A 71,675-nucleotide genomic window follows, 5' to 3' on the forward strand; every position below is an offset into this window, starting at 1 on the left:
GGTTGGCCCTTTAACTAGCTGTGTAAGGTCAAAGGTATTAGTGATCCGTTTGAGGGTTTTCCTACAAGACTTGTCTTCATAATTAATGTTAAAATCTCCCATTAAGATGACATCTTTCCCAAACTCACATTCCCTAAGCAAGTTATTAAACTGATCAAAAAACACACTTTTGGTGGAAGGTGGCCTATACATTCCAATAAGGGTAAAAGCCATTTGGGGAGACAGTGTAACGTTCAGGCCAATACATTCTAGTTCATTATCACATGACCACTCAATTAGTTTACATCGGATATGTTCTTTAATGTAAATCATCAGACCCCCTCCTCTTCCTCCAATCCTGTCTCTCCAGAAAACCTGGTAGACAGGCACAATCAAAGCAGCTGTTGTGTCTTTGGCTCTGCCGGATTAAGTGATATGACATGCTATTCTATAAAATAATTTATCCGTAATTAATATTACCTGAATAAGCTAATCATGTAAATGTAATTTACTAGAGAGTCGGGGCACCACAAAATAATATTTATAGAGCTGTTATCTTCCGAATAAACTCTTAAAGATCTCGTAATATTTTACATCAATAGCAGTCAATATTAATCATCACCTTAATTCAGTCTCATGTGAAAGTTGTACATTCTTGGTTATCTGCACAAACCCTGGCTAACAAGTTGTATCAGCAATACAAAATTGGGTTTAATTATTTATTTACTAAATACTTAACTAATCACACAGAATTACACATACACATAATTAATCATAACTTGATTACAAATTACATAATAAAGGAAAGCGTCCCTAGCGGGCGGAACAGATATGACAGCTGGTTACACAAAAGAAAAGGGCTGGGTTTGAGTGAAAGAGCGGGAAGACTGTGGAACAAAGGGAGAAGCTGTGCTATATATGGTAAATACAGTATTTTATGCATTCTAAATTACCACCCATTTCGAAAAGGAAAATGCAATAAATATTTACTCTGAGCTGCGCTTCAGTAGGTTGGTGGTAGATGGAAGGCTGTGTTGCCAAACCGAGTACTTTGTATAATGTCTCTGGTGGTCAATTGGATACGTTGTAGTAACGTCGTTGTGTGATAGACGGGATACTCTGTCTGTTCCTTCCTAACCTTCGTTTGCAGCTGCTGTTGCTAACTCAACAGCTAGGAGGTATCACTTCTGTAGTGAATAAGAGTTCAAAGTTCATACCATTCGCAACCAAAGCTCAAGCTGATGTTGGCTTCATTCTGTTAGTTATTGTCTGAACCATTCTGACATCAGACCGTCGTCCTCACATCCTCGGAACAGGAGGTTATATTGTCGTCAAGGCTTTATATAGGGAGGGAGAGGAGGGTGTGTTTAAAAAGTGTTATAGCCCATGTCCCTTCACAGGGGCGGGCCACTGATTGAGCAGAGCCCTACCTTATGAAAACCCAAATCTCACATTTTAGAAGCTAAAATCACATTTCATCCCATCACGAATAATTTCATATTCAAACATTTAAATTGAACAATTCCATGTGAATCCGATAACTCTGATGTGTAGACTTTCCACTGTGTAGACTTTCCACTGTAGAGTTTGTCATCTTATCATTGATGAGAATGTCTCAGATGACAACCGAACTGACATCATACTCATTAAGTACCACTGCATATGTTCAATTGGTCAGATTACCAGAATATAGTTCATTTCCCCCCACCTTCTGATGTTCCCAGAATCTCTATGTTAACCAAGGGGTTTGCAAATAAAACATCAGTAGGGTAGAGAGGAAAAAGGGGGGAAGAGGTATTTTTGATTCTCATAAACCTACCCCCAGGCCAATGTCATGACACAGCATATGGAGAGTTTATGGAGCCGTGTCTCTGAGAGGCAGAGGAAGTCAAGGTTGGAGTCAGTGAGAAGATGTTGAATTTGATCACTTTTTGGAATGACACTACGAATGTTCAAGTGCCCCCCTAGTAGTCCCTTGGGCTTAGCTCTTGGGTCCCAGATGACTCCAGTGATTGACACATTGAAAAAAGTTCCATTTGTGTTTGACGGCTGGGTTTAGGCCGTTTTGTTTAGTTTTGATTAGGGGCAGTTCGGTAACGCAATTAACAATCCCTCCCGTCTGCACTGGATGCGGGGAACTAATTAAAACAGCTTGCGTACCAGAAGCAGAGACAGGGATCACACAAAGACTTGGGTATGTTTGAAGAGTCAATATCTCTCCTCGAGCCGGGTGAGTTCAGAGAAACCATGGGACCATAGCACTCACCCACTTCCACAGCGGCGACGATCAGTGGACGAGGCCATTCACTGCTTTCCACTCCGGTGAGTATCGCTGGCTCAGTGATGTTAGGCCCAGGGTTGAGGCTGGCTCGGTGATGTTAGGCCCAGGATTGAGTTGCACATCCCCAGAGAGCAGGAGGGTAGTGAACAGGTAGTTAACAGTTTCCGATACGTTGGACTTGTGTTTGTTACGCCTAAACGGTTCAGTGGAATAGGGAGCGAGGTAGACTTGGCCATTATTCAGAACATTATGGTATGCTGTGTACTGTCCACTCCCGTGGAACGGTGAACCAATGTGTTTGGTGTTGGTATTCTCCGGCAGTAGATTTGGGTCATCCCAGCAAGGACGCACTGAGATTATCAGTAGAGCAGCTACATAACTGACAATCATGGCAAAGTACTGGAGATAAAACACATAATTGTGCTTAGAGTGTAGGGGGCAGTATTTTGATGTTTGGATGAAAAACGTACCCAAATGAAACTTTCTCAGGCCCAGAATCTAGAATATGCATATAATTGTCAGATTAGGGTAGAAAACACTCTAAAGTTTCCAAAACTGTCAAAATATTGTCTGAGTATAACAGAACTGATATTGCAGGCAAAAACCTGAGGAAAATCCAACCCGGAAGTGCTGTTTTTCCTGAAAGCTCTCATGCTCTCTGCATGCCTTTCCTCCATTTACAGGGATATCAACCAGATTCCTTTTCCTATGGCTTCCACATGGTGTGGACAGTCTTTAGACATAGTTTCAGGCTTTTATTTTGAAAAATGAGCGAGAAAGATCACATCTCGTCATTGGATGGCTGGGTGCCAGCAGCGTTTTGCATGCGCCAACAGAGTGGAGCAGACATTTTCTCTCTCTCTCCTATTGAAGAAGCTACAGCCCGGTTGAAATATTATCGATTATATATTGTAAAATCAACCTGAGGATTGATTATAAAAATGTTTCTACGAACTTTACGGGTACTAATTGGAATTTGTCTGCCCCATCGTGACCGCTCGAGCATGTGGATATATGAACATAACGCGCCAACCAAATGGAGGTATTTTGGATATAAAAATAATCTTTATGGAACAAAAGGAACATTTGTGTAACTGGGAGTCTCGTGTGTGCAAACATCTGAAGATCATGAAAGGTAAGTAATTCATTTTATTGCTTTTCTGACTTTCGTGATCAATCAACTTTGCTGCTAGCTGTTTGTAATGTTTTGTCTGCTGAGAGAGATGTCTTTACATAAACGATTGGTATTCTTTTGCCGAAAAGCTTTTTTGAAATCTGGCACGCCAGGTGGATTAACAACAAGCTAAGCTGTGTTTTGCTATATTGCACTTGTGATTTTATTAAATATTTTTAGTAATTTAATTTGAAATTGGCGCTCTGCAATTCAGCGGACGTTGACGAAAATTATCCCGCTAACGGGATGGGTGCATCAAGAAGTTAACTCTTTGCATGAGTTGCTTAGCTGGGGTCGGCGTACCCCTGATGTTTTACATAAAATAACAGCATTTGAATGAGAAGCGGCACCTGCCGCACCACCCTGTCTTCCGTCCGCCATTATCTTGCGAATACTCTTCTGTATGCTAGTGGGGTGAACAGGCAGTGGCTCGGGTGGTTGATATCCTTGATCTTTTTGTCATTCCTGTGACATCGGGTGGTGTAGGTGTCCTGGAGGGCAGGTAGTTTGCCCCCGGTGATGCGTTGTGCAGACCTCACCACCCTCTGGAGAGCCCTGCGGTTGCGGGCGGTGGAGTTGCTGTACAAGGTGGTGATACAGAGCGACAGGATGCTCTCAATTGTGCGTCTGTAAAAGTTTGTGAGGGTTTTAGGTGACAAGACACATTTCTTCAGCCACCTGGAGGTTGAAGAGGCACTGCTGCGCCTTCTTCACTACACTGTCTGTGTGGGTGGACCATTTCAGTTTGTCAGTGATGTTGGTCATTGTTGGTAATCAGGCCTACTACGGTTGTCATCTGCAAACTTGATGATTGAGTTGGAGGCATGCTTGGCCACGCAGTCATGGGTGAACAGGGAGTACAGGAGGGGGCTGAGCACACAACCTTGTGGGGCCCGTGTTGAAGATAAGCGAAGGAGGTGTTGTTTCCTACCTTCACCACCTGGGGACAGCCCCTCAGGAAGTACAGGACAAAGTTGCTCAAGGCGAGGTTCAGATCCAGGGCCCCAAGCTAAAATGATGAGCTTGGAGGGTACTACGGTGTTGAATGCTGAGCTGTGGTCAATGAACGGCATTCTTATATAGGTATTCCTCTTGTCCAGATGGCATAGCGCAGTGTGATAGTGATTGCATCGTCTGTGGACCTATTGGGGCGGTAAGCAAATTGAAATGGATCTATGGTGACAGGTAAGGTAGAGGTGATATGATCCTTGACTAGTCTTTCAAAGCACTTCATGATGACAGATGGGGCGATGGGGCGATAGTCATTTAGTTCAGTTACTTCTGCTTTCTTGGTCAGAGGAACAATGGTGGACATCTTCAAGCAGACAGCAGACTGGCATAGGAAGAGATTGAATGTGTCCCTAAAAACTCAAGCCAGCTGGTCATGCTCTGAGGACGTGGCTATGGATGTTGTCTGGGCTGGCAGCCTTATGAGGGTTAACACGTTTAAATGTCTTACTGACGTCGGCCACAGAGAATGAGAGCCTACAGTCCTTGGGAACGGGCCGCGTCAGTGGCACTGTGTTATCCTCAAAGGTGAAGGTGTTTAGCTCGTCCGGAAGAAAGACGGTGTCCGCGACGTGGTGGTTTTCCCTTTGTAATCCCTGATTGTCTGTAGACATACGTGTCTGAGCCGTTGAATTGACTCCTCTATTCTGACACTTAGCTTGTTTGATTGCCTTGCGGAGGGAATAACCTGTTTGTATTCGGCCATATTCCCAGTCACACTGTCATGGTTAAATGCGGTAGTTCACACTTTCAGTTGTTTTGCATGAATGCTGCCATCTATACACGGTTTCTGTTTTAATAGTCACGGTGGGAACAACATCCTCTATAAACTTCCTGATGAACTCAGTCACAGTGTCCATGTTACGTCAATGTTATTCTCAAAGGAACATATCCCCGTCCACGTGATCAATCAGAATCCATATTTCAAGATAGTTTTGGTCAGACCAGCATTGAATAGACCTTAGCACGGGTACTTCCTGTGAGTTTCTGCCGATAGGAAGGGAGGAGCAAAATGAAGTCATGATCTGATTTGTCGAAGGGAGGGTGGGTGAGGGCCTTGTAAGCATCCTGGAAGAGAGAATAGCAGTGGTCGAGTGTTTTTCCAGCACGAATACCAAACACAGCAACAAAAAAAAGGACCTTTTATCTTTCAAAGATAATTCATAAAAATCCAAATAACTTCAGGATGTTAATTGTAAAGGGTTTAAACACTGTTTCCCATGCTTGTTCAATGAACCATAAACAATTAATGAACACACACCTGTTGAACAGTCGTAAAGACACTAACAGCTTACAGACGGTAGGCAATTAAGTTCACAGTTATGAAAACTTAGAACACTAAAGAGGCCTTTCTACTGACTCTGAAAAACACCAAAAGATCGATGCCCAGGGTCCCTGCTCATCTGGGTGAACGTGCCTTAGGCATGCTGCAAGGAGGACTGCAGATGTGGCCAGGGCAATAAATTGCAATGTCCGTACTGTGAGACGCCTGAGACAGCGCTACAGGGAGACAGGATGGACAACTGATCACCCTCGCAGTGGCAGACATGTAACAACACCTGCACAGGATCGGTACATCCAAACATCACACCTGTGGGACAGGTACAGGATGGCAGCAACAACTGCCTTAGTTACACCAGGAACGCACAATCCCTCCATCACTGCTCAGACTGTCCGCAATAGGCTGGACTGAGGGCTTGTAGGCCTGTTGTAAGGCAGGTCCTCACCAGACATCACCGGCAACAACGTCACCTATGGGCACAAACCCACCGTCGCTGGACCAGACAGGACTGGCATAAAGTGCTCTTTACTGACAAGTCGCGGTTTTGTCTCACCCTGGGCGACGGTCGGATTCACATTTATCGTTGAAGGAATGAGCGTTACACCGAGGCCTGTACTCTACAGCAGGATCGAGGTGGAGGGTCCGTCTTGGTCTGGGGCGGAGTGTCACAGCATCATCGGACTGAGCTTGTTGTCATTGCAGGCAATCTCAACTCTGCGTTACAGGGAAGACATCCACCTCCCTCATGTGGTACCCTTCCTGCAGGCTCATCCTGACAATGCCACCAGCCATACTGCTTGTTTTGTGCGTGATTTCCTGCAAGACAGGAATGTCAGTGTTCTGCCACGGCCAGCGACGAGCCCGGATCTCAATCCCATTGAGCACGTCTGGGATCTGTTGGATCGGAGGGTGAGGTCTAGGGCCATTCCCACCAGAAATGTCCGGAAACTTGCTGGTGCCTTGGTGGAAGAGTGGGGTAACATCTCACAGCAAGAACAGGCAAATCTAGTGCAGTCCATGAGGAGTTGCACTGCAGTACTTAATGCAGCTGGTGGCCACACCAGATACTGACTGTTACTTTTGATTTTGACCCTCCCTTTGTTCAGGGACACATGACTCCATTTCTGTTAGTCACACATCTGTGGAACTTGTTCAGTTTATGTCTGAGTTGTTGAATCTTGTTATGTTCATACAAATATTTACACATGTTAAGTTTGCTGAAAATAAACAGTTGACAGTGAGAGGACGTTTCTTTTTGTTGTTGCAGAGTTTACATTGTATGTGTTGATATAACTTCGGTAAAAACAAACACACCGATTCCATTGAGCTCCATCGTGTTTAATATGAGGAAGGATAGTGGTTTAATAGGTTTATATGGAATAATCTAAACACGTGTTGTTCTATCTATGCTCTTCAAGGAGGTACGATGATACAACCTGTATATTCCAAAGTTTTGTAAAAACAGATTCCATTGATCTGCATGTTTTTTTTTTCATACAGATGACACCATTTCTATAATATCTTCATCCTATTTAATAAAACATCTAGTCTGAAGTGGCAGACAGACAGACTGAGGAAAAGGAAACAGGAAAATCAAGAGAACATATTACAGAATGTTGATACATGTCCACATTGGTTCTGATCAAGAGGGTACACTCAGTCACTATATATATATCATTTAAAAATCAAGACATCAGTCAAGTTCTAATGCCTAAAATCACATTTAGTTGAAAATAGAAAACTACCAACTGGCTTAGGCAGAGAAGACCAATAGACTCAAGAAAGAAATATACACATTTTCTGAACCTTGGTGTCCACCGCCAGGACACGGTCATGTCCACGGTCATGTCCACCGCCAGGACACGGTCATGTCCACGGTCATGTCCACCACCAGGACACGGTCATGTTCACCACCAGGACACGGTCATGTTCACCACCAGGACAGATCACCTCCATGGAGGAATGTTAATATGACACCATATTCTCTACACAGGGCACTACCCCTGGACCGACCGGGGGCACTACCCCTGGACCGACCGGGGGCACTACCCCTGGACCGACCGGGGGCACTACCCCTGGACCGACCGGGGGCACTACCCCTGGACCGACCGGGGGCACTACCCCTGGACCGACCGGGGGCACTACCCCTGGACCGACCGGGGCACTACCCCCGGACCGGGGCACTACCCCCGGACCGGGGCACTACCCCCGGACCGGGGCACTACCCCCGGACCAGGGCACTACCCCCGGACCAGGGCACTACCCCCGGACCAGGGCACTACATAGAGGTTGCCATTTTGAGACCTATTTTTTCCTCTTTCATACAGAACTCAAATATCAAGCAGCAATTTGGTTGTGTGCTTTAAGGACGTGATTCAGGCTGAGAGGAAAAGGTCTTGTCCTGGTGATGAGGTCTCTCTGGGGTCGGGAAGGGTCTGCCGTCTCTCTGGGGTCGGGAAGGGTCTGCCGTCTCTCTGGGGTCGGGAAGGGTCTGCCGTCTCTCTGGGGTCGGGAAGGGTCTGCCGTCTCTCTGGGGTCGGGAAGGGTCTGCCGTCTCTCTGGGGTCGGGAAGGGTCTGCCGTCTCTCTGGGGTCGGGAAGGGTCTGCCGTCTCTCTGGGGTCGGGAAGGGTCTGCCGTCTCTCTGGGGTCGGGAAGGGTCTGCCGTCTCTCTGGGGTCGGGAAGGGTCTGCCGTCTCTCTGGGGTCGGGAAGGGTCTGCCGTCTCTCTGGGGTCGGGAAGGGTCTGCCGTCTCTCTGGGGTCGGGAAGGGTCTGCCGTCTCTCTGGGGTCGGGAAGGGTCTGCCGTCTCTCTGGGGTCGGGAAGGGTCTGCCGTCTCTCTGGGGTCGGGAAGGGTCTGCCGTCTCTCTGGGGTCGGGAAGGGTCTGCCGTCTCTCTGGGGTCGGGAAGGGTCTGCCGTCTCTCTGGGGTCGGGAAGGGTCTGCCGTCTCTCTGGGGTCGGGAAGGGTCTGCCGTCTCTCTGGGGTCGGGAAGGGTCTGCCGTCTCTCTGGGGTCGGGAAGGGTCTGCCGTCTCTCTGGGGTCGGGAAGGGTCTGCCGTCTCTCTGGGGTCGGGAAGGGTCTGCCGTCTCTCTGGGGTCGGGAAGGGTCTGCCGTCTCTCTGGGGTCGGGAAGGGTCTGCCGTCTCTCTGGGGTCGGGAAGGGTCTGCCGTCTCTCTGGGGTCGGGAAGGGTCTGCCGTCTCTCTGGGGTCGGGAAGGGTCTGCCGTCTCTCTGGGGTCGGGAAGGGTCTGCCGTCTCTCTGGGGTCGGGAAGGGTCTGCCGTCTCTCTGGGGTCGGGAAGGGTCTGCCGTCTCTCTGGGGTCGGGAAGGGTCTGCCGTCTCTCTGGGGTCGGGAAGGGTCTGCCGTCTCTCTGGGGTCGGGAAGGGTCTGCCGTCTCTCTGGGGTCGGGAAGGGTCTGCCGTCTCTCTGGGGTCGGGAAGGGTCTGCCGTCTCTCTGGGGTCGGGAAGGGTCTGCCGTCTCTCTGGGGTCGGGAAGGGTCTGCCGTCTCTCTGGGGTCGGGAAGGGTCTGCCGTCTCTCTGGGGTCGGGAAGGGTCTGCCGTCTCTCTGGGGTCGGGAAGGGTCTGCCGTCTCTCTGGGGTCGGGAAGGGTCTGCCGTCTCTCTGGGGTCGGGAAGGGTCTGCCGTCTCTCTGGGGTCGGGAAGGGTCTGCCGTCTCTCTGGGGTCGGGAAGGGTCTGCCGTCTCTCTGGGGTCGGGAAGGGTCTGCCGTCTCTCTGGGGTCGGGAAGGGTCTGCCGTCTCTCTGGGGTCGGGAAGGGTCTGCCGTCTCTCTGGGGTCGGGAAGGGTCTGCCGTCTCTCTGGGGTCGGGAAGGGTCTGCCGTCTCTCTGGGGTCGGGAAGGGTCTGCCGTCTCTCTGGGGTCGGGAAGGGTCTGCCGTCTCTCTGGGGTCGGGAAGGGTCTGCCGTCTCTCTGGGGTCGGGAAGGGTCTGCCGTCTCTCTGGGGTCGGGAAGGGTCTGCCGTCTCTCTGGGGTCGGGAAGGGTCTGCCGTCTCTCTGGGGTCGGGAAGGGTCTGCCGTCTCTCTGGGGTCGGGAAGGGTCTGCCGTCTCTCTGGGGTCGGGAAGGGTCTGCCGTCTCTCTGGGGTCGGGAAGGGTCTGCCGTCTCTCTGGGGTCGGGAAGGGTCTGCCGTCTCTCTGGGGTCGGGAAGGGTCTGCCGTCTCTCTGGGGTCGGGAAGGGTCTGCCGTCTCTCTGGGGTCGGGAAGGGTCTGCCGTCTCTCTGGGGTCGGGAAGGGTCTGCCGTCTCTCTGGGGTCGGGAAGGGTCTGCCGTCAGTCTGGGGTCGGGAAGGGTCTGCCGTCAGTCTGGGGTCGGGAAGGGTCTGCCGTCAGTCTGGGGTCGGGAAGGGTCTGCCGTCAGTCTGGGGTCGGGAAGGGTCTGCCGTCAGTCTGGGGTCGGGAAGGGTCTGCCGTCAGTCTGGGGTCGGGAAGGGTCTGCCGTCAGTCTGGGGTCGGGAAGGGTCTGCCGTCAGTCTGGGGTCGGGAAGGGTCTGCCGTCAGTCTGGGGTCGGGAAGGGTCTGCCGTCAGTCTGGGGTCGGGAAGGGTCTGCCGTCAGTCTGGGGTCGGGAAGGGTCTGCCGTCAGTCTGGGGTCGGGAAGGGTCTGCCGTCAGTCTGGGGTCGGGAAGGGTCTGCCGTCAGTCTGGGGTCGGGAAGGGTCTGCCGTCAGTCTGGGGTCGGGAAGGGTCTGCCGTCAGTCTGGGGTCGGGAAGGGTCTGCCGTCAGTCTGGGGTCGGGAAGGGTCTGCCGTCAGTCTGGGGTCGGGAAGGGTCTGCCGTCAGTCTGGGGTCGGGAAGGGTCTGCCGTCAGTCTGGGGTCGGGAAGGGTCTGCCGTCAGTCTGGGGTCGGGAAGGGTCTGCCGTCAGTCTGGGGTCGGGAAGGGTCTGCCGTCAGTCTGGGGTCGGGAAGGGTCTGCCGTCAGTCTGGGGTCGGGAAGGGTCTGCCGTCAGTCTGGGGTCGAAAAGGGTCTGCCGTCAGGTTAACGCCTGTTGTCAGTCTCAGGTGTAGTTTTGTCAGATCTCTCTGTGTAGAAAAGAATGTAAGCCTTGGCTTTAACCACCGTCTCCTCCTCAGTCAGAGTCACTGTGCTGTCGTTGAAGTGGTACCAGCGACCCTCCCGTTTTCCGTACGCTGTGTAATGTCCCGATCCAACCCTGCCAACACAATTAAAACAGATTTTAAAAGACACTGAATGGAAGAAAACAGAGTGAAACAGGGTCAGACCAACTAGTAATGGGGGGGGGGGGGGGGGGGGGGTGCTAAAGTTACATATCGGGATATACAATGCTCAAAAAACTAAAGGGAACACTAAAATAACACATCCTAGATCTGAATGAATGAAATATTCTTATTAAATACTTTTTTCTTTACATAGTTGAATGTGCTGACAACAAAATCACACAAAAATTATCAATGGAAATCAAATTTATCAACCCATGGAGGTCTGGATTTGGAGTCACACAAAATTAAAGTGGAAAACCACACTACAGGCTGATCCAACTTTGATGTAATGTCCTTAAAACAAGTCAAAATGAGGCTCAGTAGTGTGTGTGGCCTCCACGTGCCTGTATGACCTCCCTACAACGCCTGGGCATGCTCCTGATGAGGTGGCGGATGGTCTCCTGAGGGATCTCCTCCCAGACCTGGACTAGAGCATCCGCCAACTCCTGGACAGTCTGTGGTGCAACGTGGCGTTGGTGGATGGAGCGAGACATGATGTCCCAGGTATGCTCAATTGGATTCAGGTCTGGGGAACGGGCGGTCCATAGCATCAATGAGGATCTCATCTCAGTACCTAATGGCAGTCAGGCTACCTCTGGCGAGCACATGGAGGGCTGTGCGGCCACCCCCCAAAGAAATGGCACCCCACACCATGACTGACCCACCGCCAAACCGGTCATGCTGGAGGATGTTGCAGGCAGCAGCACGTTCTCCACGGCGTCTCCAGACTCTGTCACATGTGCTCAGTGTGAACCTGCTTTCATCTGTGAAGAGCACAGGGCGCCAGTGGCGAATTTACCAATCTTGGTGATTTCTGGCAAATGCCAAACGTCCTGCACAGTGTTGGGCTGTAAGCACAACCCCCACCTGTTGTCGGGCCCTCATACCACCCTCATGGAGTCTCTTTCTGACCGTTTGAGCAGACACATGCACATTTGTGGCCTGCTGGAGGTCATTTTGCAGGGCTCTGGCAGTGCTCCTCCTGCTCCTCCTTGCACAAAGGCGGAGGTAGCGGTCCTGCTGCTGGGTTGTTGCCCTCCACGTCTCCTGATGTACTGGCCTGTCTCCTGGTAGCGCCTCCATGCTCTGGACACTACGCTGACAGACACCGCAAACCTTCTTGCCACAGCTCGCATTGATGTTCCATCCTGGATGAGCTGCACTACCTGAGCCACTTGTGTGGGTTGTAGACTCCGTCTCATGCTACCACTAGAGTGAAAGCACCGGCAGCATTCAAAAGTGACCAAAAAAAAATCAGCCAGGAAGCATAGGAACTGAGAAGTGGTCTGTGGTCACCACCTGCAGAACCACTCCTTTATTGGGGGGTGTCTTGCTAATTGCCTATAATTTCCACATGTTGTCTATTCCATTTGCACAACAGCATGTGAAATGTATTGTCAATCAGTGTTGCTTCCTAAGTGGACAGTTTGATTTCACAGAAGTGTGATTGACTTGGAGTTACATTGTGTTGTTTAAGTGTTCCCTTTATTTTTTTGAGCAGTGTATATAGTGTCGACAATATTGAAATATTATTTTTCTGCTAGTTGGCTGTACCTGCACCAAAACGCCAGTATTTTCTCTTTAAAGCTTGTTCTTCATCTTTTTTAAAAAATAGGGAGCAAATTTGTTTACAGCACTTCCATAACTAACCGAAACTCATGTTCTCAGTGCTCTCTCTCTTGTCCCTCTGCAGTAGATCTATGGTGAGCAATTCGTTTGGAACAGCGAATCACAATACGTATCGGCATCTTAGTATCGTGATATCAGTAGTATCGTGTCCCTGGCAATGCCCAACCCTACGCAGGTACCTTAAGTAAAGCGGATGCTTATTTTCTGTTCTCAAAACGTTTGGCCCCAATGAACATGGCCCTGCTGGCTGCCTTTATGCAATGATCAGCTATTAATGGGGACACGTTCAGTTGGCTCATCAGGCAGGAACATCACCAACTGAGGGAACTACGGAGTGGTGTACTTGAAAAACATCTTGCAACATTGGCTGCGTTTACACAAGCAGGACAAATTCTGATAATTTTTCCCCCTAATTGGTCTTTTGACCAATCAGATCAGAGCTGAAAAAGATCTGATGTGATTGGTCAAAATACCAATTAGTGAAAAAAATCTGAATTAGGCTGCCTGTGTAAACAGCCATTATAACCCAGTTGAGAGAGCATCAGTACTCACCCTGACCCATGATGCACCACCACAGCTACCAGGTCATACAGCCACTGGTCAGGCAGCGCCTCCTCCGGCTGCTCAAACAACAAAACAGAACATTTCTCCAGACATCTGAAGCCTTCAGCCTTTGACATAAGGATTTTTGAGGCTCATTTCACAGACATTAAATCACATCCAATGGAGATTCCTAGTGTTTGGATTATCACCTCATGTCCACTCCTCAGAGATGATACGTAGGGTCAGGTCTCACCTCTAGTAAGTACCAGTCCACAAAGAGGGGACAACTCTACATAGGGTCAGGGGTTTAGGGTTTAAGGCTTTGCCAGCAGCAAACCTGCATCCCGCTGCGTCCCAAGAAGAGGGAAACAGGCCCGTCTCTCTGTGCTGCTTAAAGAACTGATTTGACCATGGAGAGACGACTCTCACGAACACGTTCTCTGTTTTGCTAAAAGACCCCCACAGGGACTCAGGGGTCTGAAGTCCGTAACGCTGATGACTTCTAGTCTGTAGCGTCCGGACCGTTTACACACTAATATGACCCCCTTGCAGAACTCTTGAACACCGTTCTTTTCTACAACCCCCACTAGTGTCACGGGACTCGTCTGAGGGTAAAAGGTACCGTTTCTTTTTTTTTTAAATGAATGGAAGTATGAAGGTAGTTTTCGTGCCAAAAAAATGGGTTAAATGTACAGTCATGAACAAAAGATTTGAGAATGACACAAATATACATTTTCACAAAGTCTGGTGCCTCAGTTTGAATAATGGAAATGTGCATATAGTACAGAATGGTACAAAGTGATCAGACGAAATGCAAATAATTGCAAAGTCCCTCTTTGCCATGCAAATGAACTGAATCTCCAAAAAACATTTCCACTGTATTTCAGCACTGCCACAAAAGGACCAGCTGACATGTCAGTGATTCTCTTGTTAACACAGGTGTGAGTTTTGACGAGGAAAATTCTAGAGATCACTCTGTCATGCTGATTGAGTTCGAATAACAGACTGGAAGCTTCAAAAGGAGGTGGTGCTTGGAATCATTGTTCTTCCCCTGTCAACCATGGTTACCTACAAGGAACCAATACCGTCATCATTGCATTGCACAAAAAGGGCTTCACAGGCAAGGATATTGCTGCCAGTATGATTGCAACTAAATCAACTATTTATCAGATAATCAAGAACTTCAAGGAGAGCGGTTCAATTGTTGTGAAGAAGGCTTCAGGGCACCCAAGAAAGTCCAGCAAGCGCCAGGACTGTCTCCTAAAGTTGATTCAGCTGCGGGATTGGGGCACCACCAGTACAGAGCTTGCTCAGGAATGGCAGCAGGCAGGTGTGAGTGCATCTGCACGCACAGTGACGCGAAGACTTTTGGAGGATGGCCTGGTGTCAAGAAGGGCAGCAAAGAAGCCTCTTCTCTCCAGGAAAAACATCAGGGACAGATATTCTACAAAAGGTACAGGGATTGGACTGCTGAGGACTGGGGTAAAGTCATTTTCTCTGATGAATCCCCTTTCCGATGGTTTGGGAAATCCGGAAAAAAGCTTGTCCGGAGAAGACAAGGTGAGCGCTACCATCAGTCCTGTGTCATGCCAACAGTAAAGCATCCTGAGACCATTCATGTGTGGGGTTGCTTCTCAGCCAAGGGAGTGGGCTCACTCACAATTTTGCCTAAGAACACAACCATGAATAAAGAATGGTACCAACACATCCTCAGAGAGCAACTTCTCCCAACCATCCAGGAACAGTTTGGTGATGAACAATGCCTTTTCCAGCATGATGGAGCACCTTGCCATAAGGCAAAAGTGATAACTAAGTGGCTCGGGGAACAAAACATCGATATTTTGAGTCCATGGCCAGGAAACTCCCCAGACCTTAATCCCATTGAGAATTTGTGGTCATTCCTCAAGAGGCGGGTGGACAAACAAAAACCCACAAATTCTGACAAACTCCAAGAACGGATTATGCAAGAATGGGCTGCCATCAGTCAGGATGTGGCCCAGAAGTTAATTGACATCATGCCAGGGCGGATTGCAGAGGTCTTGAAAAAGAAGGGTCAACACTGAAAATATTGACACTTTGCATCAACTTCATGTAATTGTCAATAAAAGCCTTTGGCACTTATGAAATGCTTGTAATTATACTTAAGTATTCCATAGTAACATCTGAATATCTAAAGACACTGAAGCAGCAAACTTTGTGGAAATTAATATTGGTGTCATTCTCAAAACTTTTGGCCACGTCTATGTCAACAACAAAACACTTCCTGAGCTTTCTATCTTTCCATCTCGTAGATACAGACAGCGCACGATTAATTATCGTTGATTATTGTATTGATACCTTAAGGGTCCTAAAATTCAAATTAAAAATGGACCATTTCAAAATAATTCCATATGTTGGCTTATTAACCCCCCCCCCCCCCCCCTCCCCCGAGGTTTAAGGGTTAGTGCTCACCTGTAGTAAATACCCCCTCATGTCCAGGCCTCGTAGAGGGAACTCGACATAGGTGGTTACTTTGTTCCTCAGGTAGGATGTCCAGTGGAACCTCTTCAGGTGCAGACACAACACCTTGGGCAGCTTCTGGACCCAGAACTTCTTGGTCGATTTCTGTCTCTTCTTACACCTGTGGCACATATAGAGCTCTGCCTGGTCTAGTTCCTCCAGGTCAGTGAAGCTACACAGGCAGTCTGAAGAAGAGCAGGGACAGAGAGATGTCGTGGATTACACTAAACCAGAAAGGATTTAAACCTGAAATGGCTTGAGTCAATAAGTATTCAACCCCTTTGTTATGGCAAGCCATACGTTCAATAAGTAAGTAAGTAAAGTAAGTAAATGTAAAACATTTGCTTAACAAGTTACGTAATAAGTTGCATGGACTCACTCTGTGGGCAATACTAGTGTTTAACATGATTTTCGAATGACTACCTCATCTCTGTACCCCACACATACAGATAATGGTAAGGACCCTTAGTCGAGCAGTGAATTTCAAACACAGATTGAACGACAAAAAGACACCTATTGGTAGATAGGTTAAAAAGAAAACACTTTGAAAATATCTCCCCGGAGAGGAAGGAACCCAGTCAGAGATTTCACCATGAGGCCAATGGTGGCTTTAAAACAGTTACAGAGTTTAATGGCTGTGATAGAAGAAAACTGAGGATGGATCAACAACAATGTAGTTACTCCACAATACTAACCTAAATTACAGAGTGAAAAGAAGGAAGCCTGTTCAGAATAAAAATATTGCAAACAGGATGCATGTTTTGTACTAAGGCACTAAAGTAAAACTGGGGCCAAGAAACTAACTTTATGTATTGAATACAAAGTGTTATGTTTGTGGCAAAGCCAACAACATCACTGAGTACCACTTCATATTTTAAAGCATGGTGGTGGCTGCATCATGTTATGGGTATGCTTGTCATCATTAAGGACTAGGGAGTTGAAGGATAAAAATTAAACAATACAGCTATGAGCACAGGCAAAATGCCAGAGTAAAACCTGGTTCAGTCTGCTCTCCACCAAACACCTGGAGATTAATTCACCTTTCAGCAGGACAATAACCTAAAACAAGGCCAAATCTACACTGGAGTTGCTTCCCAAGAAAACATTGAATGTTCCAAAGTGGCCTAGTTGCAGTTCTGACTTCAAATCAGCAATACTTGAAAATGGCTGTCTAGCAATGATCAACAACCAACTTGACAGAGCTTGAATTCTTTAAAGAATAATGTGCAAAATATTGTACAATCCAGGTGTGCAAAGCTCTTACGGACTTACCCAGAACGATAGGAATACATTCTGAAAGAAATGTAGCCGCTACATACAAACACCATACTAGGAGCTATATGTAGTGAATATATATATACAGTTGAAGTCAGAAGTTTACATACACTTCAGTTGGAGTCATTAAAACTCATTTTTCAACCACTCCACAAATTTCTTGTTAACAAACTATAGTTTGGGCAAGTCGGTTAGGACATCTACTTTGTGCATGACACAAGTAATTTTTCCAACAATTGTTTAGACAGATTATTTCACATAATTCACTGTATCACAATTCCAGTGGGTCAGAAGTTTACATACACTAAGTTGACTGTGCCTTTAAACAGCTTGGAAAATTCCAGAAAAATATGTAATGACTTTAGAAGCTTCTGATAGGCTAATTGACATCATTTGAGTCAACTGGAGGTGTACCTGTGGAGTATTTCAAGGCCTACCTTCAAACTCAGTGCCTCTTTGCTTGACATCATGGGAAAATCAAAAGAAATCAGCCAAGACCTAAACATTTTTTGTAGACCTCCACAAGTCTGGTTCATCCTTGGGAGCAATTTCCAAACACCTGAGGGTACCACGTTCATCTGTACAAACAATAGTACTCAAGTATAAACACATTGGGACCACGCAGCCGTCATACCGCTCAGGAAGGAGACGCGTTCTGTCTCCTAGAGATGAACGTACTTTGGTGCGGAAAGTGCAAATCAATCCCAGAACAACAGCAAAGGACCTTGTGGAGATGCTGGAGGAAACAGGTACAAATATATATAGCTATATCCACAGTAAAACGAGTCCTAGATCGACATAACCTGAAAGGCCGCTCAGCAAGGAAGAAGCCACTGCTCCAAAACCGCCATAAAAAATCCAGACTAGGGTTTGCAACTGCACATGGGGACAAAGATCGTACTTTTGAGGAATGTCTGGTCTGATGAAACAAAAATAGAACTGTTTGGCCATAATGACCATTGTTATGTTTGGAGGAAAAAGGGGGAGGCTTGCAAGCCGAAGAACACCATCCCAACCGTGAAGCACAGGGGTGGCAGCATCATGTTGTGGGGGTGCTTTACTGCAGGAGGGACTGGTGCACTTCACAAGATAGATGACATCATGAGGGAGGAAAATGATGTGGATATATTGAAGCAACAGTCAGGAAGTTAAAGCTTGGTTGCAAATGGGTCTTCCAAATGGACAATGACCCCAAGCATACTTCCAAAGTTGTTGCAAAATGGCTTAAGGACAACAAAGTCAAGGTATTGGAGTGGCTATCATAAAGCCCTGACCTCAATCTTAAACAAAATTTGTCGGCAGAACTGAAAAAGCGTGTGCGAACAAGGAGGCCTACAAACCTGACTCAGTTAAACCAGCTCTGTCAGGAGGAATGGGCTAAAATTCAAGCTTGTGGAAGGCTACCCGAAATGTTTGACCCAAGTTAAACAATTGAAAGGCAATGCTACCAAATACTAATTGAGTGTATGTAAACTTCTGACCCACTGGGAATGTGATGAAAGAAATAAAAGCTGAAATAAATCACTCTACTATTATTGACATTTCACATTCTTAAAATAAAGTGGTGATCCTAACTGACCTAAAACAGGGATTTTTTACTAGGATTAAATGTCAGGAATTGTGACAAACTGAGTTTGTTATATATCTCTCTCTGTCTGGTATAGTTCCTCAAAGTCCGAAGCTACATATATAGGCAGTCTGATGACCGACAAAACACGCATTATGACGTAAGAGACAGAACACACATTAGGACCTAAGAGACAGAACACACATTAGGACCTAAGAGACAGAACACGCATTAGGACCTAAGAGACAGAACACGCATTAGGACCTAAGAGACAGAACACGCATTAGGACCTAAGAGACAGAACACACATTAGGACCTAAGAGACAGAACACGCATTAGGACCTAAGAGACAGAACACGCATTATGACCTAAGAGACAGAACACGCATTATGACCTAAGAGACAGAGCATATTAAACTCCACCTATACATTTATTTACGTCCACCACTGTTCAATAGAACATAACTCATCTTGTATGGGTAGTACATAGAGAGTGTGATACGCCCAGTCTACTCCTCGGTCATATGTATCTACAACAGAACAGGTGCAGGCAGTCTGACAACCAACAGCAGAATAGAGCTACAGTTGAGTACATTAGAGCATCAACGGTCCAATAGAACTCACCTCGTAACGTGCAGGTAGGACCAGGCTCTTGGTCCTTGGTTCTCTTGTGTCTGAACTGACTGGGAATATCCAGGGACAGATCTGGAGGCCAGGGGACATTTGGAATTTCTGTTAAGTTCCTGATTTGACGGAATTGAAATGGAATTGACCCCGGGCTAAAGGTGGACTGACAGTGGACGGGACTTACCAAGGAAAGGGTCAAACTTTCTAGACTCAGTCCCACAGATCAGGCAGTTGACTTCATTCTGCAGAACGCCGCCAAATATAGACGTGACCACAGTAGAACTGCCGTTTCTGAAAAGACAAGCAACAAAGCAGACTTCAGAGTAGCCACTTCAGCAAGCGTCTCCAACGTGGTAGTGGAAATACATGTTCCTTTCAACGGTATTGATGTAGAAAATAGAGGCTCTATCCCCTCTCTCACATGACCGCAGCATTCAGCAGGACAGCATTCAGCAGGACAGCATTCAGCAGGACAGCATTCAGCAGGACAGCATTCAGCAGGACAGCATTCAGCAGGACAGCATTCAGCAGGACAGCATTGAGCAGGACAGCATTCTCACTCAACAGACACCTTTTATTTGAGGCCATTTTCATCTCTGTTTTAGCGTTTAGAAATCAAAGTAATTGATGCATCTATTCCCCCTCATAAGTATTTGGACAAATTCAGTCAAGTGTTTTATTTATTTTGGTCCCATATTACGTCACGCACCGACTACATCAGGGTTCCAAAACTGGTGGCCCGTGGGCCAACTTTAGCCCACAGGTGATTTTATTTGGTCCCCCAAGTTGTGAGCAAGAAATTATAATGGACATAAGACTAAAAACACCCGTAAATCAGCGACAGGTGATTTTAAATTTTGGAAATGTGTTCAAAGTAATCCCACACATAAGAGACATATCATATACGTTTTATTTTCATTTATTTAACCAGGTAAGGTGGTTAAGAACAAATTGTTATTTACAAAGACGGCCTACCAAAAGGCAAAAGGCCTCCTGCAGGGACAGGATTAAATAAAAATATAGGACAAGTGACCGTATACAAATTTATACAAATGTAAGCAAGGTTTGAAATAATGTTTTAGTCAAATATTATATCTGTCTGGGATTCTTGCGGTCAATTTGCAGTCCAAAAATGTATTGTAATTATGTTCAGGCCCCCTGACCATCCCCTCAGTTAAATATATATGTACATACCTCTCGGCCCGTGGCTGAATCAACCTGATGATCCCCTGGACGACACCCCTTAGACATGCTAACCTCTCACCATTACAATAACAGGGGAGGTTAGCATTTTATGTCATACACCCAAGACATGCTAACCTCTCACCATTACAATAACAGGGGAGGTTAGCATTTTATATCATACCTCCAAGACATGCTAACCTCTCACCATTACAATAACAGGGGAGGTTAGCATTTTATATCATAACCCCAAGACATGCTAACCTCTCACCATTACAATAACAGGGGAGGTTAGCATTTTATATCATACCTCCAAGATATGCTAACCTCTCACCATTACAATAACAGGGGAGGTTAGCATTTTATATCATACCCCTAAGACATGCTAACCTCTCACCATTACCAATAACAGGGGAGGTTAGCATTTTTGGTGGTTATTATATTTATGCCTCAGTAACTTTCTCACTCATCGTTATTCACGATTCATTCAGGATTATCCATAACCATGGTAGCACCCACATTAACGTAGAAGTGTTTAGAAACATTCTATTATTACTTATAATTAAAGTGACTCCAAAATGACAATACATTTACCATTAATTTCTATTGGACACAAAGTAATCTGAAACTACCCAAACAAACCACATCCAACCAGGTTGTAGTCCCCAGCTTGATGTAGTCATTGCGTGATATGAATATGGGACCAAATACTAAACTTTTGACTACTTTAATACACTAAGTGAAATTGTCGAAATACTTATGACGCTTTTAAAAATTAAGGGGGGGGGGGACTAGAAACAAAGTACCTTTATTTCTAAACAGTAAAACAGATATGAAAATACCCTCAAATTAAAGGTGACATTCTATCCTGTCGCCTCAAAATGTTTCAGTCCCGGACGTCGGCACCAACGATGTTAGGATGAAACAGTCAGAGATCACCAAGCGCAACATAGCTTCTGCGTGTAAATCAGCTAGAAAGATGTGTCGGCATCGAGTAATTGTCTCTGGCCCCCTCCCAGTTAGGGGGAGTGATGAGCTCTACAGCAGAGTCTCACAACTCAATCGCTGGTTGAAAACTGTTTTCTGCCCCTCCCAAAATATAGAATTTGTAGATAATTGGCCCTCTTTCTGGGACTCACCCACAAACAGGACCAAGCCTGACCTGCTGAGGAGTGACGGACTCCATCCTAGCTGGAGGGGTGCTCTCATTTTATCTACCAACATAGACAGGGCTCTAACTCCTCTAGCTCCACAATGAAATAGAGTGCAGGCCAGGCAGCAGGCTGTTAGCCAGCCTGCCAGCTTAGTGGAGTCTGCCACTAGCACAGTCAGTGTAGTCAGCTCAGCTATCACCATTGAGACCGTGTCTGTGCCTCGACCTAGGTTGGGCAAAACTAAACATGGCGGTGTTCGCCTTAGCAATCTCACTAGGATAAAGACCACCTCCATTCCTGTCATTATTGAAAGAGATCATGATACCTCACATCTCAAAATAGGGCTACTTAATGTTAGATCCCTTACTTCAAAGACAATTATAGTCAATGAACTAATCACTGATCATAATCTTGATGTGATTGGCCTGACTGAAACATGGCTTAAGCCTGATGAATTTACTGTGTTAAATGAGGCCTCACCTCCTGGCTACACTAGTGACCATATCCCCCGTGCATCCCGCAAAGGCGGAGGTGTTGCTAACATTTACGATAGCAAATTTCAATTTACAAAAAAAAAATTTGACGTTTTCGTCTTTTGAGCTTCTAGTCATGAAATCTATGCAGCCTACTCAATCACTTTTTATAGCTACTGTTTACAGGCCTCCTGGGCCATATACAGCGTTCCTCACTGAGTTCCCTGAATTCCTATCGGACCTTGTAGTCATAGCGGATAATATTCTAATCTTTGGTGACTTTAATATTCACATGGAAAAGTCCACAGACCCACTCCAAAAGGCTTTCGGAGCCATCATCGACTCAGTGGGTTTTGTCCAACATGTCTCTGGACCCACTCACTGTCACAGTCATACGCTGGACCTAGTTTTGTCCCATGGAATAAATGTTGTGGATCTTAATGTTTTTCCTCATAATCCTGGACTATCGGACCACCATTTTATTACGTTTGCAATTGCAACAAATAATCTGCTCAAACCCCAACCAAGGATCATCAAAAGTCGTGCTATAAATTCACAGACAACACAAAGATTCCTTGATGTCCTTCCAGATTCCCTCTGTCTACCCAAGGACACCAGAGGACAAAAATCAGTTAACCACCTAACTGAGGAACTCAACTTAACCTTGCGCAATACCCTAGATGCAGTTGCACCCCTAAAAACTAAAAACATTTCTCATAAGAAACTAGCTCCCTGGTACACAGAAAATACCCGAGCTCTGAAGCAAGCTTCCAGAAAATTGGAACGGAAATGGCGCCACACCAAACTGGAAGTCTTCCGACTAGCTTGGAAAGACAGTACTGTGCAGTACCGAAGAGCCCTTACTGCTGCTCGATCATCCTATTTTCCTAACTTAATTGAGGAAAATAAGAACAATCCGAAATTCCTTTTTGATACTGTCGCAAAGCTAACTAAAAAGCAGCATTCCCCAAGAGAGGATGACTTTCACTTTAGCAGTGATAAATTCATGAACTTCTTTGAGGAAAAGATTCTGATTATTAGAAAGCAAATTACGGACTCTTCCTTAAATCTGCGTATTCCTTCAAAGCTCAGTTGTCCTGAGTCTGCACAACTCTGCCAGGACCTAGGATCAAGAGAGACACTCAAGTGTTTTAGTACTATATCTCTTGACACAATGATGAAAATAATCATGGCCTCTAAACCTTCAAGCTGCATACTGGACCCTATTCCAACTAAACTACTGAAAGAGCTGCTTCCTGTGCTTGGCCCTCCTATGTTGAACATAATAAACAGCTCTCTATCCACCGGATGTGTACCAAACTCACTAAAAGTGGCAGTAATAAAGCCTCTCTTGAAAAAGCCAAACCTTGACCCAGAAAATATAAAAAACTATCGGCCTATATCGAATCTTCCATTCCTCTCAAACATTTTAGAAAAGGCTGTTGCGCAACAACTCACTGCCTTCCTGAAGACAAACAATGTATACGAAATGCTTCAGTCTGGTTTTAGACCCCATCATAGCACTGAGACGGCACTTGTGAAGGTGGTAAATTACATTTTAATGGCATCGGACCGAGGCTCTGCATCTGTCCTCGTGCTCCTAGACCTTAGTGCTGCTTTTGATACCATTGATCACCACATTCTTTTGGAGAGATTGGAAACCCAAATTGGTCTACACGGACAAGTTATGGCCTGGTTTAGATCTTATCTGTCGGAAAGATATCAGTTTGTCTCTGTGAATGGTCTGTCCTCTGACAAATCAACTGTAAATTTCGGTGTTCCTCAAGGTTCCGTTTTAGGACCACTATTGTTTTCACTATATATTTTACCTCTTGGGGATGTTATTCGAAAACATAATGTTAACTTTCACTGCTATGCGGATGACACACAGCTGTACATTTCAATTAAACATGGTGAAGCCCCAAAATTGCGCTTGCTAGAAGAATGTGTTTCAGACATAAGGAAGTGGATGGCTGCAAACTTTCTACTTTTAAACTCGGACAAAACAGAGATGCTTGTTCTAGGTCCCAAGAAACAAAGAGATCTTCTGTTGAATCTGACAATTAATCTTAATGGTTGTACAGTCGTCTCAAATAAAACTGTGAAGGACCTCTGCGTTACTCTGGACCCTGATCTCTCTTTTGAAGAACATATCAAGACCATTTCAAGGACAGCTTTTTTCCATCTACGTAACATTGCAAAAATCAGGAACTTTCTGTCCAAAAATAATGCAGAAAAATTAATCCATGCTTTTGTCACTTCCAGGTTAGACTACTGCAATGCTCTACTTTCCGGCTACCCGGATAAAGCACTAAATAAACTTCAGTTAGTGCTAAATACGGCTGCTAGAATCCTGACTAGAACCAAAAAATTGGATCATATTACTCCAGTGCTAGCCTCTCTACACTGGCTTCCTGTCAAAGCAAGGGCTGATTTCAAGGTTTTACTGCTAACCTACAAAGCATTACATGGGCTTGCTCCTATCTATCTCTCTGATTTGGTCCTGCCGTACATACCTACACGTACGCTACGGTCACAAGACGCAGGCCTCCTAATTGTCCCTAGAATTTTTAAGCAAACAGCTGGAGGCAGGGCTTTCTCCTATAGAGCTCCATTTTTATGGAACGGTCTGCCTACCCATGTCAGAGACGCAAACTCGGTCTCAACCTTTAAGTCTCTACTGAAGACTCATCTCTTCAGTGGGTCATATGATTGAGTGTAGTCTGGCCCAGGAGTGGGAGGGTGAACGGAAAGGCTCTGGAGCAACGAACCACCCTTGCTGTCTCTGCCTGGCCGGTTCCCCTCTTTCCACTGGGATTCTCTGCCTCTAACCCTATTACAGGGGCTGAGTCACTGGCTTTACTGGGGCTCTCTCATGCCGTCCCTGGAGGGGGTGCGTCACCTGAGTGGGTTGAGTCACTGATGTGGTCATCCTGTCTGGGTTGGCGCCCCCCCCCTTAAGTTGTGCCGTGGCGGAGGTCTTTGTGGGCTATACTCAGCCTTGTCTCAGGATGGTATGTTGGTGGTTGAAGATATCCCTCTAGTGGTGTGGGGGCTGTGCTTTGGCAAAGTGGGTGGGGTTATATCCTTCCTGTTTGGCCCTGTCCGGGGGTGTCCTCGGAGTGGGCCACAGTGTCTCCTGACCCCTCCTGTCTCAGCCTCCAGTATTTATGCTGCAGTAGTTTATGTGTCGGGGGGCTAGGGTCAGTTTGTTATATCTGGAGTACTTCTCCTGTCCTATTCGGTGTCCTGTGTGAATCTAAGTGTGCGTTCTCTAATTCTCTCCTTCTCTCTTTCTCTCTCTCGGAGGACCTGAGCCCTAGGACCATGCCCCAGGACTACCTGACATGATGACTCCTTGCTGTCCCCAGTCCACCTGGCTGTGCTGCTGCTCCAGTTTCAACTGTTCTGCCTTATTATTATTCGACCATGCTGATCATTTATGAACATTTGAACATCTTGGCCATGTTCTGTTATAATCTCCACCCGGCACAGCCAGAAGAGGACTGGCCATCCCACATATGCTCTCTCTAATTCTCTCTTTCTTTCTCTCTCTCGGAGGACCTGAGCCCTAGGACCATGCCCCAGGAATACCTGACATGATGACTCCTTGCTGTCCCCAGTCCACCTGACTGTGCTGCTGCTCCAGTTTCAACTATTCTGCCTTATTATTATTCGACCATGCTGGTCATTTATGAACATTTGAACATCTTGACCATGTTTTGTTATAATCTCCACCCGGCACAGCCAGAAGAGGACTGGCCACCCCACATAGCCTGGTTCCTCTCTAGGTTTCTTCCTAGGTTTTGGCCTTTCTAGGGAGTTTTTCCTAGCCACCGTGCTTCTTCACCTGCATTGCTTGCTGTTTGGGGTTTTAGGCTGGGTTTCTGTACAGCACTTTGAGATATCAGCTGATGTACGAAGGGCTATATAAATACATTTGATTGATTGATTGCTGTTTTCAACTCTCTAGACAGCAGGAGCGGTAGAGATACTCCTAATGATCGGCTATGAAAAGTCAACTGACATTTACTCCTGAGGTGCTGACCTGTTGCACCCTCTACAACCACTGTGATGATTATTATTTGACCATGCTGGTCATTTATGAACATTTGAACATCTTGGCCATGTTCTGTTATAATCTCCACCCGGCACAGCCAGAAGAGGACTGGCTACCCCTAGCCACCACATAGCCTGGTTCCTCTCTAGGTTTCTTCTTAGGTTTTGGCCTTTCTAGGGAGTTTTTCCTAGCCACCGTGTTTCTACACCTGCATTGATTGCTTGTTTGGGGTTGTTTGGGGTTTTCGGCTGGGTTTCTGTACAGCACTTTGAGATATCAGCTGATGTAAGAAGGGCTATATAAATATATTTGATTTGATTTGATTGAGTATAAAGTCCAATGAATTTGTTTTACTGTTTAGGTAGGGGAGTGTACATGACTCAGTATGGTCGTGTCTGTCCTAGGCCACCTGCTGTGGTAAACATGCATCAGGGTTCAGCTTCTCTATCTGAAATCCAGATACCATTGGCCGGCCAATGGCCCCTGTACATGGAAACACCAGACAGACACTACTATCCAATCAGACGAGAAAGGAAGTTCTTACATGCAGCATTTTCCCCCCGCGGTGGGCAGTTTCCCCTCGTCCTGGGGTACCGGGAGCCCGTCTTGTGACAGAGTAGGGTTGTCTCCTGACACTTTAACAGAATCCGGTGGAACGGGGAGAGCGGGGTGCTTGGCTCCGTTCAGACCGCCCTGTAGTTCTCTATGGAGATGGTCCAGCAGGTAACGCATGAACTCATGAGCATCCTGCTGCTGGTACCCCCTGGGAACAACACAGGGTCAAGGACATCAATGTTAGCCCCTGGACACAACACAGGGTCAAGGACATCAACATTAGCCCCTGGACACAACACAGGGTCAAGGACATCCACATTACCGCTCAACACAGGGTCAAGGACATCAACATTACCCCCTGGACACAACACAGGGTCAAGGACATCCACATTACCCCCTGGAAACAACACAGGGTCAAGGACATCAACATTACCCCCTGGAAACAACACGGGGTCAAGGACATCCACATTACCCCCTGGAAACAACACGGGGTCAAGGACATCCACATTACCCCCTGGAAACAACACGGGGTCAAGGACATCCACATTACCCCCTGGAAACAACACGGGGTCAAGGACATCCACATTACCCCCTGGAAACAACACGGGGTCAAGGACATCCACATTACCCCCTGGAAACAACACGGGGTCAAGGACATCAACGTTACCCCTTGGACACAACACGGGGTCAAGGACATCCACATTACCCCCTGGAAACAACACGGGGTCAAGGACATCCACATTACCCCCTGGAAACAACACGGGGTCAAGGACATCCACATTACCCCCTGGAAACAACACGGGGTCAAGGACATCAACGTTACCCCTTGGACACAACACAGGGTCAAGGACATCAACGTTAGCCCCTGGACACAACACAGGGTCAATGACATCAACATTACCCCCTGGACACAACACAGGGTCAAGGACATCAACATTACCCCCTGGACACAACACGGGGTCAAGGACATCCACATTACCCCCTGGAAACAACACGGGGTCAAGGACATCAACGTTACCGGTCAACAGTGATATGTTTTGAACATGTCTGCGACCCAAAAGTTAAGGCTGCTTTAGACATGCTGAGGGCAGATCGAGATCCAATATAAAATGATACTAACAGATCTATAATAGATGGACTGAAGGTGCCCCCCCCCACTCTTCCCTAACAGCCAATTAAAGTTCTGACGAGCGAGACAAAGTCTGAGGATATAAGGACAGTAATGTTACAAATAGGAAGCTCAGGTTTCAATAGGTGATAAGACGTCATGAAAGGATATTTGGCCTGGCAAAGCAGGCGCTGACGGAATGGGAGCTGATAGGAGGTTTTTACTCCACTGGTCTCGGGAAGAAATTACCCGTCCTCAATGTCTGAGAATAAAATTCTATCTGACACGAGACACTCAATTGTTGGTCTCATATATTACAACACTGCCACAAAGAGAGAGAAGGCGTGTTGATTTAGGATCAGGACTACACCTGTCTATTTAATCTTAACAGTTATGTTCTGAAAGGCCAAAACTGATCCTAGATCAGTCGTCTTATGTTATGATCCCAACATTAAATCGGAGGGGAAAAGCCCATTGAGCAGACATTGCTGAAATGAAGAGGTGTGTCATAGTACCTGAAGCTGGGCATGATTTTCCAGACAACGTAGAACAAAGAGTCAGGGCTGAAGGCTGTTGGGCCACCCTGCCACAGATAACACAGGGTCTTCCTCAACTCCTCCACCAAGGACCTGGGAAACAGAGATAAACATAGGACTACTGTCAATACCAGGAACCTCCAAGAGCAGAACTCCTTCAGTTAAACATCCTCTGTGCTGCTCACTAACTCTAAACCAATCAGCATATGTTTTTGTGCAACAGTATGTCCTAAATCATGATGAATGCACAAAGCAAGAATATGTTAGCTACATTAAAAAGCTGATTTAAAACATGTAGCCAAATATTATAGGGTCCCCTAAGAAACACTTATCAACACTTTGGTTCCAACCCTGTCACAATAACTCCTCCCTGGCATTTAAATTCTTTGTCATGTCAAACACTGTATTCAAAGTGCCCACATTTATATTCTAACTATAGAATGAATCATTATATTTCTATGACTAACAGTACACCCAAGAGTTTTGATCTAAATCACAAGTCAAATCGCAATTTCAACACTTGGTTAAAAACAGGCCTATAAATTGTTTGCCCATAACGTGCAGCTCTACATGCAGTGTAGAAATTCTCAAATGAGTGCAGGAAATGCAGAAACTGATGAATATAATTTTGGGTTGAAGTTGAACAGTATAAAACAATGAGAAAGGAGAAAGACCCATTGAAATCACTTACAATGTACAGTACCAGTCAAAAGTCTGGACACCTACTCATAAGTCCCCCCCCTCCACTATTTTCTACATTGTAGAATAGTGAAGCCACCAAAACTAGCTTTGCACACTTGGCATTCTCTCAACCAGCTTCACGAGGTAGTCACCTGGAATGCATTTCAAATAACAGGTGTGCCTTTTTAAAAGTTAATTTGTAGAATTAATTTCCTTCTTAATGCGTTTGAGCCAATCAGTTGTGTTGTGACACGGTAGGAGTGGTATACAGAAGATAAGCAAATAAGGCTAAAGACCAAGCCCAAGAAACACGAGAAATGGACATTAGATATGTAGGAACTCCTTCAAGATTCTTGGAAAAGCATTGTAGGTGAAGCTGGTTGAGAGAATGCCAAGTGTGCAAAGCTGTCATCAAGGCAAAGGGTGGCTACTTTGAAGAATCTAAAATATATTTTAGATTTGTTTAACACTTTTTTGGTTACTACATGATTCCATATGTGTTATTTCATAGTTTTGATGTCTTAAATAAAAGCCCTGGAACGAGTAGGTTTGTCCAAACGTTTGACTGGTGCTGTATGTGTTGCCACCCTAGTGCCATGCACTCCTCATAAAGCACATTAACTTATATTATTCAAAAACATAAAATAATGTGAAGTGTATTTTTATACCGTGATATGATATTTGGTCCATATCGCCCAGCCCTATGGTGTATTTTTATACCGTGATATGATATTTGGTCCATATCGCCCAGCCCTATGGTGTATTTTTATACCGTGATATGATATTTGGTCCATATCGCCCAGCCCTATGGTGTATTTTTATACCGTGATATGATATTTGGTCCATATCGCCCAGCCCTATGGTGTATTTTTATACCGTGATATGATATTTGGTCCATATCGCCCAGCCCTATGGTGTATTTTTATACCGTAATATGATATTTGGTCCATATCGCCCAGCCCAGGGTAGATTAAGGCTTTGGCGGGTAGGAAGTCCATTTAACCAGCCACAATGACAGACGGTCAGGGGACAACAGTGGGAGCATTTAACCAGCCACGTTGGCAGATGGTCAGGGGACAACAGTGGGAACATTGAACCAGCCACATTGGCAGGCGGTCAGGGGACAACAGTGGGAGCATTTAAACAGCCACGTTGGCAGATGGTCAGGGGACAACAGTGGGAGCATTTAACCAGCCACGATGGCAGATGGTCAGGGGACAACAGTGGGAGCATTTAACCAGCCACGTTGGCAGACGGTCAGGGGACAACAGTGGGAGCATTTCACCAGCCACGTTGGCAGGCGGTCAGGGGACAACAGTAAGAGCATTTAAACAGCCACGTTGGCAGATGGTCAGGGGACAACAGTGGGAGCATTTAACCAGCCACGATGGCAGATGGTCAGGGGACAACAGTGGGAGCATTTAACCAGCCACGATGGCAGATGGTCAGGGGGCAACAGTGGGAGCATTTCACCAGCCACGATGGCAGATGGTCAGGGGACAACAGTGGGAGCATTTAACCAGCCACAATGGCAGATGGTCAGGGGACAACAGTGGGAGCATTTAACCAGCCACAATGGCAGATGGTCAGGGGACAACAGTGGGAGCATTTAACCAGCCACGATGGCAGATGGTCAGGGGACAACAGTGGGAGCATTTAAAACAGCCACGATGGCAGATGGTCAGGGGACAACAGTGGGAGCATTTAACCAGCCACGATGGAAGATGGTCAGGGGACAACAGTGGGAGCATTTCACCAGCCACGATGGCAGACGGTCAGGGGACAACAGTGGGAGCATTTAACCAGCCACGTTGGCAGATGGTCAGGGGACAACAGTGGGAGCATTTCACCAGCCACGATGGCAGATGGTCAGGGGACAACAGTGGGAGCATTTCACCAGCCACGATGGCAGATGGTCAGGGGACAACAGTGGGAGCATTTCACCAGCCACGATGGCAGATGGTCAGGGGACAACAGTGGGAGCATTTCACCAGCCACGATGGCAGATGGTCAGGGGACAACAGTGGGAGCATTTCACCAGCCACGATGGCAGATGGTCAGGGGACAACAGTGGGAGCATTTAACCAGCCACGATGGCAGATGGTCAGGGGACAACAGTGGGAGCATTTCACCAGCCACGATGGCAGATGGTCAGGGGACAACAGTGGGAGCATTTCACCAGCCACGATGGCAGATGGTCAGGGGACAACAGTGGGAGCATTTCACCAGCCACGATGGCAGATGGTCAGGGGACAACAGTGGGAGCATTTCACCAGCCACGATGGCAGATGGTCAGGGGACAACAGTGGGAGCATTTCACCAGCCACATTGGCAGACGGTCAGGGGACAACAGTGGGAGCATTTCACCAGCCACGTTGGCAGGCGGTCAGGGGACAACAGTAAGAGCATTTAAACAGCCACGTTGGCAGATGGTCAGGGGACAACAGTGGGAGCATTTAACCAGCCACGATGGCAGATGGTCAGGGGACAACAGTGGGAGCATTTAACCAGCCACGATGGCAGATGGTCAGGGGGCAACAGTGGGAGCATTTCACCAGCCACGATGGCAGATGGTCAGGGGACAACAGTGGGAGCATTTAACCAGCCACAATGGCAGATGGTCAGGGGACAACAGTGGGAGCATTTAACCAGCCACAATGGCAGATGGTCAGGGGACAACAGTGGGAGCATTTCACCAGCCACGTTGGCAGGCGGTCAGGGGACAACAGTGGGAGCATTTCACCAGCCACATTGGCAGATGGTCAGGGGACAACAGTGGGAGCATTTCACCAGCCACGATGGCAGATGGTCAGGGGACAACAGTGGGAGCATTTCACGAGCCACGTTGGCAGGCGGTCAGGGGACAACAGTAAGAGCATTTAAACAGCCACGTTGGCAGATGGTCAGGGGACAACAGTGGGAGCATTTAACCAGCCACGATGGCAGATGGTCAGGGGACAACAGTGGGAGCATTTAACCAGCCACGATGGCAGATGGTCAGGGGGCAACAGTGGGAGCATTTAACCAGCCACAATGGCAGATGGTCAGGGGACAACAGTGGGAGCATTTAACCAGCCACGATGGCAGATGGTCAGGGGACAACAGTGGGAGCATTTAAAACAGCCACGATGGCAGATGGTCAGGGGACAACAGTGGGAGCATTTAACCAGCCACGATGGAAGATGGTCAGGGGACAACAGTGGGAGCATTTCACCAGCCACAATGGCAGATGGTCAGGGGACAACAGTGGTAGCATTTAACCAGCCACGATGGCAGATGGTCAGGGGACAACAGTGGGAGCATTTAACCAGCCACGATGGCAGATGGTCAGGGGACAACAGTGGGAGCATTTAACCAGCCACGTTGGCAGATGGTCAGGGGACAACAGTGGGAGCATTTAACCAGCCACGATGGCAGACGGTCAGGGGACAACAGTGGGAGCATTTAACCAGCCACGTTGGCAGACGGTCAGGGGACAACAGTGGGAGCATTTAACCAGCCACGTTGGCAGATGGTCAGGGGACAACAGTGGGAGCATTTAACCAGCCACGTTGGCAGATGGTCAGGGGACAACAGTGGGAGCATTTAACCAGCCATGATGGAAGATGGTCAGGGGACAACAGTGGGAGCATTTCACCAGCCACGATGGCAGATGGTCAGGGGACAACAGTGGGAGCATTTCACCAGCCACGATGGCAGATGGTCAGGGGACAACAGTGGGAGCATTTCACCAGCCACGATGGCAGATGGTCAGGGGACAACAGTGGGAGCATTTCACCAGCCACGATGGCAGATGGTCAGGGGACAACAGTGGGAGCATTTCACCAGCCACGATGGCAGATGGTCAGGGGACAACAGTGGGAGCATTTCACCAGCCACATTGGCAGATGGTCAGGGGACAACAGTGGGAGCATTTAACCAGCCACAATGGCAGATGGTCAGGGGACAACAGTGGGAGCATTTCACCAGCCACGTTGGCAGGCGGTCAGGGGACAACAGTGGGAGCATTTCACCAGCCACATTGGCAGATGGTCAGGGGACAACAGTGGGAGCATTTAACCAGCCACGATGGCAGATGGTCAGGGGACAACAGTGGGAGCATTTAACCAGCCACAATGGCAGATGGTCAGGGGACAACAGTGGGAGCATTTAACCAGCCACGATGGCAGATGGTCAGGGGACAACAGTGGGAGCATTTAAAACAGCCACGATGGCAGATGGTCAGGGGACAACAGTGGGAGCATTTAACCAGCCACGATGGAAGATGGTCAGGGGACAACAGTGGGAGCATTTCACCAGCCACAATGGCAGATGGTCAGGGGACAACAGTGGTAGCATTTAACCAGCCACGATGGCAGACGGTCAGGGGACAACAGTGGGAGCATTTAACCAGCCACGATGGCAGATGGTCAGGGGACAACAGTGGGAGCATTTAACCAGCCACGTTGGCAGATGGTCAGGGGACAACAGTGGGAGCATTTAACCAGCCACGATGGCAGACGGTCAGGGGACAACAGTGGGAGCATTTAACCAGCCACGTTGGCAGACGGTCAGGGGACAACAGTGGGAGCATTTAACCAGCCACGTTGGCAGATGGTCAGGGGACAACAGTGGGAGCATTTAACCAGCCACGTTGGCAGATGGTCAGGGGACAACAGTGGGAGCATTTAACCAGCCATGATGGAAGATGGTCAGGGGACAACAGTGGGAGCATTTCACCAGCCACGATGGCAGATGGTCAGGGGACAACAGTGGGAGCATTTCACCAGCCACGATGGCAGATGGTCAGGGGACAACAGTGGGAGCATTTCACCAGCCACGATGGCAGATGGTCAGGGGACAACAGTGGGAGCATTTCACCAGCCACGATGGCAGATGGTCAGGGGACAACAGTGGGAGCATTTCACCAGCCACATTGGCAGATGGTCAGGGGACAACAGTGGGAGCATTTAACCAGCCACAATGGCAGATGGTCAGGGGACAACAGTGGGAGCATTTCACCAGCCACGTTGGCAGGCGGTCAGGGGACAACAGTGGGAGCATTTCACCAGCCACATTGGCAGATGGTCAGGGGACAACAGTGGGAGCATTTAACCAGCCACGATGGCAGATGGTCAGGGGACAACAGTGGGAACATTTAACCAGCCACGATGGCAGATGGTCAGGGGACAACAGTGGGAGCATTTCACCAGCCACGATGGCAGATGGTCAGGGGACAACAGTGGGAGCATTTCACCAGCCACATTGGCAGATGGTCAGGGGACAACAGTGGGAGCATTTAACCAGCCACAATGGCAGATGGTCAGGGGACAACAGTGGGAGCATTTCACCAGCCACGATGGCAGATGGTCAGGGGACAACAGTGGGAGCATTTCACCAGCCACGTTGGCAGGCGGTCAGGGGACAACAGTGGGAGCATTTCACCAGCCACATTGGCAGATGGTCAGGGGACAACAGTGGGAGCATTTCACCAGCCACGATGGCAGATGGTCAGGGGACAACAGTGGGAGCATTTCACCAGCCACATTGGCAGATGGTCAGGGGACAACAGTGGGAGCATTTAACCAGCCACAATGGCAGATGGTCAGGGGACAACAGTGGGAGCATTTCACCAGCCACGATGGCAGATGGTCAGGGGACAACAGTGGGAGCATTTCACCAGCCACGTTGGCAGGCGGTCAGGGGACAACAGTGGGAGCATTTCACCAGCCACATTGGCAGATGGTCAGGGGACAACAGTGGGAGCATTTAACCAGCCACGATGGCAGATGGTCAGGGGACAACAGTGGGAGCATTTAACCAGCCACGTTGGCAGATGGTCAGGGGACAACAGTGGGAGCATTTCACCAGCCACGATGGCAGATGGTCAGGGGACAACAGTGGGAGCATTTAACCAGCCACAATGGCAGACGGTCAGGGGACAACAGTGGGAGCATTTCACCAGCCACATTGGCAGATGGTCAGGGGACAACAGTGGGAGCATTTAACCAGCCACGATGGCAGATGGTCAGGGGACAACAGTGGGAGCATTTAACCAGCCACGTTGGCAGATGGTCAGGGGACAACAGTGGGAGCATTTAACCAGCCACGATGGCAGATGGTCAGGGGGCAACAGTGGGAGCATTTCACCAGCCACGATGGCAGATGGTCAGGGGACAACAGTGGGAGCATTTCACCAGCCACGATGGCAGATGGTCAGGGGGCAACAGTGGGAGCATTTAACCAGCCACGTTGGCAGATGGTCAGGGGACAACAGTGGGAGCATTTAACCAGCCACGTTGGCAGATGGTCAGGGGACAACAGTGGGAGCATTTAACCAGCCACGTTGGCAGATGGTCAGGGGGCAACAGTGGGAGCATTTCACCAGCCACGATGGCAGATGGTCAGGGGACAACAGTGGGAGCATTTCACCAGCCACGATGGCAGATGGTCAGGGGACAACAGTGGGAGCATTTAACCAGCCACGTTGGCAGATGGTCAGGGGACAACAGTGGGAGCATTTAACCAGCCACGATGGCAGATGGTCAGGGGACAACAGTGGGAGCATTTAAACAGCCACAATGGCAGATGGTCAGGGGACAACAGTGGGAGCATTTAACCAGCCACGATGGCAGATGGTCAGGGGACAACAGTGGGAGCATTTCACTCGTATTTGTGAATAAAATAGTCAAGTATGATCACGTATAGCAAAATAAATGCTGCAGTAGCTGTTTTCAAAGTATTTCTGCCATTTTGTTAAATAGCTGGTAAATGAACGGCACAAAAAACTATATCCCACCTCGCGCTGCAACACAGCCTGGCTGGGTGCCGAGTGAGACATTCATTTTTAGAAGGCATAAAAGTTGGGTCTAATTTACTCACAAACTAAAGTCTACAAAAGTGAGACTGTCCTCGTGTTTCTTGGCTACTTAGATTTTGTTCACAAGCTAGGTTTCTTTTCAATGTCTGAATATCGAGGGAAGAGAGCAGCTACTGGTCAGCTACACCCTGACTCCAGTGGTTAAAATAAATGGAGCAATAGACCACATTACTTCTTACTAGGATTTTGTTTGTTTTACAAACAAAGCCTGCTCAAGTGTTACGGTTTTTGGTGTAAATGTTTTATATTGGCTGGTAAAAATCTGCGTGGCTGGTAGATCTGCCACAGTGGCTGGTGGACCAAAAATGTAGCTTCAGGCCCTGCAAACACACACACACACACGTAAGACCTTACACACTGGTGTCCCCCTGGCTGCGGGTGTGGTACATCCGTCGTCCTGCAGTCTTCCCGCTCCGCAGCGCCACCGCTGGCAGCTCCATGAAATAACAGCTGAACTGCTGGATGTTGCTGGAATAGAAACAGCTTCTTAACACCTTAACACCCAGCCTCTTCCTCCCCCCCCCCCCGCAGCCCAGCCTCTTTCCCCCAGCCCAGCCTCTTCCCCCCCAGCCCAGCCCCTTTCCAGCCCAGCCTCTTTCCCCAGCCCTGCCTCTTTTCCCCCTAGCCCAGCCCAGCCTCTTTCCCCCCCAGCCCAGCCCCTTTCCAGCCCAGCCTCTTTCCCCCAGCCCAGCCCAGCCTCTTTTCCCCCAGCCCAGCCCCTTTCCAGCCCAGCCTCTTTCCCCCCCAGCCCAGCCCCTTTCCAGCCCAGCCTCTTTCCCCCAGCCCTGCCTCTTTTCCCCCCAGCCCAGCCCAGCCTCTTTCCCCCCCAGCCCAGCCCCTTTCCAGCCCAGCCCCTTTCCAGCCCAGCCTCTTTCCCCCCCAGCCCAGCCCCTTTCCAGCCCAGCCTCTTTCCCCCAGCCCTGCCTCTTTTCCCCCCAGCCCAGCCCAGCCTCTTTCCCCCCCAGCCCAGCCCCTTTCCAGCCCAGCCCCTTTCCAGCCCAGCCTCTTTCCCCCCCAGCCCAGCCCCTTTCCAGCCCAGCCTCTTTCCCTCAGCCCTGCCTCTTTTCCCCCCAGCCCAGCCCAGCCTCTTTCCCCCCCAGCCCAGCCCCTTTCCAGCCCAGCCTCTTTTCCCCCCAGCCCAGCCCAGCCTCTTTCCCCCCCAGCCCAGCCCCTTTCCAGCCCAGCCTCTTTCCCCCCCAGCCCAGCCCCTTTCCAGCCCAGCCTCTTTCCCCCAGCCCTGCCTCTTTTCCCCCCAGCCCAGCCCAGCCTCTTTTCCCCCCAGCCCAGCCCAGCCTCTTTCCCCCCCAGCCCAGCCCCTTTCCAGCCCAGCCTCTTTCCCCCCCAGCCCAGCCCCTTTCCAGCCCAGCCTCTTTCCCTCAGCCCTGCCTCTTTCCCCCCCAGCCCAGCCCAGCCCCTTTCCAGCCCAGCCTCTTTCCCCCAGCCCTGCCTCTTTTCCCCCCAGCCCAGCCCAGCCTCTTTCCCCCCCAGCCCAGCCCCTTTCCAGCCCAGCCTCTTTCCCCCCCAGCCCAGCCCCTTTCCAGCCCAGCCTCTTTCCCCCAGCCCAGCCCAGCCTCTTTTCCCCCAGCCCAGCCCCTTTCCAGCCCAGCCTCTTTCCCCCCCAGCCCAGCCCCTTTCCAGCCCGGCCTCTTTCCCCCAGCCCTGCCTCTTTTCCCCCCAGCCCAGCCCAGCCTCTTTCCCCCCCAGCCCAGCCCCTTTCCAGCCCAGCCTCTTTCCAGCCCAGCCTCTTTCCCCCCCAGCCCAGCCCCTTTCCAGCCCAGCCTCTTTTCCCCAGCCCTGCCTCTTTTCCCCCCAGCCCAGCCCAGCCTCTTTTCCCCCCAGCCCAGCCCAGCCCCTTTCCAGCCCAGCCTCTTTCCCCACCAGCCCAGCCCCTTTCCAGCCTCTTTCCCCCCCAGCCCAGCCCCTTTCCAGCCCAGCCTCTTTCCTACAGGCCTGCCTCTTTTCCCCCCAGCCCAGCCCAGCCTCTTTTCCCCCCAGCCCAGCCCCTTTCCAGCCCAGCCTCTTTTCCCCCCAGCCCAGCCCAGCCTCTTTCCCCCCCAGCCCAGCCCCTTTCCAGCCCAGCCTCTTTCCCCCCCAGCCCAGCCCCTTTCCAGCCCAGCCTCTTTCCCCCAGCCCTGCCTCTTTTCCCCCCAGCCCAGCCCAGCCTCTTCCCCCCCCAGCCCAGCCCCTTTCCAGCCCAGCCTCTTTCCCCCAGCCCTGCCTCTTTTCCCCCCAGCCCAGCCCAGCCCCTTTCCAGCCCAGCCCCTTTCCAGCCCAGCCTCTTTCCCCCCCAGCCCAGCGTCTTTCCCCCCAGCCCAGCCCAGCCTCTTTTCCCCCAGCCCAGCCCAGCCTCTTTTCCCCCAGCCCAGCCCAGCCTCTTTTCCCCCAGCCCAGCCCAGCCTCTTTTCCCCCAGCCCAGCCTCTTTTCCCCCAGCCCAGCCCCTTTCCAGCCCAGCCTCTTTCCCCCCCAGCCCAGCCCCTTTCCAGCCCGGCGTCTTTCCCCCAGCCCTGCCTCTTTTCCCCCCAGCCCAGCCCAGCCTCTTTCCCCCCCAGCCCAGCCCCTTTCCAGCCCAGCCTCTTTCCCCCCCAGCCCAGCCCCTTTCCAGCCCAGCCTCTTTCCCCCAGCCCTGCCCCTTTTCCCCCCAGCCCAGCCCCTTTTCCCCCCAGCCCAGCCCAGCCCCTTTCCAGCCCAGCCTCTTTTCCCCCCAGCCCAGCCCAGCCTCTTTCCCCCCCAGCCCAGCCCCTTTCCAGCCCAGCCTCTTTCCCCCAGCCCTGCCTCTTTTCCCCCCAGCCCAGCCCAGCCTCTTTCCCCCCAGCCCAGCCCAGCCTCTTTCCCCCCCAGCCCAGCCCCTTTCCAGCCCAGCCTCTTTCCCCCAGCCCTGCCTCTTTTCCCCCCAGCCCAGCCCAGCCCCTTTCCCCCCCAGCCCAGCCCCTTTCCAGCCCAGCCTCTTTCCCCCAGCCCAGCCCAGCCCAGCCCCTTTCCAGCCCAGCCTCTTTCCCCCAGCCCTGCCTCTTTTCCCTCCAGCCCAGCCCAGCCTCTTTCCCCCCCAGCCCAGCCCCATTCCAGCCCAGCCTCTTTCCCCCCCAGCCCAGCCCCTTTCCAGCCCAGCCTCTTTCCCCCCAGCCCAGCCCAGCCCCTTTCCAGCCCAGCCTCTTTTCCCCCCAGCCCAGCCCAGCGTCTTTCCCCCCCAGCCCAGCCCCTTTCCAGCCCAGCCTCTTTTCCCCCAGCCCTGCCTCTTTTCCCCCCAGCCCTGCCTCTTTTCCCCCCAGCCCAGCCTCTTTTCCCCCCAGCCCAGCCTCTTTTCCCCCCAGCCCAGCCTCTTTCCAGCCCAACCCCATTCCAGCCCAGCCTCTTTCCCCCAGCCCTGCCTCTTTTCCCCCCAGCCCAGCCCAGCCTCTTTCCCCCCCAGCCCAGCCCCTTTCCAGCCCAGCCCCTTTCCAGCCCAGCCTCTTTCCCCCAGCCCTGCCTCTTTTCCCCCCAGCCCAGCCCAGCCCAGCCCAGCCCAGCCTCTTTCCCCCCCAGCCCAGCCTCTTTCCCCCAGCCCTGTCTCTTTTCCCCCCAGCCCAGCCTCTTTCCCCCCCAGCCCAGCCCCTTTCCAGCCCAGCCCCTTTCCAGCCCAGCCCAGCCTCATTCCCCCCCAGCCCAGCCCCTTTCCAGCCCAGCCTCTTTCCCCCAGCCCTGCCTCTTTTCCCCCCAGCCCAGCCCAGCCCCTTTCCCCCCCAGCCCAGCCCCTTTCCAGCCCAGCCTCTTTCCCCCAGCCCTGCCTCTTTTCCCCCAGCCCTGCCTCTTTTCCCCCCAGCCCAGCCCAGCCTCTTTTCCCCCCAGCCCAGCCCAGCCTCTTTTCCCCCCAGCCCAGCCCAGCCTCTTTCCCCCCCAGCCCAGCCCAGCCTCTTTCCCCCCCAGCCCAGCCTCTTTCCCCCCCAGCCCAGCCCCTTTCCAGCCCAGCCCCTTTCCCCCAGCCCTGCCTCTTTTCCCCCCAGCCCAGCCTCTTTCCCCCCCAACCCAGCCCCTTTCCAGCCCAGCCTCTTTCCCCCCCAGCCCAGCCCCTTTCCAGCCCAGACTCTTTCCCCCCCAGCCCAGCCCTTTTCCAGCCCTGCCTCTTTCCCCCCCAGCCCAGCCCTTTTCCAGCCCAGCCTCTTTTCCCCCCAGCCCAGCCCAGCCTCTTTCCCCCCCAGCCCAGCCCAGCCTCTTTCCCCCCCAGCCCAGCCCCTTTCCAGCCCAGCCTCTTTCCCCCAGCCCTGCCTCTTTTCCCCCCAGCCCAGCCCAGCCTCTTTCCCCCCAGCCCAGCCCAGCCCCTTTCCAGCCCAGCCTCTTTCCCCCAGCCCAGCCCAGCCTCTTTCCCCCCCAGCCCAGCCCCTTTCCAGCCCAGCCTCTTTCCCCCAGCCCTGCCTCTTTTCCCCCCAGCCCAGCCCAGCCGCTTTCCAGCCCAGCCTCTTTCCCCCCCAGCCCAGCCCCTTTCCCCCCCAGCCCAGCCCCTTTCCAGCACAGCCTCTTTTCCCCCCAGCCCAGCCCAGCCTCTTTCCCCCCCAGCCCAGCCTCTTTCCCCCCCAGCCCCTTTCCAGCCCAGCCTCTTTCCCCCAGCCCTGCCTCTTTTCCCCCCAGCCCAGCCCAGCCTCTTTCCCCCCAGCCCAGCCCAGCCTCTTTCCCCCCAGCCCAGCCCAGCCCAGCCCAGCCTCTTTCCCCCCCAGCCCAGCCCCTTTCCAGCCCAGCCTCTTTCCCCCAGCCCAGCCTCTTTCCCCCCAGCCCAGCCCAGCCTCTTTTCCCCCAGCCCAGCCTCTTTTCCCCCAGCCCAGCCCCTTTCCAGCCCAGCCTCTTTCCCCCCCAGCCCAGCCCCTTTCCAGCCCAGCCTCTTTCCCCCAGCCCTGCCCCTTTTCCCCCCAGCCCAGCCCAGCCCCTTTCCAGCCCAGCCTCTTTTCCCCCCAGCCCAGCCCAGCCTCTTTCCCCCCCAGCCCAGCCCCTTTCCAGCCCAGCCCAGCCCCTTTCCAGCCCAGCCCAGCCTCTTTCCCCCCCTTTCCAGCCCCTTTCCAGCCCAGCCTCTTTCCCCCAGCCCTGCCTCTTTTCCCCCCAGCCCAGCCTCTTTCCCCCCAGCCCAGCCTCTTTCCCCCCCAGCCCAGCCTCTTTCCCCCCCAGCCCAGCCTCTTTCCCCCAGCCCTGCCTCTTTTCCCTCCAGCCCAGCCCAGCCTCTTTCCCCCCCAGCCCAGCCTCTTTCCCCCCCAGCCCAGCCTCTTTCCAGCCCAGCTTCTTTCCCCCCCAGCCCAGCCCCTTTCCAGCCCAGCCTCTTTCCAGCCCAGCCCAGCCTCTTTCCCCCCCAGCCCAGCCCCTTTCCAGCCCAGCCTCTTTCCCCCAGCCCTGCCTCTTTTCCCCCAGCCCTGCCTCTTTTCCCCCCAGCCCAGCCTCTTTTCCCCCCAGCCCAGCCTCTTTTCCCCCCAGCCCAGCCTCTTTTCCCCCCAGCCCAGCCTCTTTTCCCCCCAGCCCAGCCCCTTTCCAGCCCAACCCCATTCCAGCCCAGCCTCTTTCCCCCAGCCCTGCCTCTTTTCCCCCCAGCCCAGCCCAGCCCAGCCCAGCCTCTTTCCCCCCCAGCCCAGCCCCTTTCCAGCCCAGCCTCTTTCCCCCAGCCCTGCCTCTTTTCCCCCCAGCCCAGCCCAGCCTCTTTCCCCCTCAGCCCAGCCTCTTTCCCCCAGCCCTGTCTCTTTTCCCCCCAGCCCAGCCCAGCCTCTTTCCCCCCCAGCCCAGCCCCTTTCCAGCCCAGCCCCTTTCCAGCCCAGCCCAGCCTCATTCCCCCCCAGCCCAGCCCCTTTCCAGCCCAGCCTCTTTCCCCCAGCCCAGCCTCTTTCCAGCCCAGCCTCTTTCCCCCAGCCCTGCCTCTTTTCCCCCCAGCCCAGCCCAGCCTCTTTCCCCCCCAGCCCAGCCCCTTTCCAGCCCAGCCCCTTTCCAGCCCAGCCTCTTTCCCCCAGCCCTGCCTCTTTTCCCCCCAGCCCAGCCCAGCCCAGCCCAGCCTCTTTCCCCCCCAGCCCAGCCTCTTTCCCCCAGCCCTGTCTCTTTTCCCCCAGCCCTGTCTCTTTTCCCCCCAGCCCAGCCTCTTTCCCCCCCAGCCCAGCCCCTTTCCAGCCCAGCCCCTTTCCAGCCCAGCCCAGCCTCATTCCCCCCCAGCCCAGCCCCTTTCCAGCCCAGCCTCTTTCCCCCAGCCCTGCCTCTTTTCCCCCCAGCCCAGCCCAGCCCCTTTCCCCCCCAGCCCAGCCCCTTTCCAGCCCAGCCTCTTTCCCCCAGCCCTGCCTCTTTTCCCCCAGCCCTGCCTCTTTTCCCCCCAGCCCAGCCCAGCCTCTTTTCCCCCCAGCCCAGCCCAGCCTCTTTTCCCCCCAGCCCAGCCCAGCCTCTTTTCCCCCCAGCCCAGCCCAGCCTCTTTTCCCCCCAGCCCAGCCCAGCCTCTTTTCCCCCCAGCCCAGCCCAGCCTCTTTCCCCCCCAGCCCAGCCTCTTTCCCCCCCAGCCCAGCCCCTTTCCAGCCCAGCCCCTTTCCCCCAGCCCTGCCTCTTTTCCCCCCAGCCCAGCCTCTTTCCCCCCCAACCCAGCCCCTTTCCAGCCCAGCCTCTTTCCCCCCCAGCCCAGCCCCTTTCCAGCCCAGACTCTTTCCCCCCCAGCCCAGCCCTTTTCCAGCCCTGCCTCTTTCCCCCCCAGCCCAGCCCTTTTCCAGCCCAGCCTCTTTTCCCCCCAGCCCAGCCCAGCCTCTTTCCCCCCAGCCCAGCCCAGCCTCTTTCCCCCCCAGCCCAGCCCAGCCTCTTTCCCCCCCAGCCCAGCCCCTTTCCAGCCCAGCCTCTTTCCCCCAGCCCTGCCTCTTTTCCCCCCAGCCCAGCCTCTTTCCCCCCAGCCCAGCCCAGCCCCTTTCCAGCCCAGCCTCTTTCCCCCAGCCCAGCCCAGCCTCTTTCCCCCCCAGCCCAGCCCCTTTCCAGCCCAGCCTCTTTCCCCCAGCCCTGCCTCTTTTCCCCCCAGCCCAGCCCAGCCCAGCCGCTTTCCAGCCCAGCCTCTTTCCCCCCCAGCCCAGCCCCTTTCCCCCCCAGCCCAGCCCCTTTCCAGCACAGCCTCTTTTCCCCCCAGCCCAGCCCAGCCTCTTTCCCCCCCAGCCCAGCCTCTTTCCCCCCCAGCCCCTTTCCAGCCCAGCCTCTTTCCCCCAGCCCTGCCTCTTTTCCCCCCAGCCCAGCCCAGCCTCTTTCCCCCCAGCCCAGCCCAGCCTCTTTCCCCCCAGCCCAGCCCAGCCCAGCCCAGCCCAGCCTCTTTCCCCCCCAGCCCAGCCCCTTTCCAGCCCAGCCTCTTTCCCCCAGCCCTGCCTCTTTTCCCCCCAGCCCAGCCCAGCCCCTTTCCAGCCCAGCCTCTTTCCCCCCCAGCCCAGCCCCTTTCCAGCCCAGCCTCTTTCCCCCAGCCCAGCCTCTTTCCCCCCAGCCCAGCCCAGCCCAGCCTCTTTTCCCCCAGCCCAGCCTCTTTCCCCCCAGCCCAGCCCCTTTCCAGCCCGGCCTCTTTCCCCCAGCCCTGCCTCTTTTCCCCCCAGCCCAGCCCAGCCTCTTTCCCCCCCAGCCCAGCCCCTTTCCAGCCCAGCCCCTTTCCAGCCCAGCCTCTTTCCCCCCCAGCCCAGCCCCTTTCCAGCCCAGCCTCTTTCCCCCAGCCCTGCCCCTTTTCCCCCCAGCCCAGCCCAGCCCCTTTCCAGCCCAGCCTCTTTTCCCCCCAGCCCAGCCCAGCCTCTTTCCCCCCCAGCCCAGCCCCTTTCCAGCCCAGCCCAGCCCCTTTCCAGCCCAGCCCAGCCTCTTTCCCCCCCTTTCCAGCCCCTTTCCAGCCCAGCCTCTTTCCCCCAGCCCTGCCTCTTTTCCCCCCAGCCCAGCCTCTTTCCCCCCAGCCCAGCCTCTTTCCCCCCCAGCCCAGCCTCTTTCCCCCCCAGCCCAGCCTCTTTCCCCCCCAGCCCAGCCTCTTTCCCCCCCAGCCCAGCCTCTTTCCCCCAGCCCTGCCTCTTTTCCCTCCAGCCCAGCCCAGCCTCTTTCCCCCCCAGCCCAGCCTCTTTCCCCCCCAGCCCAGCCTCTTTTCCCCCCAGCCCAGCCCAGCCTCTTTTCCCCCCAGCCCAGCCCAGCCTCTTTTCCCCCCAGCCCAGCCTCTTTCCCCCCCAGCCCAGCCCCTTTCCAGCCCAGCTTCTTTCCCCCCCAGCCCAGCCCCTTTCCAGCCCAGCCTCTTTCCAGCCCAGCCCAGCCTCTTTCCCCCCCAGCCCAGCCCCTTTCCAGCCCAGCCTCTTTCCCCCAGCCCTGCCTCTTTTCCCCCAGCCCTGCCTCTTTTCCCCCCAGCCCAGCCTCTTTTCCCCCCAGCCCAGCCTCTTTTCCCCCCAGCCCAGCCTCTTTTCCCCCCAGCCCAGCCTCTTTTCCCCCCAGCCCAGCCTCTTTTCCCCCCAGCCCAGCCTCTTTCCAGCCCAACCCCATTCCAGCCCAGCCTCTTTCCCCCAGCCCTGCCTCTTTTCCCCCCAGCCCAGCCCAGCCCAGCCCAGCCTCTTTCCCCCCCAGCCCAGCCCCTTTCCAGCCCAGCCTCTTTCCCCCAGCCCTGCCTCTTTTCCCCCCAGCCCAGCCCAGCCTCTTTCCCCCCCAGCCCAGCCTCTTTCCCCCAGCCCTGTCTCTTTTCCCCCCAGCCCAGCCCAGCCTCTTTCCCCCCCAGCCCAGCCCCTTTCCAGCCCAGCCCCTTTCCAGCCCAGCCCAGCCTCATTCCCCCCCAGCCCAGCCCCTTTCCAGCCCAGCCTCTTTCCCCCAGCCCTGCCTCTTTTCCCCCCAGCCCAGCCTCTTTCCCCCCCAGCCCAGCCTCTTTCCCCCCCAGCCCAGCCCCTTTCCAGCCCAGCCTCTTTCCCCCAGCCCTGCCTCTTTTCCCCCAGCCCTGCCTCTTTCCCCCCCAGCCCAGCCTCTTTCCCCCCCAGCCCAGCCCCTTTCCAGCCCAGCCCCTTTCCCCCAGCCCTGCCTCTTTTCCCCCCAGCCCAGCCCAGCCTCTTTCCCCCCAGCCCAGCCTCTTTCCCCCCCAGCCCAGCCCCTTCCCAGCCCAGCCTCTTTCCCCCCCAGCCCAGCCCCTTTCCAGCCCAGCCTCTTTCCCCCCCAGCCCAGCCCTTTTCCAGCCCTGCCTCTTTTCCCCCCAGCCCAGCCCTTTTCCAGCCCAGCCCAGCCCTTTTCCAGCCCAGCCTCTTTTCCCCCCCAGCCCAGCCCTTTTCCAGCCCAGCCTCTTTTCCCCCCAGCCCAGCCCAGCCTCTTTCCCCCCCAGCCCAGCCTCTTTCCCCCCCAGCCCAGCCTCTTTCCCCCCCAGCCCAGCCCTTTTCCAGCCCAGCCTCTTTTCCCCCCAGCCCAGCCTCTTTCCCCCCCAGCCCAGCCCAGCCTCTTTCCCCCCAGCCCAGCCCAGCCTCTTTCCCCCCCAGCCCAGCCCCTTTCCCCCAGCCCAGCCTCTTTCCCCCAGCCCAGCGTCTTTCCCCCCCAGCCCAGCCCTTTTCCAGCCCAGCCTCTTTCCCCCCCAGCCCAGCCCTTTTCCAGCCCAGCCTCTTTTCCCCCCCAGCCCAGCCCTTTTCCAGCCCAGCCTCTTTTCCCCCCAGCCCAGCCCAGCCTCTTTCCCCCCCAGCCCAGCCTCTTTCCCCCCCAGCCCAGCCTCTTTCCCCCCCAGCCCAGCCCTTTTCCAGCCCAGCCTCTTTTCCCCCCAGCCCAGCCCAGCCTCTTTCCCCCCCAGCCCAGCCCAGCCTCTTTCCCCCCCAGCCCAGCCCAGCCTCTTTCCCCCCAGCCCAGCCCAGCCTCTTTCCCCCCCAGCCCAGCCCAGCCTCTTTCCCCCCAGCCCAGCCCAGCCTCTTTCCCCCCCAGCCCAGCCCAGCCTCTTTCCCCCCCAGCCCAGCCCCTTTCCCCCAGCCCAGCCTCTTTCCCCCAGCCCAGCCTCTTTCCCCCCCAGCCCAGCCCTTTTCCAGCCCAGCCCTTTTCCAGCCCAGCCTCTTTCCCCCCCAGCCCAGCCCTTTCCAGCCCAGCCTCTTTCCCCCAGCCCAGCCCTTTTCCAGCCCAGCCTCTTTCCCCCCCAGCCCAGCCCCTTTCCCCCCCAGCCCAGCCCCTTTCCCCCAGCCCAGCCCTTTTCCAGCCCAGCCCCTTTCCAGCCCAGCCTCTTTCCCCCCCAGCCCAGCCCCTTTCCAGCCCAGCCTCTTTCCCCCAGCCCAGCCCCTTTCCAGCCCAGCCTCTTTCCCCCCCAGCCCAGCCCAGCCTCTTTCCCCCCCAGCCCAGCCCAGCCCAGCCTCTTTCCCCCCCAGCCCAGCCCTTTCCAGCCCAGCCTCTTTCCCCCAGCCCAGCCCTTTTCCAGCCCAGCCTCTTTCCCCCCCAGCCCAGCCTCTTTCCCAGCCCAGCCTCTTTCCCCCCCAGCCCAGCCCAGCCTCTTTCCCCCCCAGCCCAGCCCTTTTCCAGCCCAGCCCCTTTGCAGCACAGCCTCTTTCCCCCCCCAGCCCAGCCCCTTTCCAGCCCAGCCTCTTTCCCCCCCCAGCCCAGCCCCTTTCCAGCCCAGCCTCTTTCCCCCAGCCCTGCCTCTTTCCCCCAGCGGGGGAAACCAGAGGCTTAAGCCACACAGCTCACCTGAGTTCCAAACAGGGACCATAATGGGCCTTGGCTCACCTGAGGGACTCACCTGAGAGACTTACCTAAGCCTAACCACAACTCACCTGAGAGACTTACCTAAGCCTAACCACAACTCACCTGAAGGACTTACCTGAGAGACTGCAGGATGGCGTTCATAAAGCATGTGTTGCCTAGGTTACGTAATCCCATGGCAGAGAGAGCGGAGGCCCCACCCTGAGAAGAAGGAGACAGACCATAGCTGATCCATTATGAAGCAACAGTGCACACAGACAGGGAAACTGCCATTCCTCTATTAGAAGGGTTACAGAAGTTGGGGCAGCCATCATAAGTAGTCTGAGGGTGTCAAAGCAGACATGACAGCTAGACTGTTTAGTTAACAGTCAGTCTACAGCCTACACCAGCTAGACTGTGTTTAGAGAACAGTCAGTCTGGGGTCTACACCAGCTAGACTGTGTTTAGAGAACAGTCAGTCTGGGGTCTACACCAGCTAGACTGTGTTTAGAGAACAGTCAGTCTGGGTCTACAGCAGCTAGACTGTGTTTAGAGAACAGTCAGTCTGGGTTTACAGCAGCTAGACTGTCATAGTCGTCTAGCCCAGAGCTCTGCTGACAATACAGAAACTGAGCTTGTACTACAACATTTCAACAAAGACATTCCATCTATGCCCTGCAGTATGTTGTCAAACTCAGCAGTTTAAATGGAATTGAAGAAATAACAAGCTTGTCGCGGTCTGTAAACTGGTAGCCATTTGGGTTGTCGCAGTCTGTAAACTGGTAGCCATTTGGGTTGTCGCAGTCTGTAAACTGGTAGCCATTTGGGTTGTCGCAGTCTGTAAACTGGTAGCCATTTGGGTTGTCGCAGTCTGTAAACTGGTAGCCATTTGGGTTGTCGCAGTCTGTAAACTGGTAGCCATTTGGGTTGTCGCAGTCTGTAAACTGGTAGCCATTTGGGTTGTCGCAGTCTGTAAACTGGTAGCCATTTGGGTTGTCGCAGTCTGTAAACTGGTAGCCATTTGGGTTGTCGCGATATTACGGTAATATCATTGATGACCGACGGCTACAGTCGATGGTGACGACATCGTGATGTGACAGACAATAGTCTAACCTATTCGAACCTGACTGGCGCTGGGCATTAAAGAGCACCAGTGACAGTCAGAGTAACTCATCTTATTTCTATTGGCTATTTGCTGTCCAATCAGAAAATATTATTTCTCCGTCTCTGATGCATAGACAAACTATTCATGTATTTTAATATAACACTTAAAAACGTACGCTATATTCCCTTCTCTCATTTGATTGGCTATGAATATGACTCAGTCTTTCATTGGTTTATGACTGCATGGCTTTCTCCAGATTAAACTGTGGGACCCATCTCATCCAAAAAAAGTTGACTCGAGACGGCCAAAAAGCACCTGGATAATCATTAAAACTCTTGGAAGAATATTCTACGGACAGATGAGTCAAAAGTATAACATTTTGGACGACATGAGTCCCATTATGCCTGGTGAAAAACCAAACACTGCATTCCACAGGAAGAATCTCATAGCAACGGTAACACATGGTGGTGGTAGTGTGATGGTTTGAGGAGGCTTTGCTGCCTCAGGACCTGGACGACTTAATAGAAGGAGCCATGAATTCTGCTCTGTATCAGAGAATGTCAATCCATCAGTCTGGGAGGTGATGCTGAAGCCAGCTGGGTCATGCAGCAAGACAATGATCCAAAACACAATTAAGTCCAAATGAAAATGGTTAAGAAGCAACAAATTTGACGTTTAGGAACGGCTTAGTCAAAGTCCAGACCTAACCCCAATAGAGATGTTGTGGAAGGACATGAAACGACCAGTTCATGATTGAAAACCAACAAATGTTGCTGAGTTAAAGCAATTCTGCATGGAAGAGTTGGCCACAATTCCTTCAGAGACATGAGACTGATCAACAACTACAGGAAGTGTTTGGTTGGTCCACAACTACAGGAAGTGTTTGGTTGGAGTCATTGCAGCAAAAGGTGGAACAACCAGTTATTGAGTGTAAGTGGGCAATTACTTTTTCCACACAGGGGCATTGGGTGCTGCAATTACTTTTTCATAGCTTTGTTATTTAAATAAATATGTAATTGTTGTTTTATTTGTTCACTCAGGTTCCCTTTATCTAATACTAGGTGTTGGTTGAAGATCGGACAACATTCAGTATCAAAAATAAGCAAAAGTAGAGAAAATTATAAAGGGGGCAATACTTTACTAACATATGGAATTAATTTAAGGACAAACCAAGGATAATTTAGCCATTTGATTTAGAATTTTAAAGACCACTTGAAGATTCAAAAAAAAAAAATATATATATATATTATTATCTATTAGCCCATAGAAACACATTGCATAACAGATTCACTACATCCTACAAAACAATCTAAAGGAAGTTTGTCCTGAAGTATCTGTATCTGAGAGACATAAGATCAGGAAACATCTAGTTTTTACATCTGGCAAATAAAACCAATCAAATCGTGGAACACTCACATTGTCCTTCAACAGTTTACTGGTAGGAGAGTTGCTTTCCAGAAGTTTCCTCTTTGTCCGTCTGTCAACAGCCAGCGGAGAGCTGTAGGAGATAAATAACATTCAGTCTCAACTGACAAAAGCACAGTGTTATAATTAAGCAATAATGCCCGAGGGGGTGTGGTATATATATGGTCAATATACCACGGCCAAGGGCTGATGTTAAGCACGACTCAACGCAGAGTGCCTGGATACAGCCCTTAGCCGTGGTTTATTGGCCACATACACCACAAACCCCCCTGAGGTGCCTTATTGCCATTATAAACTGTTTACCAACGTAATTAGAACAGGAAAAATATACGCGTAGTATACAGTCTGAAATATCACGGCTGTCAGCCAATCAGCATTCAGGGTCGAACCACCCAGTTCATAATGTAAATTATATCAGTTAGACGAGAGCTTCTCTGTCTGTAAACAGCCAATGGAGAACTGGAAGACATTGCATTATAGATATATCATTAATGATAAGTAGGCTGTGCAGAATAGGGCTTTGTCCCAAATGACACCCTCTATCAGGGATTATCAACTAGATATATCATTAATGATAATTAGGCTGTGTAGAATAGGGCTTTGTCCCAAATGATACCCTCTATCAGGGATTATCAACTAGATTCAGCCGTGAGATTATTTTCTTCAGCGGATTGTTCAGGGGCTGGAACATAATTACAAATCATTTTTAAATCAGCAAATTGACCTCAAGAAGCACAAACAGATGTTTTGACTAAAACAATTCTCAAACCTTGATAACATATACAGTGCATACAGAAAGGATTGTTTTTCACCCCTCAATCTACACACTCAATCCCCATTATGACAAAGCAAAAACAGATTTATTTATTTGCAAATTTATTACAAAATATTACATTTACATACGTTTTCAGACCCTTTGCTCAGTATTTTGTTGAAGCACCTTTGGCAGCAATTACAGACTCAAGTCTTCTTGGGTATGATGTTACAAGCTTGGCACACCTGTAGTTGGGGAGTTTCTCCCATTCTTCTCTGCAGATCCTCTCGATCTCTGTCAGGTTGGATGGGGAGCGTCGCTGCACAGCTATTTTCAGGTCTCTCCAGAGATGCTCGATCGGGTTTAAGTTTGGGCTCTGGCTGGGCCACTCAAGGACAATAAGACTTGTCACGAAGCCACTTCCGCGTTGTCTTGGCTGTGTGCTTAGGGTCGTTGTCCTGTCGGAAGGTGAACCTTCACCCCAGTCTGAGGTCCCGAGGGCTCTGGAGCAGGTTTTCATCAAAGATCACTGAACTTTGCTCCGTTCATCTTTCCCTCGATCCTGACTAGTCTCTCCCAGTCCCCGCTGCATGAACTGCCACCACCATGATTCACCGTAGGGATGCTGCCACCACCATGCTTCACCGTAGGGATGGTGCCAGGTTTCCTCCAGATGTGACCTTGGCATTCAGGCCAAAGAGATCAATCTTGGTTTCATCAGACAAGAAAGTTGTTTCTCATGGTCAGAGTCACTTTCAGGGCCTTTTGACAAACCAAGCGGGCTGTCATGTGCTTTTTACTGAGGAGTGGTTTCCATCTGGCCACTCTACCATAAAGGCCTGATTGGTGGAGTGCTGCAGAGATGAAAGAACCTTCCAGAAGGACACCATCTCCACAGAGGAACTCTGGAGCACTGTCAATTACCATTGGGTTCTTGGTCACCTTCCTGACCAAGGCCCTTCTCCCCCAATTGCTCAGTTTGGAAGATTCTTGGTGGTTCCAAACTTCTTCCAGTTCAGAATGATGGAGGCCAGTGTGTTCTTGGGGACCTTCAATGCTGCATAAATGTTTTGCTACTCTTCCCCAGATCTGTGCCTCGACACAATCCTGTCTCTGACCTCTACAGACAATTCCTTCTACCTCATGGCTTGGTTTTTACTCTGACATACACTGTCAACTGTGGTACCTTTATATAGACAGGTGTGTGTCTTTCCAAATCATGTCCAATCAATTGAATTTACCACAGGTGGACTCCAAGTTGTAGAAGCATCGAGGATGGTGAATAGAAACAGGATGCACCTGAACTCAATTGAGTCTCTTAGCAAAATGTCTGAATACTTAAATAAAAAGGTGTTTTTTTTATATTGAATATACCTGCAAAACAAATCTAATAAAGACAGTTAGATGTCCACTCTAGCTGGAACACATTCCTCATTTACTTTCCTTCTTAGAATTTAAAAAGCTTTTCTAGCTATTTGTAACTGTGACGTGTTAGTCAGCCTGTCAGTCACCGTCTGTCCCCGTGCGGTTATTTAAACGTGCCTTCAAAATAAATGTCCCACAAGCGGTGGGAGTTCAATCATTACACAACGGACAGTATTCATTGGGCTTTTAATTTGAATAACAAATACGTTGATCAAACCTTTACTATCGCAAACTCGTCGCCTCTCCTGAGCCCGTTGGGGAGTTGCAGCGATGAGCCAAGATTGAAAAAGGGGGGTATGTAAAGAAAAAAGTATTTCATGAGAATACTTCATTCATTCAGATCTAGGATGTGTTATTTTAGTGTTCCCTTTATTTTTTTGAGCAGTGTATAACCATATACCATTTCAGAAGCACATGTGTAAGAATGATGGACTGTACCATCCCCACAGCCTCCACAATGGATCAGTCCACTCAGAGAGGAGCCAATCAGCCAGCTGTCTTGAACACCATGATATTTTTACGCTTATTTTTGGGGCGGCTGCTCAACTAAAAGAAATCTCGGTCGACCAGCAAACAGCCTATCGACCAAACAAACGACCAGTCGACTAAATGCGATCAGCCCTAATATTCATTAGTTGCACACTAGAGCAAAATGTTTGGCATTTGGCAATACAAATTAGGGTTTTGCTTGGACAAATTCAGTTAGGTCCCTTCACGTTCTGTTCGCTCCTATTTGATTCTTAGTGAAAACACCCCAGTTGGCAAACAGTAGCAAATGACAAGACATTGTAGGGTCATCCTGCTAATGAATACTCACTTGTCCAGACTCCGTAGATGCTCTCTCACCTTCTGCACATGTCCTAGCTTGGTGTCGTTCACTACAAAGTCATCACACCTGTAACTACAGAGAGAGAGAGAGGTCAACGCCACACCTGTGACAACAGAGACAGGACTGGCTGTATGCAGTAGAGTCACTATGACGTAATAAGTACGCAAGGGCCAAGATGTTTCTGAATCCTGTGCCACAGTTCTCAGGTAAAGTCACTGCACAATGGCCTCTACTAGTCTAGCAAACACAGCTATCAAGCTAAGCGGTCCACTCACCAGAAGAGACTGTAGCTGCTACAGACGAGGCGGCCCACTCACCAGAAGAGACTGTAGCTGCTACAGACCAGGCGGCCCACTCACCAGAAGAGACTGTAGCTGCTACAGACCAGGCGGCCCACTCACCAGAAGAGACTGTAGCTGCTACAGACCAGGCGGCCCACTCACCAGAAGAGACTGTAGCTGCTACAGACCAGGCGGCCCACTCACCAGAAGAGACTGTAGCTGCTACAGACCAGGTGGCCCACTCACCAGAAGAGACTGTAGCTGCTACAGACCAGGCGGCCCACTCACCAGAAGAGACTGTAGCTGCTACAGACCAGGCGGCCCACTCACCAGAAGAGACTGTAGCTGCTACAGACCAGGCGGCCCACTCACCAGAAGAGACTGTAGCTGCTACAGACCAGGCGGCCCACTCACCAGAAGAGACTGTAGCTGCTACAGACCAGGCGGCCCACTCACCAGAAGAGACTGTAGCTGCTACAGACCAGGCGGCCCACTCACCAGAAGAGACTGTAGCTGCTACAGACCAGGTGGCCCACTCACCAGAAGAGACTGTAGCTGCTACAGACCAGGCGGCCCACTCACCAGAAGAGACTGTAGCTGCTACAGACCAGGCGGCCCACTCACCAGAAGAGACTGTAGCCGCTACAGACCAGGCGGCCCACTCACCAGAAGAGACTGTAGCTGCTACAGACCAGGCGGCCCACTCACCAGAAGAGACTGTAGCTGCTACAGACCAGGCGGCCCACTCACCAGAAGAGACTGTAGCTGCTACAGACCAGGCGGCCCACTCACCAGAAGAGACTGTAGCTGCTACAGACCAGGTGGCCCACTCACCAGAAGAGACTGTAGCTGCTACAGACCAGGTGGCCCACTCACCAGAAGAGACTGTAGCTGCTACAGACCAGGCGGCCCACTCACCAGAAGAGACTGTAGCTGCTACAGACCAGGCGGCCCACTCACCAGAAGAGACTGTAGCTGCTACAGACCAGGCGGCCCACTCACCAGAAGAGACTGTAGCTGCTACAGACCAGGCGGCCCACTCACCAGAAGAGACTGTAGCTGCTACAGACCAGGCGGCCCACTCACCAGAAGAGACTGTAGCTGCTACAGACCAGGCGGCCCACTCACCAGAAGAGACTGTAGCTGCTACAGACCAGGTGGCCCACTCACCAGAAGAGACTGTAGCTGCTACAGACCAGGCGGCCCACTCACCAGAAGAGACTGTAGCTGCTACAGACCAGGCGGCCCACTCACCAGAAGAGACTGTAGCTGCTACAGACCAGGCGGCCCACTCACCAGAAGAGACTGTAGCTGCTACAGACCAGGCGGCCCACTCACCAGAAGAGACTGTAGCTGCTACAGACCAGGCGGCCCACTCACCAGAAGAGACTGTAGCTGCTACAGACCAGGTGGCCCACTCACCAGAAGAGACTGTAGCTGCTACAGACCAGGCGGCCCACTCACCAGAAGAGACTGTAGCTGCTACAGACCAGGCGGCCCACTCACCAGAAGAGACTGTAGCTGCTACAGACCAGGTGGCCCACTCACCAGAAGAGACTGTAGCTGCTACAGACCAGGCGGCCCACTCACCAGAAGAGACTGTAGCTGCTACAGACCAGGTGGCCCACTCACCAGAAGAGACTGTAGCCGCTACAGACCAGGCGGCCCACTCACCAGAAGAGACTGTAGCTGCTACAGACCAGGCAGCCCACTCACCAGAAGAGACTGTAGCTGCTACAGACCAGGCGGCCCACTCACCAGAAGAGACTGTAGCTGCTACAGACCAGGCGGCCCACTCACCAGAAGAGACTGTAGCTGCTACAGACCAGGTGGCCCACTCACCAGAAGAGACTGTAGCTGCTACAGACCAGGTGGCCCACTCACCAGAAGAGACTGTAGCTGCTACAGACCAGGTGGCCCACTCACCAGAAGAGACTGTAGCTGCTACAGACCAGGTGGCCCACTCACCAGAAGAGACTGTAGCTGCTACAGACCAGGCGGCCCACTCACCAGAAGAGACTGTAGCTGCTACAGACCAGGCGGCCCACTCACCAGAAGAGACTGTAGCTGCTACAGACCAGGCGGCCCACTCACCAGAAGAGACTGTAGCTGCTACAGACCAGGCGGCCCACTCACCAGAAGAGACTGTAGCTGCTACAGACCAGGCGGCCCACTCACCAGAAGAGACTGTAGCTGCTACAGACCAGGTGGCCCACTCACCAGAAGAGACTGTAGCGGCTACAGACCAGGCGGCCCACTCACCAGAAGAGACTGTAGCTGCTACAGACCAGGCGGCCCACTCACCAGAAGAGACTGTAGCTGCTGCAGTCCATGCAGACCAGGTGCTGAGCGTTCTTCTCCTGCTCCTCACATCTCTTCTGACCAGCACCTCCCGTCACCTGACTCTGGCTGTCCTCATAGTGCTGCTTAGCATGAGCATTCACATACCTGGAGAGAGAAAGGTTGACTGCATTAAACACAACACATGCACTCAACTACAGTTTTACATCGGTTAAGGCAATATCACTTTCGCAATAGTCACATGGACCTTCATACGCATCTAAAAGCTGAAATGGGTCCTGTTGAAATAGATGACCAACTATCTACTGCAAGTAGCTACAATGATTGCATGTCAATACTAACCTCCCACAATGCACATTGAGACAGGTGAGACATACCCAAGGACTTTTGTTTGACCTGCAGACTAGAGAGAAGAAGAGACGTTAGACGCTATGTAACGTTAGGACATTCATAGCTCTCAAACCCTTCTTCACCGTATGTGGGGTTTTCAGAGGTTACATTGGCCCACATTTGGCTCCGTATGAACCAGTGTAATCCCCACTTATTTTTCCCCACGATGCGTATTAAAGTAGTGGCGAGAGGCACACACAGCTTGTAAAATAATCAGGATATCATTCTGCCAGGTAGGCATAGGCTACTTATATATATATATATATATATATATATATATATTTAAAAAAAAAAAAAAAAAAATTGATTGACTTCCTTGTATGAACTATCTATGAAATTGCTGCTTGTTGCGTTTATATTTTCTTCAGTGTAAATGTTAACTAGCTCCAAAGTAGCCTATGCCTAACTGGCAGAATGATATCCTGATTATTTTACCAGCTGTGTGTGCCTCCAGTTCATGAAATACGCTTCCTCCCCACCAGTTAGGCTCACACAGGTTTTCGGAGCATGATAGATCGCTAATTAGAACAGGTGGCCACTTTTCCCGACTGTCTCAGTAAATAAGCGATGTAACGTGGAGATATGTGGTTGGGGACAAGATGGTGGAGTGAGTGGTCGCATTAAACTGAGCTCCTGATCTTTAAAGTGAATTCAAACCATAATTTGAGTTTCACGACGAACTCAGTTAAAATTACATTTTTTTTTGCGGTCTTTAAAAATTAAAAAAATTGTTTGATGGTTTGGGTTGTAATTATTTTGTCCAAGACGGATGGTTTATCTAGAATAATTTACCCAAGTCAGTCACTTTTTCTTCTAATAACCTAAAAAAAAAAAAAGTAAATTCTGTTATAATTTAGATTTGTTTGGAGGAATTAAACGTATTATATTCGGAAATCACAATTAGTGAAAGACTACGATCATGGAGGTTAACAGGCTATTGATTTTGAGTCGTTAGTGGGAGCTTTTAGAGTTAAATGGTTGAAATGATGTCTGTCTAATCCTACCTCTATGTGGTATCATATCCCAAACTGTTTAATAAACTTGGACTCCTAACGAAATGTGATTTTGACTCTAGCAAATTAAATGTCAAATTGTTTAAGTTACACCAGCAAATGTTATTTTTCTGGAAAATTATAATCAAGGACAATTTTTCCCCCAAAACATTGATTTTGAATAATATAGTTTAAAAATGAATAGGAAATCCATTTTCAAAGGCCTTTGGTTTGACAAGATTATTCATTTTGTATGTGATTTGGTAGACAACACTGGGGAGTTCTTACCATTTGATGAGTTCATTGGTACATTTCAGGTTAATATTATTCAGAGAGAATATATGGAAGGTTTGCAAAGCAATTCCACTTCCTTTACTTGGACTTATTAAGAACACTTTGTTATGAGGTTCTCTCTTTTCCAAGTTTACAAATTAATTACTAATCTTTTTGGATTAAAAAAATGCAACAATAAGTGGATATGATTGGCAGTTAAGTAATTTTTGGTGATTATAGTTAAATATAATGCTATGGAAGGGACCAACCCATGCTATGGTCAAATGCGACTACCTTTTGCCTTACTTGCCCAGTTATTCCATAAATTAAACTAAATTTTACAATATTTTCTTACATCTATCCTGTAAATGATTTCTTGCACAAAAGATTCCATCTTGACCAAATGCCTTGTTTGTTCTGTTCCTCTGATTCAGAATCTATAGAGCATGTATTGTCTTCATGCCACCATTCTAGTAAACTATGGATTGAAATTCATTAACGGTTGTGTAAAAAAATCTCCAGAATTACCTGTTTACCTTTGATGATGTTAAATGACATTACGCTTATCCTTGTAATTCCGATCATAACTATTTTTTAAACATTATTATTCACAAATTTAAATGGGGTGGAAAATGTCCTTATTTTGTAGGGGGGGGGGGGGTTTCTTCATTGAACTGATAGAATTTTATAAATCCCTCAAACTTGTGAAACTTAAAAAGTTGGGAAAATGATTAGAAGTCATGTCTCAATGTCTGTTAATGTCTCATTGCCTTGTCACATATTAATGATGTCCTGGTGTTCTATTATTTCATTTGTGTCATTGTATTCACAGGAATGTCCCTGTATGGATGTGTAATATTGTTATTGTTGCTATAAATAAATGAAAACATGGCGATATGTCCGTGTGGGAACACCAAACCCTAACAATGGGAGTAGTTTTTATTTATTTATTTTTTTTAAATACGTTTTTTGAAATATAAGGAACTATAAGGAAATATAAGCAAACTATGCGTGTTAATGTTTAAACAAGCGTCCCATCTCTTAAAGACAACTCGACCAGTCAGAAGATACTATCAAAGATGTGTGTAACTAAACCAAGAGAGAGCACAGCCTGTCGTTTCCAATGGGAGCAAATGAGTCAGAGGGAAAAACAAGCAAGGAAGTGGGCAGAGTTAAGCACGAGATAGCGAGATCCTATTGGCGAGTTCTAGAATATATCTGCATATTTCCGTTAGGGAACGCCTTCTCTGAAGTGCCGAGTGTGCAATAACTAAATTCGCCTTTCCACTCCTAAACAACGCAATTTTAAACTTTTGCAAAACTTAGTCCACTCTGTTCATAATATTTTAGTTTTGGGAAATTAAAACAGTATTGAGATCAAACGTTTCAGCGATGATAAAATGTGCAAAATGTCAGCCAAACTCCACCTAGTTCCATCTTCTCCCACTGCCGGCCAGTGGGCTTCCTCTCACTACCATATTTGTGTGAAGCGGATGCTTCACATTTATACATCCGATGAAATATCTGCCTCATTATGCTCTATGTGATAATACCGTTAAGCGATGAGTGTTAATGTTTAGACTAGTGTCGGGGGTCTTAACGCAACTCCCCCGGTCAGGAGTTACTATCGTGAATAGGCGTCAATGAATGGGGCAGCACATTCACACGCCATGAAAATAGATGAGTCACCATCAAGTTGGTTTCATTATAGAAATATCTGAATATTATTAAATCAATGAAGGTGCATCGCATAACGTTGGTGCAAAATGTGTAAAAATGTGTGCGGGGCAAATAACTTCACAAATCAAGAGACAGCCAGGGGAAACTGTAGAAAAACAAGTCCTAGTCAAGACAAGTAGCTATCAGGTGGGCTAGTTAGCTAACTAAATGTGGTTATTAACGTTAGCTACCAGAATGAAATGTATACTAACTCACCGCTGCAACACCAGGAGGATGGGGAACCATGGGGGAAGCTTGAGGAATCTATGGTAATGCAAACATTGGAGTTCAAATGAGGGCACTCCATCAAACTAGATTAGGGTAGCTAGCTAACGTCTCCCGAGTTTCAGTAGTGTTGTTGCGCTAGCTACGTAGCAGCTTTGGCAAAAGATAGCTAATTAGCTGTTGTGTCGTGATTAAATTGTTGCTTAATTAGCGAGCTAACGTAGCAACAGACCATATTATAAATAGATGTTTATCTTCATTTGAGACCATTTCGATGGGAGCCACGTTCAAAACAAAACCTATCACGTCCACAAAAAAAGAAAGTGTAAACGAGTCAAACGCTCCAAAAACATTTAAGAGAATTTAGAGGAAGTGACGTATTAGCGAAAACAACTCGAGTTGTTAGTGATTGGTTAACCGTGTTATCCGTCAACATCCCGCTTTCTCTCAGAGGTTAAAAACTAAATCCGTGTTTTAATTGGCTCCAGCGTGACCTCCCTATTATTTGAAGGGTTTTATTGTCCAAAGCAAGAGGGTCTGTCACATTTTGTCTTACCCTGCTCAAACCTTATTTGTAGCTGATCAAACCAGCAAGGATATCAACAAAACTTTTATAGACTTTATATGGGAAAATAAACAACACAAACTTGAGAAGCCTGTAATATCAAACCAAAGAGCTGATGGTGGGCTTGAAGTACTAGATTTCATTGATATCAACAATACCTTTAAAGTAAACTGGATAAAATATGTTTAACTCTGAATCTTTATGGTACTTCATTCTAAAACTGGGTGGTCTTACATTTGTGTGGAAGTGCAACTATTCTCTAGCAAAATTACCTATCAAACTGTCCAAATTTCATGAACAAGCCCTTTTAGCCTGGAAACTATGTTATGGCCACAACTTCTCCCCACACAAGGCACTTCTGTGGAACAACAAAGATATTGAGGTTAAAAACAGTTATTTGTTCTTCTCTAAGTGGTTTGAAATAAATATTATATTTGTGCTTGATCAATTTGATAAAGAAGGAAATATACTTTAGCAATATGGCCCGAGGAGGTGTGGTATATGGCCAGTATACTATAGCCTAATATATGACTTCATTGTTTTCTACCAACAGGAAAGAATGGTTAGTACAGCATGCCAAACTGACCCCTTGGTGCCAGAGTGTTCCTGTGCTGCGGTAGAGAAGAGGTCCACTGGGACCATCACTAAAGAGCTCAAGGCCCAGCTAGATAGCGCTCACAGAGATCAGTGAAGACCAGAACTACACCACAGATGAAGCTGATGGAGAGTGAGATCAGTGAAGACCAGAACTACACCACAGATGAAGCTGATGGAGAGTGATATCAGTGAAGACCAGAACTACACCACAGATGGAGCCGATGGAGATCAGTGAAGACCAGAACTACACCACAGATGGAGCCGATGGAGATCAGTGAAGACCAGAACTACACCACAGATGGAGCCGATGGAGATCAGTGAAGACCAGAACTACACCACAGATGGAGCCGATGGAGATCAGTGAAGACCAGAACTACACCACAGATGGAGCTGACAGAGATCAGTGAAGACCAGAACTACACCACAGATGGAGCCGATGGAGATCAGTGAAGACCAGAACTCTCTGTATGAACCTGAGAGCTCAGAAGCCAAGATATACTTTTGAAGATGCAAGATCCACAATACATAGTCTGATAGAAAGCTTAAGGAGTTCAATGTCAATGTCTGCAATGAGCCAGAGTGTCATCAGTTCATCCCTGAAAATACATGGTTTTGCCATCACCATGGAGACCGTTTGTTGTGGGTCACAGGAGGAAGTGGGATCCCCAGACCAGAGCGGGAAAGTTGTTTGCAGAGAATCTGTTGGTGCCATCAGCGGCCTTCTTTACTGGCGGCTCCCGCTCCATATTTGTGGAAACATGTCACCTCCTCAGTCTGGTGTCCATGTCTCTGTGACAGTTCACAAGCCAACAGCACCATGTGCCAGAGGTTAACTACATGATGACCCAGCACACAGAGGCCATTCTTGATACAGTTGGTGACAGTCAACTAATCGTATCTGGAGATGCACGGTGTGCCTCCTTTGGCTCTTACGCCATTCTGGACTCTGCTTCCCACCTGATCCTCCCCCAGGAGACTGTGCATGCGATGTGAAGAATAGTTACTGTTTGGAGACGGAGGGATTAGAGAGATGCCTGCAACACATTGAGTTAAGCTATAGCCTAACCTATATTTTGTTACCTAGCCTAAGGGTTGTAAGTGTGTATTTGTTATGTTTTTATGTTTGTATGAAAAGTTTCACACATTTTTTACCTTTAGGATAATAATAATAAATCATTATTACTAACAGGCCCATGGATGCAGTATTCAAACCCTGGCCACTGACAGGCATCCAAGTGTGAGGGTGACCTTGAGGGACTCACCTGCTGATATCTGGCATGAGTATGATCTGTGACCTGGTGGCCGTTACTGTATTATTGACTATGTTTTGTTTATTCCATGTGTAACTCTCTGTTGTTGTTTGTGTCGAACTGCTTTGCTTTATCTTGGCCAGGTCGCATTTGTAAATGAGAACTTGTTCTCAACTAACCTACCTGGTTAAATAAATAAAAATAATAAATAAAACTATGATTTATTTAACTTCTATCTGTCTCTAGGACCATCCCAGCAGACTCTCCTGAGTGCCCAAAGAGAGAGAGTGCCCATCACTTTTGGGCGGTGGGCTGGTGTTCCGAAAATGGATTCAACAGCAGGCCATTCAACAGTGAATTCAAAGATACACACATCTATAAATACATAAATGTACAGTGCTTTGCAAAAGTATTCATCCCCCTTGGCGTTTTTCCTATTTAGTTGCATTACAACCTGTCATTTAAATAGATTTTTATTTGGATTTCATATAATGGACATACACAAAACAGTCCAAATTGGTGAATTTCAATGAAAAAAATTACTTGTTTCAAAAAATTCCTAAAAATAACAAATGGAAAAGTAGTGTGTGCGTATGTATTCACTCCTTTGCTATGAAGCCCCTAAATAAGATCTGGTGCAACCAATTACCTTCAGAAGTCACATAATTAGTTAAATAAAGTCTGCTTGTGTGCAATCTAAGTGTCACATGATCTGTCAGATGATCTCAGTAGATATACACCTGTTCTGAAAGGCCACCGAGTCTGCAACACCACCAAGCAAGCGGCATCATGAAGACCAAGGAGCTCTCCAAACAGGTCAAGGACAAAGTTGTGGAGAAGTACAGATCAGGGTTGGGTTATAAAAAAATATCTGAAACTTTCACCATCCCACGGAGCACCATTAAATACATTATTATAAAATGGAAAGAGTATGGCACCACAACAAACCTGCCAAGAAAGGGCCGCCCACCAAAACTCACGGACCATGCAAGAAGGGCATTAATCAGAGAGGCAACAAAGAGACCAAAGACAACCCTGAAGGAGCTGCAAAGCTCCACAGCGGAGATTGGAGTATCTGTCAATAGCACCACTTTAAGCCGTACACTCCACAGGGCTTTACGGAAGGGTGGCCAGAAAAAAAGCCATTGCTTAAAGTGTTCGCCAAAAGGAATGTGGGAAACTCCCCAAACATATGGAAGAAGGTACTCTGGTCAGATGAGACTAAAATTGAGTTTTTTGGCCATCAAGGAAAACGATATGTCTTGCGCAAACCCAACACCTCACATCACCCCGAAAACACCATCCCCACAGTGATGCATGGTGGTGGCAGCATCATGCTTTGGGGATGTTTTTCATCAGCAGGGACTGGGAAACTGGTCAGAATTGAAGGAATGATGGATGGTGCTAAATACAGGGAAATTCTTGAGGGAAACCTGTTTCAGCCTTAGAGAGATTTGAGACTGGGACGGAGGTTCACCTTCCAGCAGGACAATGACCCTAAGCATACTGCTAAAGCAACACTCAAGTGGTTTAAGGGGAAACATTTAAATGTCTTGGAATGGCCTAGTCAAAGCCCAGACCTCAATCTGTGGTATGACTTAAAGATTGCTGTACACCAGTGGAACCCATCCAACTTGAAGGAGCCAGAGCAGTTGTGCCTTGAAGAATGGGTAAAAATCCCAGTGGCTAGATGTGCCAAGCTTATAGAGACAAATCCCAAGAGACTTGCAGCTGTAATTGCTGCAAAAGGTGGTTCTTTGGGGGGGCGAACATTTATGCTCAAGTTTTCTGTTTTTTTTGTATTAGTTCTTGTTTGTTTCACAAGAAAAAATATTTTGCATCTTCAAAGTGGTAGGCATGTTGTGTAAATCAAACAACACAACCCAAAAAATCTATTTTAATTCCAGGTTGTAAGGCAACAAAATAGGAAAAATGCGAAGGGGGGTGAATATTATCGCATGCCACTGAATGTAGTTCTGTCCTTGATCTGTTCTTGTCTATTAATGTTCTGTGTTATGCCATGTTTCATGTTTTGCAACAGCTAATGGGGATCCATAATAAACCCCAGGAAGAGTAGCTGCTGCTTTAACAACAGCTAATGGGGATCCATAATAAACCCCAGGAAGAGTAGGCAACAGATAATGGGGATCCATAATAAACCCCAGGAAGAGTAGCTGCTGCTTTTTAACAACAGCTAATGGGGATCCATAATAAACCCCAGGAAGAGTAGCTGCTGCTTTTGCAACAGCTAATGGGGATCCATAATAAACCCCAGGAAGAGTAGCTGCTGCTTTTGCAACAGCTAATGGGGATCCATAATAAACCCCAGGAAGAGTAGCTGCTGCTTTTGCAACAGCTAATGGGGATCCATAATAAACCCCAGGAAGAGTAGCTGCTGCTTTTGCAACAGATAATGGGGATCCATAATAAACCCCAGGAAGAGTAGCTGCTGCTTTTGCAACAGCTAATGGGGATCCATAATAAACCCCAGGAAGAGTAGCTGCTGCTTTAACAACAGCTAATGGGGATCCATAATAAACCCCAGGAAGAGTAGCTGCTGCTTTTGCAACAGCTAATGGGGATCCATAATAAACCCCAGGAAGAGTAGCTGCTGCTTTAACAACAGCTAATGGGGATCCATAATAAACCCCAGGAAGAGTAGCTGCTGCTTTTGCAACAGCTAATGGGGATCCATAATAAACCCCAGGAAGAGTAGCTGCTGCTTTTGCAACAGATAATGGGGATCCATAATAAACCCCAGGAAGAGTAGCTGCTGCTTTTGCAACAGCTAATGGGGATCCATAATAAACCCCAGGAAGAGTAGCTGCTGCTTTAACAACAGCTAATGGGGATCCATAATAAACCCCAGGAAGAGTAGCTGCTGCTTTAACAACAGCTAATGGGGATCCATAATAAACCCCAGGAAGAGTAGCTGCTGCTTTTGCAACAGCTAATGGGGATCCATAAAAAACCCCAGGAAGAGTAGGCAACAGATAATGGGGACCCTAATAAAATACCAAATAAAAGGAATCGGAGTAGAATTGTTTTTCCACTGAATATTTTTATTTTACCCGTTTCAATGGATGTGCGACCTGCTGTCTCGACCTATACATTCTCAGTTTGCTCCTGAGGTATTGAACTGTTGCAGCCTCTATAACCACTGTGGATATTATTTTTGATGTAAAATACATTTGATTGATTGCTATGTTGCATGCTGTGTATTCACTAACTGTCTGAGTGATGTGACCTTTTTAATTAGTATCTGTAACATATTGTTTAACTTCTTAAAGTGTCAATCAGCAGTAGAAACAATAACAAAGTGTCCTCCCTGCTCCTCTTTCTGTAAAAAGCTGAGTGAAGGGGCTGGAGAAATGTAACCGCTCTCAAATTCATAGAGCTATGGAAGCAAGGACTGACCATCCACAATATCAACATTATAGTTTTAATCATGTTATGAGGCTATACAGGACTGACCATCCACAATATCAACATTATAGTTATAACCATGTTATGAGGCTATACAGGACTGACCATCCATGATATCAACATTATAGTTTTAATCATGTTATGAGGCTATACAGGACTGACCATCCATGATATCAACATTATAGTTTTAATCATGTTATGAGGATATACAGGACTGACCATCCATGATATCAACATTATAGTTATAACCATGTTATGAGGCTATACAGGACTGACCATCCATGATATCAACATTATAGTTTTAACCATGTTATGAGGCTATACAGGACTGACCATCCATGATATCAACATTATAGTTTTAATCATGTTATGAGGCTATACAGGACTGACCATCCATGATATCAACATTATAGTTTTAATCATGTTATGAGGCTATACAGGACTGACCATCCATGATATCAACATTATAGTTATAACCATGTTATGAGGCTATACAGGACTGACCATCCATGATATCAACATTATAGTTATAACCATGTTATGAGGCTATACAGGACTGACCATCCATGATATCAACATTATAGTTTAACTTTGTTTTGAGGATATACAGCGTTTGTTTACATTTTCTTTGTTGACAAACATTGGAGTAAAACAAGCTTATATTTTGGGTTCTCATGGAGTGTGATCGTTGAACGAAGCTCATGAGGCATTTATCAATTAGATTCTTCAAGAATCAATGGTTACATATCATTAATTTATAAGAGCAAAAACGGATGAAGCAACTCCTGAATGCCCCCTCAATGGCATATATTATTAAAGTCGTCTTTGACTCTGCCAACTAGCTGCCCAGTGTAGTTACCATTCCTTTCCACTAGATGGCAGCCAAAGCTGGTAGAAGTCACTACTGTAGCAACAGGGACACGGGATTGCTGCGCGTTGAATGGTAGTTTTATCTTCAAAGCAAGTTAATCTAGTTACACCTGAACATGTTATAGTGGACAAGCTAACGAATGCCATTGTTACATAAGGCGCAGGCCTTAAAAAAAATGACAGCAGGCTAGATTTACTAAATGAACTTTTCGCGCTTTATGGAAGTGACGACACACGCAGGGATGAGACGCTATACACTTCGTCCAATTCTCCCTTGTGCCCATATAGGGTGAACTGGCGATAAACTGCCAGCCTGTATGTTCCGCAAACAAAATCATACGAAAAGTTATTCTCATAATGAGCACACCCCTAATTACTTGCTAGACATTTTACAATTTCGGGTGTCTTCATGAATTCGTATCGTTGTCAGATGGTCTGTTCGTAAATTCAACTGGCGCTCTGGCGAGGAGGATACTGACCTCAGTCAAGCACCCAAACTAACTGGCTAAAGTTTGTTAGCTTTACTAGCTACTTCCAGACACAAATAATACAACAGCCGGACCATTTTACTCCCCCCAGCTGGTGTTATGTTATCCAGAGAGTTGGTGACTAACTGTGCTGCTGGCAACAATTTAATGACACTTTTTATTGTCGACATTTACGGACACCGACCATTGTCAACGGGTGTTGAGCTTTCCTAAAATCAACAGTTATTCTGTGCTCTGAAATGGGATTAGAGCACATTTATAAACCCACCTAAATTAATGTCCATTGAGAATGCACAACTACACCATTTAGCTAAGCTAAGAAGGACGTGAATAATCAAGTCAATAAACGTTGGGTAGTTAGATATCAGATTCGGAAAGTTTGATGTATTAGTAGCCAGCTAACGTTAGGTAGCTAACATACCGGTACATACTGCTGTAATGATATGCTATGCGGTTCGTAAGAATTGCGTAACTAACAAATTGTCAGCCAACATAACGTGCGACTTATTAGAAACGTAATTACTTTATTACATTGCTCAACATTTTCTTAACATTTGTCATAATTAGTTAAAACATTGAATTTGTATCAGCTCTCGTCGGACGTCAGCTGCATTATTCTCCGCCATTTTATTCAAATATGAAAAAGTGTGTGAAGCCACGCCCATTTCCTGATGAATTGCATTATGGGCCCTAAAAGCACAGAAATGGTGTCCATCCACTGTATGTATACTTCGTATTTTGGTGAATGTAGTACTACATCTGGGAACTTTTGGCATAGTAACTGTATCCATAATAAAAAAAAAATTAAAAAAATATTATAATAGATATTTTAAATTAACAACAAATCAATACAGAAAGTACAGGAGGGAACACAACAATATATAGATTATATACAATGGACAATCGAGCTAGGGGGTACAATATCACATTACAATTACACAAGGACCTTAAGGGACATACATACACTTATAATTCTAACAGCTTTTTTGTTAGTAGAGTATTTAACTGTCTTAAAATACAGTTCAATTTCTTTTTGTAGGGTAAGAAAATGAGGTTTTTTTTATTGTAAATTTACATTTGTGTATATGAAATTTGGCCAAAAGAATAATGAAATTAATTACATAAAAATGTTTCAGCTTATTTCTATCGTATGTAAAGAATCCAATCAGTACATCTCTCCACAATAGTGTAAAATCTTCATAAATGTGTTCAATTATAAATCTACTGATGTCTTGCCACAGTTTTCTTACATGAATACAATGCCAAAAAAGATGCAACACTGTTTCTGGGTGGTCATTAGAAAAGGAGCAATTTGAGTTGATGTTTTCCTTTAAACGTCTTCATATAGTGGTTGGCAGGATAATATTTATGAATCATTTTAAAGGAAACTTCCTTAATTTTGTTAACAAGTAGGTATGTGTGTGGCAACATCCAAACTTTTCCCCAACAGATATTATCAATAAAACCACTCCAATAAGGCATGACAACATCCTCCTGAAACAAGGTTCGTATCGCTCTGTTGTTGAATGGACCAAAAGAGAAACAAATCTTTCCTACTGATGAATCAACAGGGTCAACAGAAGGTAGGCTCTGAGGGTCAGGTCTTGACCCGTTCCTGAATAACATAGCAACACCTGAGGGAATGGCATCTAAAACAATGGCAAAATCTTTAGGTGTTACAGGGACCTTGTAAAGTGATCAGAATTCCTTATAACTGAGTAAAAGACCCTCTGCATTTACCAGTTGGCTCACCAATAGGATGTTATTTCGGAACCAATATTCTATTTTTGTTACAATATATCCCGATTATTCCACGTATAATATCTGTGTGGAGAAAAATTGTGTTTATAAATTAAGGACCATGACAAGAAAACCTGCCGATGAAAAGCAGAAAGTTTCACTGGAACTTTGTCAATATTATAATTGCAAAACAAGATGAAGTTAAGGCCACCAAAAGTAGAGAAGACATGATGAGGAATACAATTCCAGATAGAAGTGGGTCTTCTTAGGAATTGTTTTATCCAATTGATCTTAAAAGTATTATTTAAAGTAGTAAAGTCCAGAAAATTCAGTCCACCATTCTCATGTGTTCATTACAACAGTTTTCCTAATGTAATGGGTACGGTTTCTCCACTGAAAGTTGAAAAGCATCTGGTCTATCTCCTTGCTTATTTTACTGTCAAGATATAAAGATAGAGCACCATATGTTAGTCTAGAGATACCTTCAGCCTTGGTTATTAGGACTCTACCTTTTAAAGATAATTCCCTCTGTAGCCATTGATTTAGTTTCTTCTGTTTTGTTTTAATAAGAGGGTTCAAATTTAGTAAGCCTCTAGACTTCTGATCCTTGGTAATGGTTATGCCTAAATATGTAAGTTCTTCTTTTACTGGAATACCATAATATGAAGGTCACACAATCTTTGACAGCTATGAGTATCCATACTATGAACAATAAGCATACTACATTTACATCACAATGGTTAGTGGTTAGTGCAGTTAGTATGAGTACTCTGTATTTGAACACAGCTCCATTCCCCTTTAAGTTATGCTCATGTTTCATTTTTGTGTTTATCTGTGTTCATTTATTTTTGTAACACATTTGAATATGTGTCCTTCAAAGTGTATATGGAATTTCACAACAACAACATCACAGCACAGATTGACTCGCTGCTTTTATTTACTTCCTGCTTTTATTTACTTCCTGCTTTTACTTCCTGCTTTGCTCCTCATGGGTACACTCAAAATGGCTGCCAGTCCAGGAGGATGACATCATCTCAGTCCCATAATGGCACAATTTACTTGAATGGGGATGACAGTTCTATTCATTCTATTTCTGTGGGTAAAACCTGTCCCATAATATATATATATATTTTTTAAACAGTGTTTTGGTTCATTCTCACATCATGCCTTACAATAATGTTACATACAGTAGTTGGAACAAAACCAATGTGAATGTTGATACAGACCAAACATAAACACGTAAAATAAAACACACATTCCACATGAAGAACTATGGGAATATCAGAAGAACCCTGTTTGCCCACTGAGGAGTTCAGTAAAAGCACACGATGGCGTAATCTAATTAATAAACAATAGTGGCCCGTGGAGGTGATGTGAGCAGCTACCAAATATACCTGAAATAAACACAGAAGTCATATTGTAAAAGACGAGAGTGCAGAAAGCCTTATACATGTTGTAAGATAATTGAGAGTCATTTTAAACATGACCATGAGGAAAATAGCCTGGCCTGCATTAGTGAAGGAGAAGGCAGATACCATATGACTCTCTCATTTTCCACTCCTCCAACCAAGGAACAAGGATTTGTGAATAATCTGATAACAACACATGATGGAAACATGACATTACATTGTAGGGTTGTTAGTTGTAGATCTACATTCCTCTATTAAATCAACCTGAAAGGGGCCATTCAGGTGAGGGCCCTGCCTGGTGTTTCCCCTAGAAATACAATGACTGGCATGGGTACACTTAAAATGGAAAGTGGACTTGAATGGGATCATGCGCTCTAGTCATTCTCATTTCTATGGTGTTTCCAGTCATTCCTGTGTTCTCTTCTCTATGCCATCTCAATTGGCTCCTGTTGCAGTGGTGTCTCCATCTTGGCTTCTTTCACTTTCTTTGGTGCACGTTTGTGATTCTTACTGATATTTGATATAAAAGAGCAGTTAGTTATTTGTAGTATAATTAAGACAAATTACAACAAAAAATTATTCTGTAAAAATTATTTTAATTTTAATTATATTTTTAATTAAAGAGAATAATGAAGTGTACTGTACTGTATCAGAGAATAATGAACAGTGTACTGTATCAGAGAATAATGAACAGTGTACTGTATCAGAGAATAATGAACAGTGTATTTGTACTATATCAGAGAATAATGAACAGTGTACTGTATCAGAGAATAATGAACAGTGTACTGTATCAGAGAATAATGAACAGTGTACTGTACTATATCAGAGAATAATGAACAGTGTACTGTACTGTATCAGAGAATAATGAACAGTGTACTGTACTATATCAGAGAATAATGAACAGTGTACTGTACTATATCAGAGTATAATGAACAGTGTACTGTACTGTATCAGAGAATAATGAACAGTGTACTGTACTATATCAGAGAATAATGAACAGTGTACTGTACTATATCAGAGAATAATGAACAGTGTACTGTACTGTATCAGAGAATAATGAACAGTGTACTGTACTATATCAGAGTATAATGAACAGTGTACTGTACTGTATCAGAGAATAATGAACAGTGTACTGTACTATATCAGAGAATAATGAACAGTGTACTGTACTGTATCAGAGAATAATGAACAGTGTACTGTACTATATCAGAGAATAATGAACAGTGTACTGTACTATATCAGAGAATGATGAACAGTGTACTGTACTGTATTAGAGAATAATGAACAGTGTACTGTACTATATCAGAGAATAATGAACAGTGTACTGTACTGTATTAGAGAATAATGAACAGTGTATTGTACTGTATCAGAGAATAATGATCAGTGTACTGTACTATATCAGAGAATAATGAACAGTGTACTGTACTGTATCACCAGAGAATAATGAACAGTGTACTGTACTGTATCAGAGAATAATGAACAGTGTACTGTACTGTATCACCAGAGAATAATGAACAGTGTACTGTACTATATCAGAGAATAATGAACAGTGTACTGTACTGTATCAGAGAATAATGAACAGTGTACTGTACTATATCAGAGAATAATGAACAGTGTACTGTACTGTATCAGAGAATAATGAACAGTGTACTGTACTATATCAGAGAATAATGAACAGTGTACTGTATCAGAGAATAATGAACAGTGTACTGTACTATATCAGAGAATAATGAACAGTGTACTGTACTATATCAGAGAATAATGAACAGTGTACTGTACTATATCAGAGAATAATGAACAGTGTACTGTACTGTATTAGAGAATAATGAACAGTGTACTTACTTGCTCTGTATCACCAGGAAAATAACGACTCCAATAATTATTCCTCCCGTGATCCCCAACACCACTCCCAGAATCAGGGCTGCAGGAAGCAGAATAACGTGAGTTTTTTTTGTTAACAACAACATAACAACAACTAATGAATAAAAGATCAAAATTGTTAAATAGACCTACACTATGTAGACAAAAGTATGTGGACACCCCTTCAAATTAGTGGATTTGGCTATTTCAGCCTCAGCCATTGCTGACCGGTGTATAAAATTGAATAACACAGTGTACTGCACTGTATCAACAAACACTGAACAGTGTACTGTAATGTACTATATCACCAGTAATGATTAACAGTGTACTGTAATGTACTATATCACCAGTAATGATTAACAGTGTACTGTAATGTACTATATCACCAGTAATGATTAACAGTGTACTGTAATGTACTATATCACCAGTAATGATTAACAGTGTACTGTAATGTACTATATCACCAGTAATGATTAACACTGTACTGTAATGTACTATATCACCAGTAATGATTAACACTGTAATGTACTATATCACCAGTAATGATTAACAGTGTACTGTAATGTACTATATCACCAGTAATGATTAACAGTGTACTGTAATGTACTATATCACCAGTAATGATTAACAGTGTACTGTAATGTACTATATCACCAGTAATGATTAACACTGTACTGTAATGTACTATATCACCAGTAATGATTAACACTGTACTGTAATGTACTATATCACCAGTAATGATTAACAGTGTACTGTAATGTACTTTATCACAAGAGCTCAGTGTCTTTCAATGTGGCACTGTCATAGGATGCCACCTTTCCAACAAGTCAGTTTGTCCTTCTAGCTGCCCTGGTCAACTGTAAGTGCTGTTATTGTGATGTGGAAATGTCTTGGAGCAACAACGGCTCAGCCGTGAAGTGGTAGGCCACACAAGCTAACAGAACCATCGAGTGCTGAAGCACGTAAAAAAACGTCTGTCCTCGGTTACAACACTCACCACTGAGTTACAAACTACCTCTTGAAACAACATCAGCACAAGAACTGTTTGTCGGGAGCTTCCTGAAATTGGTTTCCATAGCTGAGCATCCACACACAAGCCAAAGGTCACCATGCGCAATGCCAAGCGTCGGCTGGAGTGGTGTAAAGCTCGCCGCCATTGGACTCTGGAACAGTGGAAACACGTTCTCTGGAGTGATGAATCACGCTTCACCTTCTAGCAGTCTGACGGACAAATCTGGGTTCGGCGGATGCCAGGAGAACACTGCCTGCCCCAATGCATAGTGCCAACTGTAAAGTTTGGTGGAGGAGGAAAATTGTGTGCGGCTGTTTTTCATGGTTCGGGCTAGGCCCCTTAGTTCCAGTGAAGGGAAATCTTAACGCTACAGCATACAATGACATTCAAGACGGTTCTGTGCTTTCAACTTTTTGGTAACAGTTTGTGGAAGGCCCTTGCCTGTTT

The 71,675-nt window shown here is 48.5% G+C and overlaps 2 protein-coding genes across 3 annotated transcripts in view; both read right to left on the bottom strand.

Annotated features, from left to right (window-relative positions):
• Positions 1 to 10,065: 10,065 nt before the first annotated feature.
• Positions 10,066 to 58,379, bottom strand: usp3 (ubiquitin specific peptidase 3). Of its 2 annotated transcripts, none has more exons than XM_036968742.1 (14): positions 58,003 to 58,379; positions 54,755 to 54,815; positions 54,416 to 54,559; positions 51,819 to 51,902; positions 48,814 to 48,895; positions 46,432 to 46,514; positions 36,062 to 36,175; positions 28,147 to 28,260; positions 26,513 to 26,731; positions 19,284 to 19,390; positions 19,097 to 19,177; positions 15,584 to 15,816; positions 13,142 to 13,209; positions 10,066 to 10,893 (listed from the first exon to the last, which is right to left on the bottom strand). In XM_036968742.1, the coding sequence occupies exons 1-14, from the start codon at positions 58,091 to 58,093 to the stop codon at positions 10,719 to 10,721; spliced, it is 1,656 nt and encodes a 551-aa protein (XP_036824637.1). In that variant the 5' UTR covers positions 58,094 to 58,379; the 3' UTR covers positions 10,066 to 10,718. The 2 variants fall into 2 exon arrangements, with proteins under 2 accessions (XP_036824637.1, XP_036824638.1); XM_036968743.1 differs by having other exon boundaries at positions 54,755 to 54,808; positions 58,003 to 58,126.
• A 9,499-nt stretch (positions 58,380 to 67,878) lies between these two features.
• si:dkeyp-73b11.8 (BPTI/Kunitz domain-containing protein) overlaps positions 67,879 to 71,675 on the bottom strand; it is a 23,004-nt gene continuing 19,207 nt past the window's right edge. Inside the window, exons 5-6 of the mRNA XM_036969222.1 lie at positions 70,199 to 70,277; positions 67,879 to 68,866 (exon numbers count right to left, since the gene is read on the bottom strand). Coding sequence (XP_036825117.1) covers positions 68,782 to 68,866; positions 70,199 to 70,277 — 164 coding nt within the window. The 3' untranslated portion in view covers positions 67,879 to 68,781. The remainder of the gene's footprint in view (positions 68,867 to 70,198; positions 70,278 to 71,675) is intronic.

This window comes from Oncorhynchus mykiss, chromosome 30, assembly GCF_013265735.2.
Source record: "Oncorhynchus mykiss isolate Arlee chromosome 30, USDA_OmykA_1.1, whole genome shotgun sequence".
Classification (NCBI taxonomy): Eukaryota; Metazoa; Chordata; class Actinopteri; order Salmoniformes; family Salmonidae; genus Oncorhynchus; species Oncorhynchus mykiss.

Bases quoted from the DNA above. Each gene is read 5' to 3' on its own strand.
- usp3 (XM_036968742.1), bottom strand. From the start codon at position 58,093: ATGGAGTGCCCTCATTTGAACTCCAATGTTTGCATTACCATAGATTCC. The intron at 51,903-54,415 runs GTGAGTGGGCCG...CTCTCTCTGTAG, and splicing joins AGCAGCTACAGTCTCTTCTG to TTACAGGTGTGATGACTTTG. The intron at 46,515-48,813 runs GTGAGTGTTCCA...CCTTCTTCTCAG, and splicing joins GTAAACTGTTGAAGGACAAT to GGTGGGGCCTCCGCTCTCTC.